Source organism: Salvia miltiorrhiza, chromosome 7 (assembly GCF_028751815.1).
Source record: "Salvia miltiorrhiza cultivar Shanhuang (shh) chromosome 7, IMPLAD_Smil_shh, whole genome shotgun sequence".
NCBI lineage: Eukaryota > Viridiplantae > Streptophyta > Magnoliopsida > Lamiales > Lamiaceae > Salvia > Salvia miltiorrhiza.
This window is the reverse complement of record NC_080393.1, coordinates 16969840-17041928: the sequence shown is the minus strand read 5'-3', so window position 1 is coordinate 17041928 and position 72089 is coordinate 16969840. Positions and strand designations below refer to the sequence as shown.

Genomic DNA, 72089 nt, shown 5'->3' with positions numbered 1-72089 from the left:
GACAAGGTTACTACTTTTTGGATAACGGGTATACTCAATTATTCATTAGGTATACACGATTACCCACATATTTTTTTAATAGTTATATATTTAAGGTTTTATATATTAAATTAAGAGTTATAAATACTATCTCAATTTGAATAATATAGTAAATAATATATTACTTTTATGTGACAAATGCCTAGTACCCATCGTCTATTTTTTATTTTTCGTTTTGTAAATTTCATCATTCGTAAATCGTAATCAATGAAATAAAAGTTATTTAGGATAAAAGAAGCTCATCAACAAATCAAAAACAACAATTTTGAAATGTCTAAATGTCCACCAATTCATTTATCCTTTTAATTAAACATGCTACATGGGCTATAGAAATTAGGACTTATAATGAAACATTAATTTTTATAGCTAGATCGGATAATTGGGTACCCGAATACCCGGTAACCCGGATCGGGTATCCGCACGGGTATTAGGATACCCGATTTTATAAAACGGTGCGGGTACGGGTGCTACTTTTGGCTTATTTACGGGTCGGGTACCCGGATAAAATTGGATAGGGTTAGGGGTGAGCAGAAACCGAACCGACAGTCAAAACCGAACCGAACCGAACCCTATTGGTGCGGTTTGGTGCCAATTCTACTGGTGGTCGGTTCGGTTCGGTTCCTAAAGATGAAAACCGAAAATTTTCGGTTCGGTTTCGGTGCTGTGTTTTTGGTTCGGTTTTGCACCGAACCGAACCGACTAATATTAATATTATATTAAATATTTATATTTTACAATAGATATTTAACTTTGTAAAGAAAAAACCCTAAATCTCATTCCTAACATCTGCTGCGCCGCATCACTGATTTCAGATATTAGAATTCTCAATTCTACTCCTCCTCCATTTTGCACGTCCTCCTCCTCCCTAACGGCGCAGTCCGCCCATCGCCTTCGCCTCTTCGGCTCTTCCGGCCTCCAGCGGCGCCGTCCACCAGGCACCGTCTGTGTTTCTCATCTCCATGAATTTATTTGGATGCTTTATTATACATATTCGTCATCCTGCTTGATGCTTGCCACTCCCATCCTCTGTAATATTAATTAATTTGGATTACATAGTATAATTGAATAAATGAATTAATTTCTAAAAGAAGGAACGTGAAGAAATTGAGGTGCTGGATGCTTATTAACTTGAGCAGATTTGTCTTTGCTTTGACTTCCGGCCTCCAGCGGCGCCGTCCGCCCATCACCGTCTGCCAGGCGCGTCCCTCCCTGCCTCCAGCGGCTCGTCCCTCTTCGGCTCTTCCGGCCTCCAGCGGCGCGCCCATCTTCCGGCGTCCACAGTCCTCCAGCGTCGCGTCCATCTGCCTGCGCCTAACCCAGCGGCAACGGCATTGAACAGTTTTCGGCAGTCCAATTTGTGGCAGCCCAAATCGTGGTCGGTTCAGTGAACCGAACCGAAACTGATGATTTTTTCAGTTCGATTTCGGTTCAATTTTGGGACTATGATTGGTGCGGTTCGGTGCCCAATTTGAGCATCGGTTCGGTTTTGCACCGAACCGAACCGATGCTCACCCCTAGATAGGGTACCCATCCCGACCCGAATTTCCACCCCTAGGTGTGGAGGATCAATGAAAATTAAAAATTACTAATTACTCTTAATTCATTTAATTCAATTAGGGGTGAGAAGATAGGGTTCGGGTTTCAGATAGTATAAATACTGACTCGAACCCGATCGGGTATTGGGTACCCGATCCCCAAAAAATTAGGGTATTGGGTTCGGGTTTAATAAAATAATATTTTTATATAATATTAATTTAAAAAGTGGACTATCTTTCTGGAATATCCCAAAATAGAATAAGGGACTAATTTCATGTGACGGAGGGAGTAATAAATAGATTTAATTAGAGACTTAATACACATTATTTATAGTAAATAAAATATAAAATATACCTACAAATAAGTGTTAATAGGCAAAAATGCCCACTTCCTTAAGTTTTTTTTGTAAAAATGCCCTAAGTTATCATACAAAGCATTCTATGCCCTAATTATGTGAAGTGCCTAATTTACCCTTTGATGTTGACGGGTTTGCTTGGTTTTTTATGAAAGTCTTACACATTTGACCGATTCGACAGCCATCGGTCATAAAAGTCAACGATTTGACAGCTATCAGTCAAGAGTACATATAATCGGTGGGTGGCGACACATGATTTTATCGGTCGGACACATGATCCGACCGATAAAATCATGTGTCCGGCCAGTGAAATTATGTGTCCGGCCGACCGGACACATGTTTTCACCGGCCGGACACATGATTTTATCAGTCGGACACATATCCGACCGATAAAATCATGTGTCCGATCGGTGAAAATATGTGTCCGGCCGGATATGTGTCCGGCCGGCCGGACACATGATATGTACTATTGACTGATAGCTGTCAAATCATTGACTTTTATGATTGATAGCTGTCAAATCGGTCAAATGTGTAAGACTTTAACAAAAAACCAAGCAAACACATCAAATCAAAGGGTATTTAAAGAATAGGGCATAGAATGCTTTGTATAATAAGAGAGGGCATTTTTACAAAAAAAGATAAGGAAGTTGGCATTTTAAATTTTTACTCTACAAATAATGTATACTTTTAAGCTGAATTATTTAACAAATTCATTGACGAATAAATGAATTGAATATTATCAAGCTTAAATTTAATTTTTTATTCATCGAACTTCATTAAACGAGCTTATTTTATGCCGAAATTTGAATAGTTTGCTAGTGGTACAAAGTATGGAATAATGTCCAATAAACACAATAATTTTATAAATTCAAATGTTCAACAATTGGTCAGCTGGATGTCACGGACACGTTGACTGATTTTCGTAACTTGCATTCAATTTTCTTTGTTCAAACATATAATAATGTGTTGTTAAATTTTGATTTGTCGTTGGTATTATAATTGTCATAACTTGTATATATTCTACTGTTGAATGATTAGTGGAGAACAATTGTGTTTATGTTGGTTGATATGATAATGACACTATTTAAAGTTTAGGAATAGTGTCGTGGCTATGACATTATTTAGTAACATGTTGGATCATTTGGATTGATGTTGAAATAATATACTTTATGGATGAAATATTGGAATAAAAATTAGTTTATTATTCGTTCTCCAACCAAACAGTCGCAAGGAGAATCAGGGTGAACTCAATTCCTTTGTTGTTGGAAAATGCATTCATTTCCTTTCTTTTTGTTTTTCTTTCTCGAATCATTTCCCTTTCCCTACTCAAAACCAAAAATACCATTGGTAGTTTGTTTTGAGTTCAATGGAATTTTCATAATTGAAATTTCTTTTATATTCATGTTTTTTTGAAATTTAAAAGTCAAAATTTATACCAAACGGTGCGACCTCCTGTGTGAACGGTGAGGTCCCGAGTTCCCCCAAGGTAAAAAAAGGAGTCAAAATTTCGTTACAACGGTACCTATCCTTTTTAAGTATTTTAAATCGGCTTGGGCCTCGTCGGTTTTACTTAAGGGAATAATGAATATCCAGTGCATTATGTTGACCTTTTTCACACATTTTTTTAGTTGGAACTTTATAATTTCTAGCCTAAACTAACTCTTATAATTTAGTATTAATTAAATTGGGATTAACTAAAGCCAGCCCATTACAACTTTACTGTGTTTGTTTAATCATTAATTATTTATAGGCTATTAATGGGAGAGGCGTTAATGGATCGGTGGGTTAGGAGTTGGGGTTAACCCTTCTTCCCCGATTTTAAGATAAATAAGTCAAAAATCCTAAGAAAAGATAAATAATTTGAAAATTAAAGTGTAATCTGTTCCATATATACATACCATGTTAGTACATGATGTTGTGGAATTGCTTGAATGATCAACGCAGCAAGAACAGAAAAGAAATGAACACAAACAAGATTTACGTGGTTCGAATTTTTCAATCCTACATCCACGGAGAAGAAACGATACACTCTATTTCACTATGAACACTCAAGAACTTTACAATTACAATTGAGAACTCTCAACACTAGAAGAAGTGTATAGCCTACAAATCTATCAAGATTGCTATGTATCCTCACTCTCAATTAGTTTACAGTAATGGAAAATCTTAAGCAACAACTCAACAACTAATCTAGATATTTAAACAAGAGAAATAGCAGTTGAGAAGATTTGAGCTGCGCGCTGACTTCTTGAATGATATCAACCCTAAAACTGAACTCCCTTAACTCTTGCATATTTGCTAACTGATCCCTCAGCTATAGACTAAACACCCTTGCATATTCTACCAGTCAGAGGAATCGAATGCCAGAGCAGAGAAATCAAGACGCCAGAGGAATCAGAGTCAGAGCAGTGAAATGCATCACCAGAGAAATCAGGTCCAGAGGAATCAAGTCCAGAGCCGCGAAAAACATCGCCAGAGAAATCAGAGTCAGAGCAGCGAAATCACCATTCCGCTGGCGACCCATTTCTCTGGCGAGGTCAGAGAAAACGTATAGACTAATTGTATGTAGATACTTTACTCACAATTCTCCACCTTATCTAATACAATTAGAATACACCGAGCTACCTGCATGGATTAGACAAACAACTTGCTCTCCTCAAGAGAGCTCATACCAATCAAAGAACAACACTTTTGGAACTTAACAGTTGGTAAAGATTTGGTAAGCATATCTGAAGCATTATCATCAATTGACACTTTCTCTATCACAACTTCACCTTTTTCAACTAAATCCCTAACAAAATGAAATCTAACATCTATATGTTTAGACCTCTCATGAAAAGATTGATGTTTAACAAGATGAATTGCACTTTGATTATCACAAAGAATAGAGACTACCTGTTGATTAATACCTAACTCAGATAGCATACCTCTTAGCCATATACCTTCTTTCACTGCTTCTGTGACAGCCATGAATTCGGCTTCTGTAGTGAAAAGAGCTACAACAGATTGTAATGTAGATTTCCAGCTCACTGCTGTTCCATAAAGTGTAAATACATATCCAGATTGGGATTTCCTTGTATCTATACTTCCTGCATAATCAGAATCAGTAAAGCCAACTAGAGCTTGATTTATATCAGTGGCTCCACCTTGAAACATAATTCCTTTATTAACAGTTGCTTTCAAGTATCTTAATACTCCTTTTAATGCAAGCCAATGTGGTTTTCCTGGATTTGCCATAAATCTACTTACAAGACTAACAGCATGAGCCAAATCAGGCCGAGTACAAAGCATAGAATACATGATGCTTCCTACCACATTTGCATAAGGAATAACACCCATGTCTTTAAGCTCTTCACTAGTAACAGGACATTGACTACTAGACAGCTTAACATGTTGAGCTATAGGAACCTGAGCAACTTTTGCTTCATTCATATTGAATTTTAACAATACTTTCTTCAAGTAATCAGATTGAACAAGCATAAGTTTCATATTTTTCCTATCTCTCTTGATATCCATACCAAGAATTCTTCTAGCAGTCCCTAGATCTTTCATATCAAATTCAGCACTCAATGATTGCTTTAATTTATCAATTTCAGTACTAGAACTACTAGCAATAAGCATATCATTAACATACAAGAGTAAGTAAACAACCACAGACTTAGCAACTTCTTTCAAGTATACACATCTATCATGCAATGTTCTCTTGAAACCTATACTTATCATGAATTCATCAAACCTTTTATTCCACTGTCTTGGACTTTGCTTCAGTCCATACAAAGACTTTTTCAAGAGACATACCTGACCTTCACAGCCAGCTACTTCAAATCTCTCTGGTTGATTCATGTATATAGTTTCCTCTAACTCACCATTTAGAAAAGCTGTTTTAACATCCATATGTTGCAATTCTAAATCTAGGTGTGCAGTTAGAGCAAGTATAAGTCTAATAGAACAGTGTTTAACAACAGGAGAAAATATTTCATTAAAATCTATACCTTCTTGCTGAGAGAAACCTCTAGCAACTAACCTGGCTTTATACCTGATTACCTCAATGCCTTTGTGAACCTCCACTTTTTTCTTGTATAACCATCTACATGTTACACATTTCTGGTTCTTAGGTCTGTCCACCAGGATCCAAGTCTTATTTTTCAATAAAGACTCTATTTCCTCCTCCATAGCTTTGATCCATTGCTTGCTTTCAGAGCACTGAATTGCTTCTTTATAGGACTTAGGCTCTCTGTAATTTACCTCTTCAGCTACTGAGAAAGCAAAGCTAACTTGATCTGCTTCAGAGTATCTGGCTGGAGGTCTGGTAATTCTCCTAGCTCTGTCACGAGCTAGATGATAATCACTGAGATCCTCAGTGTTATCCTTTTGTTGATCATCTTCCTCCTGTTTTATACTTGTCACTTCTGATACTCTAGACATTTCATCATTAATAGGTGTGTTATCACTAGTTTTATCAGTGTTTACTTCAACTCCTTTACTAGTATACTCAGTAGTAGATTGCTCTTTTAGAGGCATTATGTTTTCTTTAAACACTACATCTCTACTGACTAGAAGTTTTCCCTTTCCAGATTCTATGCACCAGAGCCTATACCCTTTAACCCCTGTTGGATATCCCACCATAACACATTTCAATGCTCGGGGTTCCAACTTATCCTGCCTAACATGCATATATGCTAAGCATCCAAATTTCCTCAAGTTTGAGTAATCAGCAGCCCTACCAGTCCACAGTTCTTCAGGAGTTTTAAACTCAATAGCACTAGAAGGGCATCTATTTATAAGATAAGAAGCAGTGGTGACTGCTTCTCCCCAAAATTTAGGTGGCAAACCTGAGCTAGAGAGCATACACCTAACTCTCTCAAGGAGAGTTCTATTCATTCTCTCTACAACCCCATTCTGTTGGGGATTTCCAGGTACTGATTTATGTCTTTTTATTTCCCTTTCTTTACAATATTCTTGAAATTTTTCAGAGGTGAATTCTAAGCCATTGTCAGTCCTTAAGCATTTTAGCTTACATCCCTTTTCATTCTCAACAGCACTACACCACTCAATAAATTTATCAAAGGCATCAGACTTGTGTTTTAAAATATAAACCCAGACTTTCCTAGAGAAATCATCTATTAGAGACATGAAATATACTCCTCCACCTATAGTGGTGGTTTTGGATGGACCCCACAGATCACAATGAACATATTGAAGTGGTGCAGATGAGACATGTTTGCCAACAGGATATGGAAGTTTCTTGCTTTTACTTAATTCACATGCATCACAAGTGTTCAGTTTTTCATCAGCAGATAAACTCAGTATACCCTGTTTCTTTAGTTCAATTAATCCTTTTTCACTAACATGCCCAAGTCTCTCATGCCACAATTCAATATCACAAGTAGAGGCAATTTCAGACTCACCAACAATAGTTTCAGCAACTAAATGATACAAAGTCTATTTTCTGGTTCCTTTCAACACAACTTTGTCTTCTTTTAAGACATATATATCATTAACACATGATTTAAACTCATAGCCTTTCATTTGTAGAGATCCAAGGGATATCAAATTCCTTTTTAGACTAGGAATATATCTAACTTCAGTTAGGAGCCTTACAGAATTATCATGTAGCTTTAACTTGATTGCACCAATGCCTTTGACAGGGCAGACTTGGTTGTTCCCCAAAACTACAGATCTCAGGTCCTTCATCTGCAAATCAACAAACCAATTCAAGTTAGGACACATATGGAAAGAACACCCTGAATCTAATATCCAATTATTCTGAGTTTTAGAAGATGTGATGTTTAAAGCTCCAGCTTCTTGGAAATTTTCAGCAAGGTCTGCAGTGTCTGAGCTTTTTTGAGCTTGTTTTCTTTTCCAGCTGTAGCAGTCTTTCTTGATATGCCCTGGCTTCTTGCAGTAGTGGCATTTCTTATTTTCCTTCTCATCATCCTCCTTCTTTCCTGATCCTCCCTTCTTTTCTTTGAAAGGCTTCTTGAATTTTCCTTTGTTGGACTTTGCTTTGACATTGAGGCTTTCACTTGCGGTTTCTTGCCTGCCATCAGATGCCTTTTGCAACTCCCTAGATTTCAAGGCATTCATGACTTCATCCAGGGAGATAGCAGTCTCCCTCCTATACAGCATGGCATCCCTCATGTTGTCATAGGATTTGGGCAGGGCACTAAGGAGCTGGATTGCCTTGTCTTCATCTTCTAGCTTTACATCAATATCAGCCAAATCATCAACGGCTTTATTGAATTCATCCAGTTGATCAGATAGATTCTTTTCCTCTGAAACTCTAAAGGAATACAGCCTCTTCTTCAAGAAGAGCCGATTTGCCAGAGACTTAGTCATGTAGAGGCTCACCAGTTTAGCCCATTCTGCAGCTGCAGTGTCTTCTTTTGACACCTCTCTCAACACTTTATCTCCCAGATGCAGGATGATAGTGCTATGAGCCTTCTTTTGCATTTCAGCGAACTTCACCTTCCCATCTCCTTCTTTAGGTGCCTTCTCTGTGGTAAGAACATCATCAAGGCCCTGTTGAATGAGAACGGCCCTCATCTTCATTCTCCACAGGGAGAAATCATTCTTCCCTGTGAATTTCTCGGTGTCGAATTTAGCAATCGACATTTGGTAGATCTCCAGTCTTGAGATTCAGCACGTCGTAGTAGTGAAAAGAATGGCGATTCCTCCACCGATCAAGAACTCCTCCGATTCAAATCTCAAACAGTTGGTGTGCGTCGATCTTCCGTTTCCCACAGACGGCGCCACTTGTTGTGGAATTGCTTGAATGATCAACGCAGCAAGAACAGAAAAGAAATGAACACAAACAAGATTTACGTGGTTCGGATTTTTCAATCCTACATCCACGGAGAAGAAACGATACACTCTATTTCACTATGAACACTCAAGAACTTTACAATTACAATTGAGAACTCTCAACACTAGAAGAAGTGTATAGCCTACAAATCTATCAAGATTGCTATGTATCCTCACTCTCAACTAGTTTACAGTAATGGAAAATCTTAAGCAACAACTCAACAACTAATCTAGATATTTAAACAAGAGAAATAGCAGTTGAGAAGATTTGAGCTGCGCGCTGACTTCTTGAATGATATCAACCCTAAAACTGAACTCCCTTAACTCTTGCATATTTGCTAACTGATCCCTCAGCTATAGACTAAACACCCTTGCATATTCTACCAGTCAGAAGAATCGAATGCCAGAGCAGAGAAATCAAGACGCCAGAGGAATCAGAGTCAGAGCAGTGAAATGCATCACCAGAGAAATCAGGTCCAGAGGAATCAAGTCCAGAGCCGCGAAAAACATCGCCAGAGAAATCAGAGTCAGAACAGCGAAATCACCATTCCGCTGGCAACCCATTTCTCTGACGAGGTCAGAGAAAACGTATAGACTAATTGTATGTAGATACTTTACTCACACATAAAATGACATCAACGTATGTAATGATACATATATTAGAAAGTGCATATTAGTCGTTTTCATAACAATATAACAATATGTTATTAATAAGTGTAAATTGTATAATAAAAATATTTGAAATAACATTATAATACGTTACTAGTATTTAGTAGTATTATCACATGATAATACTACTAAATAGTACCATCCTTAATTAATTCCATCCATGAAACTGAATTTGGGAAGAATAATTTTTCTTTTTGCACTTAAATAAATTTCATTATTTAAAAAGATTAAGATGATCAAATTCGTACAAACCATATATAGTAAGAAAGTTGGGGAAGCAAAGCAACACGGTATAAAACATGTAGAGAAGCATGTAAAAACAATTTTTTGTTGCTACTATTAGATCTGTTTATAGATTAGTTTTTAATGTTTATATATTACCATTTTATTTCTTTTCTTTTTGCTATTTTCGGAATGTGTTCAGGTAAAGTTCGACTTTCATGCATTAGGTCGCACACCATATATATTATAAAAAAAAAAAAAGACAAATTATAAGAAAAAGTTATTATGATGGACTCAACTCAGCTCACCAACCACTTTTGACATGAAACATTCACTTTACTACTAGTCCAACCTCAGTGAGATTAGATTACCATCTTTTTTAAGGTGGGAGAGCAAGCAAAATTAATTGTATTTTAAATTGTTCTAAATTTGTATTGTGTATCATCTTAATGTGTTAATTAAGATTTAAACTCAAATACTATCAATCATTAATAATATTATAAAATATGCCATTGGATATATATGAGTTTGAATTCAAATATGTGCATTATTTTATCGATCTTGATCCATCAGACTATCAGTGAAAAATATTGGTGATATTATATATATATATATATATATATAGGGGATGACTAAAATAAATACACTTCTTAAGATACAAAATACGAATCATTTTCAGCTCTTAGATCATCACGATATACGATTGATTCATCATCCCGTTGGATGAATTCATGGTCCTGAGTTCGAATCTCAGCAAAAATTTATTTTTCGCAATTCATACCTTTATACAGCGAATTCATACGTGTTCTACATAAAATTCATCTTATTTCTTATTTTAAGAGGTGTTCTCATGGTAGCCCTTCGCCTTCCCTATATATATGTGTGTGTGTGTGTGTGTGTATATATATATATATGAGCATTTAGGCCTTTCAATTTTTTACAAGTCAAGAGGACCTAAACATATCTAAACTTAATTAGAATTTATAAGATACTATTAATCTTTCGTATTGGAATTTTTTTCTCAAGATTATATAGCTTAACCCAAATGTGACAATTGAAAAATGTTGACATTGCGAATAATTATGTACCCACCACAAGGGGTGCGAAGACTTGGATTAGGTATGAATTATGATTAAAGATTGAAAATAGTATTTTTAAAATGTGATCTAGCATTGAATGGGATGGGACGAGTAAACTTAAAATATCTTTCACCGAATAAATGCAACTCGGTTGGATGAAGTAGCCGACATATGATAGAGTGACTCGTCACACATTTTGATTAGTGAGTATTCCATTTTAGAAAATTAAATAAGATTTTAGTCTCATCATACATTATGTGTTGTTTGGTTGGTGGATTCCACTTATTACATAATTTTGAGACAATATTATATAGAATTAGTTTTTATCTATGATAAAATTAATTTTTGATAATTTTGAGATCATTTAATCTCGAATAATATTGAATTAATGTAATTTTGAGTAATCGAGCACCACCTCAGTGAACTGTGTTTTCTTGCAAGCTCCAACTCAACTAGTATATAATAAGAAAATTTCCTAAGAAAACTAATCAACGTGTCCACGAAAATCTTATTATACTATTTTCATCTTTCTATAAAAAATTATAGTCTATCTATTTCTAAAAACTACTATTTATATTTTAAACTTTATTCATTTTCCATATTTACAAAATGTTTCAATATTTAGCAAATAAATTTTAGTGAGTCTTTTTCTTTATTTTATATATACATATTTTTTAATTATTTATTAAACTCCGTACTATAAATAATGGGGTAGTATGATATTCTTGAACGAAGGAAATATATATACTCCCTCAGTCCTTATAAAAAGTACTGTATCAATTTTTAAATGACACAAGTTTTAATAAAGTAGTTGAATGTGTTGTGAGTGGAGTAAGAGTCACACTATATTGTGAGTGGAAAACTTACTAAAAATAGATTTGATATATTTTATGAGAATTGACGAAAATAATAAATTGAATATTTTTTATAAGGGTGAAGGGAGTAATAAAAGGATACTATATTTTTTCTGCATATTTGTTCTATTTTCAGAGAGACAAGGAAAAGTTATTGTTGAGAATTGAGAAAGTGGGAATTTCTATTCGTCACCTTGTGTTTGGGATTTTGAGTCTCCAAACAGACAGAAACTGGGACCGAAACTCGCGACAAAAACAAACAATCCTTGTTCACATAGTAATTATTTTTATTTATTTTTCTTTTACGAATTTAATTAGTGTTGGATAATGGGACATGAGATTGGGATCACAGATTTTTATGTTGAAATGAAAAAGGCTAAACAAAAAAGAAAATTAAAGAAAAGGAAGCTATATTTGTACTTGCTCAGAACAGTACGTGTATAGCGTTTGGTTGAATTAATTAAAAAGCTAAAATAGAGGGGGACGAGGATTAAATATTGATGCGAAATTTTTTATGCCTGCTTTGTTTAGTCAAAAATTAAAAATATCCACTTATTATAAAAACTTGATTTTATGTCTAAAATATCTAAATTATCCTTTATTTCTCAATCAGTGTACTTGCAAGATAAAAAATAGTCAGCTGTCGAAAAGTAGGTTGCCGCCCGGGTGGCAAGCTACGTTTCCGGGCTGCAAGTTTCTTTTCCGATCGGCAAGCTAAATTTTTTGACCGACAAACTACTTTTTTGTCGCCCTGAAAAAGTAGCTTGTCACTCAGGTGGCACCCTATTTTTCCGACAGCAAATTACTTTTTCTTACATTTTTCGTATATATTTGTATTTGTGTCAGAAAAGTGTAAGATATTACATAAAAAATAATGGAAAGTTATTAACATTCAAGGGTAATTTCGACTCTTCACTTTATATAAGATCAAATTTTTATAAAAAGTAAGCATTTTTAATTTTATACGTGCATAATTTTGCCTATTCACACTATTTATACTTTTTTATTGGGTTAAGTACCAAATACCCCCCCAACGTTGGGGCCCCTATCGCATATAGGACCCTATAGTCAGGGTCCGCGCTGTTTACTACCTCAACGTGGCTAAACCTAAGCAAATCCCCCCCAACGTTGGGCCCCTATCGCGTATAGGACCCTATAGTCAAGTATTAAGTACCAAATACCCCCCCAACAGTGACTTAATGCAGGGGGTATTTGGTATTTGAGGGGGGGATTTGCTTAGGTTTAGCCACGTTGAGGTAGTAAACAGCGCGGACCCTAACTATAGGGTCCTACACGCGATAGGGGCCCAACGCTGGGGGTATTTGGTACTTAACCCTTTTTTATTTTACGGAAAGGTGAGAGTTTTGACGAAGATGCTGATTTCCACAATTCCACTCCACACAGTCACGCACACACGTCTCCCTCTTGTTTACGTTGGTATACTATTTTATTAGTGATATAATTTATAAATTTCGGATTTACTACAGCTACGGCCTACAGGTATATAGGTCCTAGAATTCTTTCATGAACCACTTTTACAATGGTCTTGTTAATTAGAACCTACAATTAGTTAGGACCTATATTTAACTTTTAAATAATTCTCACAACAGTTACCTCAAAAAAAGAAAAAAGAAAAAAGAAAAACAATCTCACAATAGTGTTTACCGTACTACGATTCTTCACCCATATCATTTCTAAACTTGGGTTTTAAATTACAATTTGTAGTACTTAATTTGATAATTTGGCAGAAGTTTAGTCTTTTGAAATCACAAGGAATTAATTACAAACAAGAACACTGTGACTAAAGCAAATTATTAACTATAATTAATTTTATCTTTTCGTTGTTCGCACATAAAAAAATTGATGGGAACTTAATGAAATATCCTTATCCTAGTTTTGATGATACCAAAATCAATAGGTTTCACTTGTAATAGATTAGAACTGTTCGAACTCAAGTGTTAGAGTTCTTTTCTAGTTTAGTTGCTGACTTGCTAATCTGAAGACTGAAGACTGAAGCCGGAGGACTGAAGACTGAAGTTGCCGACTGTTGACGATTTAAGGCAGAGTTAAATACTGATATTTGACTAACCAGTCCAAGAATCAGTTACGACTGATTATTTAATGCGAGCCACGTGGATTCAGCGGACTGATACTAAAGTCAAGTATCAGTTAAACATTCTTCCTCAGACTGAAGCTCCAAAGCTTAAAGGAAGCCACGCACTCCAGAAGTACAGCCACATTAAATGCAGAGATTTCGAGGATCGTCCTTTCTCTGCAGAGCCTTATTTTTTGGTGATTATCTTTTCAGAGACGTCGTATCTCCTGCTCTCAAAGTAGCCGTTCTCACCAAACAAAGGAACCTCGAAGATTGAAGTCTCAGCAAAGTTCAAATCTATCTCCAACGGATGAATTCTTGAAGATCATTTCAGCCAACGGATCTATTCAAGACCTCTCCTATAAATAGAGCTCGATGATCACTTCAATCTTTACCGATTCAACTACATAAGCTGAAACGCTGCCGAATTCGTCACTTAGCAATTCAAAGTCTTTCCAAAGTTTGAATCGAAAAAGAGAATCACAAAGCCAAAACTCAGTCACTGCTGATTACATACATTCTCTTAGAACTTAGGCAAATATTGTATATCCAAAGCCTAGGTATAACTGATTACAGAGAACCTGTTCTTTGTAATCTAGTTGGCAAGTTTTCGAACCTCTTTTCAACCGACCGAATTGAGAGCTTGAGTTGTAAGTAGTTCAGACCAGTGTTCTGACTCCAAGAGATCTTAGTATTTGCGGAAATGCATAGTTTTGTCTCAGTGAAGCTAAAAGTGAGAAATCCAACCCAGTGTGTTGGTACTGAAGATTGGATCTTCGGTTGTTTAGGTTTGTTGTGCACCCGTAAGCACAAGCCCAGTGAAGTTGTCAGTCTGATCAACTGACCGTGGATGTAGGAAGTGTTTTCCTAACCACGTAAAAATTCCTTTGTTCTTTATCGCTTTCAGTATTTATCTTTCTTATCTGTGCACAAATGTTTTATTAACTGAAACTGATTAATAGCAAAGTGAAGCATAAACCTTGACAACTTGTTTAATCACAAAGGCTATTTCGAAAGAAAAATTTTCCGCTGCCAGTAATATTAGTCGAACTGATAAATCTTCAGATAGTCAGTGAGATTCATATTACTCATCTGTTTTACAAACTCAACTGAAGCCTAACGTGTATCAGTTAAAGTCTTTGACTTAACTGATAACTTCTTACTGAAGAGTTTTCAGTATCAGTCGCCAACATAAGTCTTGCTAAACTCTTTTAACTGAAAAAGGTTGTGTCAGTCTGTTTTCGTTTAAAAAATAGTCTATAGGTGTATTTCCCCCCTTCCCATACACCTATTCGAGACCCCAAGAGACCTAACATCATTTTATTTTAATACTCCCCTCTCAACTAACTTGATCAATATTCTTTTTTCGGTTCCTAATTAGTTAATCAATTTTCTTATATAGAATGACTTTTTCACTTTATACGCTTTAATTCACTTTGTTACCAATTGTTCGCTAATTTCTTAATACACCGCAAGTGCACAGGTGCAATTGTGTACAGTAGCAAGCAAGATCGTATTCCATAGAGACCAATTAATATCAATTCATATCCTAGATCCTAATCATTTATCTGGATAACCGAAATTGAGAGTTTGTGATTTTAAAACTAAATAAATAACTAACAGGAAACAAATAAAATGAGCTGAAAAATATAAAGAAACAGATATGAGAAGAATTTTCCAAGCCAAAGGTTTCAACATATTCTCATAACTAACAAGTTCAATTCAATCATCAAGATAATTTCCTAAGGCAATCTCAAAGCTAGTCTATACCCATTCCCGTGGCATATAAACCGTTGATTACATGCAAGGCTACCGTCCCCGGATCACACTTCTAACATGCAACTCCTAAAAGCTCCTAAGATTATCGCCCTCACAAATACCAATTCCCTTTAGAATTAAATATATGTGTTATATGTTCTTAGTTCAGGTAATAATTATCATCTCTCGATCTCAAATTAAAATCAATGATTATGCTAAATTGGTGGCCAATCAATAAAGCAAACAATAAAAACAAGAACATAAAAAGGAATAATAATCTTGATTAATTGACTAAAAAACTGTCAGAAATCCAAATCTGTTTACTCCCTAAACCCTGGGAAAAAGGTGTTCTAGCCACACATAGACATATGAACTAGAATACAAATCTCAATAAAACAAATAAACATTCAACAAGAAAAATCGTAGTAAAGTTGAGATTCTCCAGTTCTTGCTCTGGATGTGTTCTCCGTCTCTCTCAGCTCTCACGAAAAGTAAAATATGATAAAATGTTATTTCAATATGTTTTTAGGGAGTATTTATATGCCCCAGGTCTCAAAATATAGGTCAAAATCGTGTAGGATTGAAAAATAGCTAAAATAATAAAAAAATCTCGTAAAAATTGAGTTGTCACGCGGCCCAAGGCACGGCCTCGCGCCCAGCCCGCATGACGCGCCGAATTCCCGACTGGGTCTTGACAGCTTTGCGCAGAGATTTTATTTTGACTCGTTATCTCTCGTCCGAACTTCGATTTACGATCTGTTTGCGTTCACGAACTCCTCTCGAGATGAACTAGAACTTGTATTTCAGCCAATTATTTCAAATTCTGCTTCATTATTTCTGAAAATTCGTTCAAACAATAAGTAAGTGACAAGTTCTTGACCATAAACCAATATAAGCTCAAATAAATTATCAAACACACAAAATCCTCATAACTAAACATAAAAAATGACACCAATAGGTAAAAGTGCATGTTTATCACTAATTACATTTTACACACTAAATACTAATTTCTTAAATTTTGTGTCAAAAAGAAATTGATCGACTTAAATAAAATGAACGAAGGCCTGATAGCATTAATTGTTTCATTACTTTTACATAATCATTAAGAAGTTTCTCAAATATTTTATACATGATAACTAATGAATATAGAGAATAGAATATAACTAAACATATTTATGTTTCAAACGGTATATATATATATATATATATATATATATATATATAGGGTGTGGTTCTATAGAGAACTATATTATTTGTGAGAACGGGAGAACCATCAAATCTAATGCATCCACTGTAAAAATTAATGCATTCGCTGTTAAAATTAATGCACAAAAAAAATAAAAATAAAAATGCTCCCTTCAGGATTCGAACCTAGGATCTGCATTCATCCAACAAGATGATGCATCCACCGTAGATCTTGATGATCGAATGGCTGAAAATGGTTCTCCGGTCTTTTTTTATTTATGGTTCTTTCTTGAACCTCTCCCTATATATATATATATGGGGGGCCGCTCCAATGAGACCCCCTAATTTTAGTGAGATCTAGGGCACGATCTGGTGCGTTTATTTTATCAATCCTATGGCTGATATTGTATTTGGAGCGTGATTTTTTTTCGCAGGGTTCGAATCCTAGAGGGAACAGAATATTTTAAATTTTGTTATTCATCAGTATATACTGCATTGTTCATCAGTATATACGGCCATGTTCATCAGTATATATTTCTTATTCATTACGAATTTTTTAAATTTTATTTTTCATCAGTATATATATCTTGTTCATTAGATATACGTTTTGTTCATTAGTATCATATGTCTTATTCATTGTACTCATGTTACATGAAAAATAGGGGGTCTCACTGGAGCGCGCCCCTATATATATATATATATATATATATATATAGGGAGCGGTTATTCAATAAACCACTCTTATTTTAAGAATTGCGAACCAGCCAAAATGCATGAATTTTATGTATAACATGCATGAATAAACTGTATAAAGGTACGAATTGCGAAAAATAATTTTTTGCTACCTTTGGGATTCGAACTCAGGACCATGAATTTATCCAACAAGGTGATGAATCAACCGTAGATCTTGATGATCTAAGGGCTGAAAATGGTTCCTAATTTATATTTTAAGAAGCGTTCTTATTTTAGCCTTCCCCTATATATATATATATATATATATATATATATATATATATAGGGGCGCGCTCCAGTGAGACCCCCTATTTTTCGTGTAACATGAGTACAATGAATAATACATATAATACTAATGAACAAAACGTATATCTAATGAACAAGATGTATATACTGATGAAAAATAAAATTTAAAAAATTCGTAATGAATAAGACATATATACTGATGAACAGGGCCGTATATACTGATGAATAACAAAATTTAAAATATTCTGCTCCCTCCAGGATTCGAACCCTGCGAAAAAAAATCACCCTCTAGATACAATATCAGCCATAGGATTGATAAAATAAACGCACCAGATCGTGCCCTAGATCTCACTAAAATTAGGGGGTCTCATTGGAGCGGCCCCCTATATATATATATATATATATATATATATATAGGGTGGAGTTCCATGGAGACCACTTCTTATATAGAGAATGAAGACCAAATCTTGTGCGTCGATCTTGCTTAATCTAACGGTGATCATTCGTCCATTAATTATTGTAATTTTTCCATATTTATTTATTTCCCTAATTACAACTAATCAAATCTTTTATTTATGCTCAAATCTCTCCTTCACTGTTCCGTCCCTCTCTCCAAACTCACGCTCTCTCTCTCTCCCCCACACGTTCGTAGAAAATACTGATGAACATACTAATTATTTATGATGATTTTATTTTTGCATTTTATACGTATATCCCCATAATTTCTTAAATCGTACTCAGATCACACAATTTATTTTTTGTGTGGAGGGAGGACGGAGTATTTTGGTTTTTACCTATATACCCAACAATTTTTTGGTAAAGGGTGGAGTGATCAGTATTTGTTTATACCTATATACCTATATATATATATATATATAGGTATAAACAAATACTGATCACTCCACCCTTTACCAAAAAATTGTTGGGTATATAGGTAAAAACCAAAATACTCCGTCCTCCCTCCACACAAAAAATAAATTGTGTGATCTGAGTACGATTTAAGATATTATGGGGATATACGTATAAAATGCAAAAATAAAATCATCAAAAATAATTAGTTATATATTTTTAAATAGTTTGTTAGATGATTTTTTTTTTTTACAAATATTGAATATAAATGAAGTTGAAATATAAGGCTATAAAGTTGGATGAAGGGACTTGTCTCACCATAATAACAATTTTGATACTCAGAGACTTGTCAAAAAATTTAGCTACGCCCACACATATATTTCTATATACTTTTATTACATGTGAAAATATAAGTAAATTTTATTACATTTAAAAATATAACAAATTTTATGACATGCTATGATACAAAATAATTACACTTTATATATATATATATATATATATATATATATATATATATATATATATATATAGGGTGTGGTTCTATAGAGAACTATATTATTTGTGAGAACGGGAGAACCATCAAATCTAATGCATCCACTGTAAAAATTAATGCATTCGCTGTTAAAATTAATGCACAAAAAAAATAAAAATAAAAATGCTCCCTTCAGGATTCGAACCTAGGATCTGCATTCATCCAACAAGATGATGTATCCACCGTAGATCTTGATGATCGAATGGCTGAAAATGGTTCTCCGTTCTTTTTTTATTTATGGTTCTTTCCTGAACCTCTCCCTATATATATATATCACAAAAATAATTATATCTTTACGTAACAAATTAGCTATACCATCCGATATCACTAAACTATTTGACATGATTTTAAAATGGGTTAAGGTGCAGATCCACTCCTGAAGTAGAGACCCTTATAGCGTTTACCCCCTCATTCTCGATCTTGGTGCGAACATCCCCCTATAGTCCAATTAAACCCAGACCTCTAATGCCGTTAACGTCCGTTAAACGTTTGAGTTTAATTGCACCCTCTACTTCAGGGGTGGATCTGCACGTTAACTTTTTTTTTTTTCAATTTCGACAACCCACCTCTGGTATCAGCTTAGCCGCCCCCGTACTTATCGATTCCGACTTGCACCTTGTCAGCTCGCACGTGCCCAATCTCTTGGTCGTTGACATGCGGCAACGCAAGCAGGTCCAGGACCGAATATGGACCGAATCCTAGATCCAGATCTGTATATTTTTACATAGGTTCGGATTCGATCCAGATTTATTGGATTAAAAAAAATGAGATTCAGGTCCAGATCCATAAGATCCACAGGGTTTCGAGTCCTGACTCGGATCCATTATTTTTTCTCTTTTAAAATAAATTTATAAATATTGAATTAACAAAAAATAAAATCATAATTGTCGTTTAGAGTTTTACCAATTATTCAAAAATAAATAATTAAACCATAATCTATAAAAAATATTATAAAAATTCAAAATAAGTAAACATATAATAATCAAGCACTAAACAAGTTAAGGTATTGGAGGAGATGCTACTGTGCGGGGCGGTGAAGAAGCTGGTGGCGCTGCTGCATGTGGGCGGTGGACAGTCGACAACCAAGAGATTGGGCGCGTGTGAGCTGACAATGTGCAAGTCGGATCCGATGAGTACAAGTGCGGCTAAGCTGATGCCGGAGATGGATTGCCGAATTTAAAAAAAAAAAAAAAAGTTAAAGTGTTGATCCACCCCTGAAGTAGATGGTGCAATTAAACCCAAACGTTTAACGGACGTTAACGGTGTTAGAGGTCTGGGTTTAATTGCACCATTTTCTTTGACTATTGAGGGGTGTTTGCGCTAAAGTCGAGAATGGGGGCTAAACGCTATAGGGACCTGGGTGGATCTGCACCTTAACCCTATAATTTATAGGGTTTGTTAGGAGTAGATCGATTTCTAGGGTTCATGCTTTTTAACTTGAAGATATGGCTAGCTAGACGCCATTAAAAAAAAATTACACGATGATTTTTTTTTAAAATGAGTTAATTATACCACAAATCCATTAAAGGGGATTCGAACCTACAACCTCCATAATATGTGATTGATATTTTGCCACCTTGTTCAGTAGTGTCAACCACATTAATAAATGGTTAGAAAAAAATATGAATCATACGATGGGACGTCAATCAAAAAACTAAATAACATATAATTGAATACAATGTATTATAACATGTAAATATATGAGTTTTGCAAATTGCTATAGTTTATTTAATGTATGTTGTTCAAGTATTAGACATGCACGGCCGTTGATTCAGATTGTTAACTTGTATACTTTTGTGAAGTTTTCGTTCTCTGCTATTGCGATTAGAGTGTCATGGTCTTACAACGTGTACATTTATTTAATTAGGTGAGTCGGCAACAACTGAAGTACAAGAACACACTGATCTTTTCATCCCTGAATGTGATGATAAGATAAAACCATTTACGGGGTAGATTGTCTGTAATCTTAAAACAGCAGAGAAGTTTTATGAGGCATACGCAAAGGCGTGTGGTTTTATTTCGCGTAAGGCTACCATCAACAGAGCAGATGATGGGTGCATAAGTACTCGATATATGCTTTGTAACAGAGAAGGTGTTCCTAACCATATAATAGATGAATACAACCGAATATATATTCTACGTAACTGCATTATATTAATACAACAGTATCCAGAGTATGTGAATAAACTTCAAAAGTAACTGCATAAACATAAAGTATATGCAAATATAATATTTATACCAATATAAAAAAACACACTTTACCATTCACAACACACTAAATATACATTCACAATTTTTAAATGAATAATCTATAAATGAAATCGAATATACTTAAAGTTTAATCGAATAGTATCAACATTCTAATTGAATATAATATCTAATTAATAACATACCTGCTTCATATACTTTCCTCCTCTTACTTGAAGAAACTGGTGGTGATGATGGCTCGCTATCATCTGCAATTTAAACACAAGAATTGTAAGGAGGTGAAAAAAAACATAAATGATTGAGAAGGTATCGTTTTTATGAATCTTACCTGAACGTACTACCTTCTTCCCCTTCCCAGTCATTGTCCCTAAAAACACGAATTTGTAAAGGTCAAATATACTTAATTAGATGAAACTCTATACCCCACAAATCAAAGAAATATAATATGAAATTCCTTGGGGGGACCCTCTGCACATATAAGAATCCTGAAAAGTAAATTTTCATTGTATGTCTATTATATGAAATGATTATACAACGAAATCATTGGGGGGACCATGTCGAATATAAAATATTTCTCAGCTATAAGAAAACCGAATACCGTTCTTTTTTTATGATCTTTCTACGCAATATATACGCTATTCAGATCCATTTCATAATCTTTCCGAAGTTAGTTTAGGTGTTTATAACACCAGAAAAACAAAACCCCAGAAAGTTACCCTGAAATTTTCGCCGGCCAAATTCAAAGAGACGCTGTTTTAATCGTATATGAATCGCTTATCTTTCTTCAGGAAAGGGTTCTGGTGTAGGGGTTTCCGATTGGATTGAAGTTTTTTTTGCAAAAGAATGGCAGAAGTAAGTGAATCGGCGTATCACTTTCGCCGGCCAAATCATATAAAATAAACTTTAAAACTTACGTTGTATTGTCGCCGGAAAAGTGGCCAAATTCGACGCTGCAATTAGAGTTGAATCGCCGCCTGGTGTAGGGTTTTCTGAAGCGCCGAGTGGTTGTGCGGAAGACGTGGGTTGAGGGGGAGTAATTTCAATTTTTACTTGCGGTAATTTAGGAACGACAGTTCACTAAATAGAGAAATTGACTACTCAACCCCTAAACGATTTTTTTAATGTTTTTTCGGTTATTCAGAAGAAAATAAAAAAAGGGGAGGTTAATAATTAATTAGCTTTAATCTTGACCATTAATCTGTTCAGATTCTATGGTTAAGATTAATTCCTTAATCTCTACCCTATATATATATATATTGTATTCAATGAAGAAGGCCTAAATGTAAGAAGGAAGAGAGAAGTAATCTCATTTGTTGATCTTATCTAATCTAACGGACATGATTTATTCACGCCATGTTCAACGGATTTTTTCGTTGAACATATGGGGGCTCGAAACCCAGAACCCCCAAAAATATTGTATATGTTCACGAATGTTCAACGAAAAAATTCATTGAATGTGGTGTGAATAAATCATGTCCGTTATATTAGATAGGATCAACGGATGAGATTACTTTTCTCTTCTTTCTTACATTTATGCCTTTTTCATTGAATTCAATGAGAACTCCTAATTTTCGTGTAACATGAAGCACGATCTGGTGTGTTTATTTTATCAATCCTATGGCTGATATTGTATCTGGAGGAAGATTTTTATTTTCGCAGGATTCGAATCCTGGAGGGAGCAGAATATTTTAAATTTTGTTATTCATCAGTATATACTGCATTGTTCATCAGTATATACATTTTGTTCGTTAGATATACGTTTTGTTCATTAGTATTATATGTCTTATTCATTGTCCTCATGTTAAACGAAAAATAGGGGATCTCACTGAAGCGCGCCCCTATATATATATATATATATATATATATATATATATATATATATATATATCATTGAAAACCTCGAGGAAAATAAAAATCCAAAGCAAAACCCACACAACTATTGTGGTTTGCAACTAACAGGAGATCACAATTTTAGTTCTTACCAAAAACCTTTTACGTCTATTCTGCTTTGTGTACGTAATCAACAAACTATGCTCACATATCACCTATTTTTTCCGTCTCAATTATTCCCCCAATATTTGTCCCTTTGGAGTTTAATTTTACTGGATTTGAAATCTCCACCGATATCTTATTTATTCGTCTACTAGTCGGTCTAGTATATACTCCCTCCGTTCCACGAAGCATGACACAGTTTTCTTTTTGGTCTGTCCCACGAAGTATGACACATTTTTAAATGACAAAAAATTTACTCTTTATTCACATTTTCACTTTTTCACCTACCACATTTAACACACAAAATACCAATTTCTTAATTTTCGTGCTGAAAAAAAGTGTGTCATGTTTCATGGGACGGAGGGAGTATTACTGCTACTACAATTACTATTATTACGAACTATCACTACTATTGCAAATAATAACAATAACAATAACAATAACAGAAACAGAAACAATACAATATTTATTCAAATTTTCATTTTTCATATGACTTTCAACGGTTGCAGATGCAACACACCATTTTATTGATGAAAAGACGCAATTCTGTTATTGAAAATTTTATTATAATAATGTAGTTTTAAAAAATCAAAAGAGATGTTATGATTGTAAAAGTTTAAAGGGTTAATAGCCAGAAAATACATGAAGTTTGCCCGAAATTGCAAATTGCACATGAGCTTAAAAATTAGCCCCAAAATACATGAACTTTTAATTTAAACGCAAATTGCACCCGCGTTGACCATCTGCGTGAGCGTAGTTGATGTGGCAGCCGGAAATTGCAGACGTGGACTTCCCGCCGAGCATTTAAAACGACGTCGTTTTTGTCAAACTTTAAAAAAAAAAAAAGAATGTGAACAGAAGAGATTGGCGCGGTGGTCGGCAACACCCGACGACCCCATTACCGCTGCACAAATCAGCACCAGCCGTCGACGACACCCGACCGCCAACGCCCACCTCGCCATAATTTCAAACGCCTAACGGTGGCGCCGCCCGGCGCCTCCCCTCTCTTTTCCAGCCTATCTCTCTCCCAGACTCCCTCTCTCTGACCCTCGACCTCTTTCCCTCTCTCTGGCCCCTCTCACCCTCTCGGCCATCCGACGCCGCTCCCCCTGCTCCGGCGAGCATCCAGCCATCGCCGCTGCTGCGCCCGGCGCGAAGTCCTTCTTCCTTCGATCTGGCGCACTCCTTCTTCCAACACAGCTGCTTCACTGCCTCCACCCATTTTTCAGATCTGGCGGACTCCAAATTTTCTCACAGAGGCGCACTTTTCAGATCTGCCTCCACCCATTTTTCAGATCTGGCGCACTTCAAATTAGCAGTGGTCCTCCAGCTCGGCGCGGTCGCTGCTCCAGCCATCACCGCCGCTGCGCCCGACGTCGTCTCCTCCAACCCGGCGCGGTCTCTTTCTTCCTTCGACTGGCAGCAACGGGTGCCCCTGCTATCACCTTGGCGGACAACACAGCTGCTTCGCTGCCTCCACCCATCTTCCAGATCTGGCGCCGCCGCCACCCCTGTTTCTCCGGCGAGGGCGTCGCCTGCCTTTTCTCCACACCGGCGCCGTTCAGACGCCCCTTCCCTGTCTACCCCCAAATTTACTTCAACCTCTTCTATTTTCCATTTTCCAATTCTTCAACAAAAAAAAAGACAATTAATTAATTTATGGGCAAAACGACGTCGTTTTGCCCACGTGGCTTGCCAGCGTGTACAAAAAGCCACGCAATATGCCATGTAATGTCCACGTAATCACCGGTCAAACTTATTCCTCGTCGGAAATTTCGTCGTGTGCAAATTACAATAAAATTAAAAGGTGGTGTATTCTGAAGCTAATTTTAAAGATCATGTGCAATTTACAAATTTGGTGATAGTTCATGTATTTTTTGGCTATTAACCAAAGTTTAAAAATATTGCGAAAGTCACAAATTCGAATAAACAAATACTATAGTCAAGAAAAGGATAGTAATACTAATAAAATAATGAATAATATCTAAAGTTGAAAAACTCAACACCTCAAGTTCGAAAAGCCAAAATCCCCTTTCAATATATATATATATATATATATAAACAATAATAATAAAATAAAGTAGTTTAAAACGGGTGAGTATAGTCCCGAAGCAAAGACCCAAAAAGAAGAGAGAAAATAATGCAGAAAAGCCAGAACCAAAACCAGAAGGCGGAGAGGCGATGGCCCCTGGGGCTGGTGGTGATGGGGCTGATCGGCGGCGCGTCGCTGGTGTTCGTGGTGCTGGGGAGGAACAGCTCGGCGCCGTTCCTGTGCGGCGCGTGGGGGAGACGCCCCACGGGTCCGGCGACGAGCCTCCAGCTGGACGCCATCCTCCACTACGCGACGTCGACGGTGGTGCCGCAGCAGTCGTTGGGCGAGATCTCCGTCACATTCGCCGTCCTCCGCTCGGTGGGGCCCGCCAACTTCCTCGTCTTCGGACTCGGGCGCGATTCCCTCATGTGGGCCGCCCTCAACCCACGTGGCAGGACGCTATTCCTGGAGGAGGACCCCAAGTGGGTCCACACCGTCCTAAAAGACGCCCCTGCCCTCCGCGCCCACACCGTCCACTACCGCAACCAACTCTCCCAAGCCGACGACCTCCTGCACCATTTCCGCTCCGAGCCCGATTGCTCGCCGCATAAATCCTTCATACGTGGCAACGATAACTGCAGGTAATTAATTTCTATTTTATTTTATTCTATCTCTGGTGAATTAATTACTCCATTGATTTGTGTCTAGGTTAGCGCTGAACATGCTCCCCGACGAGGTCTACGACAACGAGTGGGACCTCATAATGATCGACGCGCCGCGGGGCTACTTCCCGGAGGCGCCGGGGAGGATGGCGGCGATATACTCGGCGGCGGTGATGGCCAGGAACCGGAAGAAACCGGGCGTCACTCACGTCTTCCTGCACGATGTCGACCGCCGGGTCGAGAAAATGTACGCGGAGGCGTTCCTCTGCAAGAAGTATCTGGTCAAGGCGGAGGGGAGGCTCTGGCACTTCGAGATACCGCCAGCCGCTAACCTCAACAGCGACTTCTGCTAGGGTGCGCTTCCCGGCCACCGACATTTTTATTTCAATTTTTAACATCTTCTTTCACATGGAGCGGTTTTCAGATTGTCGCTCCCTTTTTCTTTTTTTTTTTACTGTGCTGTCAAAATCATGGGTAGCTTAGTATGAGTAAGATATAGTTATATGCAATAAATACATTACTTTATTTTATGAAGAAAATATTAGGTGATTGATGGTTAGAAAAAAAGGTTAATTAAGTTGCTTGTCACTTTATGTTAGGAATAATTTATTTATTCGGTTTGTTTCGTTTTCACAAATAGAAATCTTAAAGATCAGAAACTTTTGTGGTGGTTGCACGTTAACCCTCATCACTTATAGAAATATTTTTATTTATGTCACCAAAGAGTTTGTTAAATATTTTCTTAGAAGCTGTTTGAAAATGAGTTTTAGGTAAACTTTGTTGTTATGAAACAACTTATGAGTCGTATGTAAAGAGTGATAAATGCATCATAGGTAAAATTTGTTTTCATGGATTAACTCACAACTCATACATGAGGAGTGAATTTGAAATTTGTAAAGCTGTTTGAAATTTGTTTTTATGGATTGACTCACATAATATAATAGTATTAGGAAGTGTTATACGATGGTTTCGATATATATACTAGTGTTAGTTTGAACTCATTATTTTTGTATCATCATTCATCACGAGTTTACATATTCCACAAACAGGCGGAAAAAAAGAAAATATAAATTCATGTTTAGTGCATGAATAAATGGTTAGAGGTTCATGGAATTCGTTTCGCTCGACCCTTTTCTACTCTGGATTTATTTTTCTCTTCTCTCCCCCGACAAAGCCCTACTCAAATTTTAAAACAAACTATCTTCAAATGGTTGAAATTCATATACAGTACTTATATAAACTAAACTTTATTTAGGGCTAACTTGGTTTGCACATGGGATCATCTGTCCCACTATTTTGTGTCTCATCGTGTCTCAATTTATTATAAATTTTAATTATTTTTCTTCAATATTAATTTATTGTTATGTTTTAATATGATTTAAGATAAGTAACAAGGGTTCACTCATCTAATTAGTGTTTATAATTATTTTTTTATATTTATTTGAATTAATAATAGATTATTTGAGTTAATTAATTTAAAACTAGGATATAATTTTTAAAATTTTTAATTTTCAGTGATAAATATTAATTAAAGTTCATTATATATATAATAATAATTTTTATTTTTATAATAAATAATTATAAAATTAAAAGATTAAAAATGAGAATATACTAGTAAGTAATAAATTGTGAGATTGAGAATCAAGTCGATCCGATAAGATAATTTGTGATTCACGAGATTGTGCACTTAATTTTTTTAATCAATGAACTCAATTTGTTGAACTTTTTAGGGGCGCGTATGACGATTCCAGTAATTAGGGTACAGCAATTCCACTAAATGCGGTTGAAAAAACGCTACATTACTTCCCTCAAAAAATATAAATACATAAACCAAAGCCAGTCACGATGGCGGTTTATAATTCGTTTGGATTAGGCAGCTATTAATTGAGCAAAACAAGTGGCGTTATATTAACAAGCAAAAAACCTCAAAGTTGTATACTCAATCCTTAAATCATCCACTAAAGGCTATGATTATATTAACTTCTTCTTTTGATAGACAACGGGTGTATTGAATTGAAATTTTGTAGGATTTTAAAGGATTTCGAAAGTTTGAGTGTATTTAATTCAGACTTTTAAAAGTCATTTAAAATTCAGAGGTATTTAATTCAAAATTTTCAAAATCTTTTAAAATCATGTGGTATTCAACATTTCATGAATTTTAATAATCCATGGATTTTGATGGATTTGTCAAAAAAAAAAAAAAAATACAAAGGACGAAATTCGAGATTCATCAGACTTGAGATTTCGATGGATTCCTCTAAACTCCACGCGACTCGACATTGAATCAATGGATTTCGAAAGTCCTTTAAAATCCTATAGAATCTCAATTCAATACACCCCCAGTAATCGGTTTTAGCTTCTCTTTGTTAGACCATCTTCAATTATTTACATCAAACCTAAATTTATTTTAGGGGTAATTGCCAGTAAATTTCTAACGTTTACACGGAATTGATTTTTGCACCTTTTTTTTATTTTTCTATTGTTAAATACCTAACATTTTGTTTTTGTCTCGAATTTGTCCGGTGACCGATTTTTTCTTAAGCCGGCGCCGAAAATAGCACGGTGGCAGCCGGAATCGACACGGTGGCAGCCGAAAATTGACACCTAGACACTTTTATGACATGTGGAAAAAAACTTTAAAAAAAATAATAAAAAAATACACCACCTCATCTTCCCTAACCTCCCCAACTCCCAAACCCTATCTTCCCCTCTCCCCACTCGCCGCGCGCCGCCCCTTACCCATTCCCAAAACTCGTCGGCCTTCCCCCTCCCCAAACCCCGTCAGCGCTCCCCCTCTCCCTCCCCAGACCTCATCAGCCCTCCCCCTCCATCTCCCCTGATCTCGCCGCCCCATTTCCCCTCCCAAGACCCCGTCAGCCCTCTCCCTCCGCACATCTCGAATTCAGCCTCTGAAATTTGCGATTTCATGGCGATTTGGTGAAATTGAGCCTCTGAACGACGAATTCACCTTCAAATCCTGACCCCTCAGCTCTTGGTGAAATCGAGCTGCGATTTCATGGCGATCTCTGGTGTAGGCGATGGTGGCGGGGGGTGGCGGGTTCCGGCCTGTTGGTGGTGTTGGCGATGGTGGTGGTGGTGCGGCAGGGGCGGCGCGAATTGGTGGTGAACTGGGGATCTAGGGTACGAATTGGAGAGACCAGAGAGAGGGGGAGTCGATCTGGAGGGTTTCAGGCGCCGGTGGTGGTGGTACGGGCGTTGTCGCCAGCGGCGGTGGGTGATGGGATGGAGGGAGGGAATTAGGGTTTGGAAGTATGAAAGATTGGGGAAGATGATGATGATATGTATTTTTTTATATATTTTTTTTAAAAAAAAATTCCACTTGTAATAAATGTGCTTAGGTGTCAATTTTCGGCTGCCACCTCATCCATTCCGGCTGCCACAGTGTCAATTCCGGCGCCGACATGAGAAAAAATCGATCACCGGACAAATTCAAGACAAAAACGAAACGTTAGGTATTTAAAAGTAGAAAAAAAAAAGTGCAAAAACCAATTCCGTGTAAACGTTAGGAATTTACCCCTGTATTTTATAGTATATGTCACTTCATTCTACTTCTTCAACCATTAATACTAAACTCAAACCCAAAATAATATTTTCTAAATATTCTCTTTTCACTTGCTTTTTATACTTCTTCAATCATACTTACATATTTCTTTCAAATTATACATTCGCCCCAAAAAAATTTAATTACTAATTTCGTATAAAAATAAATACTATATCGAAATTAAACTATTATTATTATTATTATTATTATTATTATTATTATTATTATTATTATTAAATAAGCAAAAAAAATACAAAATCTTTAAAATAAAATTCATTAAAAAATACATACAAAAAAAGTTTCTGCTAGTGACGTGAGGTTTGGTAGCTATTATGTGTGTCATAAAAATTAGTGACATTTGATGGTGTAGCTAATCACTAATAGTTACAATTTCAAATGACACTAATTTTCGTAACACACATAATAGCTACCAAACTCCATGTCACTAGTGAATTTTTTTTTTTTTGTAGTGATAACTTGAAAAATAAAATACAACAAACAAACCAACATACATGTAAAATTCAAGACTCAATATCCACCAAGAAGAAGGGTTAGTTTGCAATTTCTAAAAGTCAATAAAGTGTTTTGGTAGGATTAGGGCTGTCTAATTGGTTATCGGGTTTAAGATAATCCGTTAACCGAACCGAAATTCTCAAGTTTGGGTATCCAATAACAGAATTTTTTGGTTATCGGTTCGATTTCGGGTATCATTTTTAGAAAAAATTTGGGTATCGGTTAACCCGATAACCGAAATAACCGAAAAATTATTTAATATGTATATTATATACATTTTAATTATTAATTCATTAATTTGTTTTTTTTAATCGATTCTTAGCTAAAATAAAATTATGATATATTTAAAATATAAGAATGAGCTTTAGTCTAGTGGATACGTTGCTTTATGTATTTTTTGAAGACTAGGGTTCAAATTCTCTATCTAGCAAATTATTTGAATTTTAATTTTTTTAATTGGGTATTTCGGATACCCAAATAACCGAATCGGGTAACCGAAGCGGTTATTGGGTAACCGAACTCCTAAAACGGTTCGGGAACGGTTAGTGAAATATAAAAATTTCGGGTTCGAGTAATCGAAAATTCGGATACGGGTAACCGAACCCGAACCGATCTACAGCCCTAGGTGGGATGAATAGTGTAACACCAAAATTGGTGTTGTACTATTCAAAATGTGGCCCCAAATCCATTTTGGGTTTAAGTTTGGAGCACCGTTGGAGTGGATTTGGTATTTGTAGTACCGGTGGAGATGGTCTTAAGTCCTCTTATTTGAACTAAGGGGCCGTTTGATTTGCAGTTTAGGATTGATTAGGATTAAAATTATCTTGAGAAATTAGTGTGGATTAGTGTGGATTTATATTATTTCATGGGTGTTTGATATCATGGCTACTTAATCCTATATTGTGTTTGATATCCATAGGATTATGTTGGATTATATTATCTAATACCAAAACTATCCTCATATAATTTTAAAAATATCATGTGTGTCCACCATTACTTGGGCATTCGCATCGATATGCGTGAGAAAGGGTAGCAGAATTTTTATCCAACTTCGCAGTATTAAAGTTATCCGAGGGGGGGAGGCCGGATTATTAGTATGGGTTATTCCCACAAAATAGCATGTAGAAGTATGATTAAGTAGGAGTTGACCACATTAATAAAACATGATATCAAACATCACACTAACCTGTATTAATTTAATTTATCCTACCTATAAACCCATATCAAACAGGCCCTAAGTTGTGGACTGGGAACGAGATGCATGACTTTAAGGTCCATTTACTTTCATGGAAAAATTAAATTTAATTTCAAGAAATAAATAAGGTTTCTAATTTCAAGAAAAATATTACTATTATTTTTAAAATATGTAATAATTTAATTATGTTAAAATTTTAAAAATGTCACGACTTGTAGTATAATTTTTAAATCAATTTAAGGTCATTTTATGATCTTTCATTAAGATAGATGTGTATTAAATATTTTATAAAACAAAATTAAATCAAAATGAAAAAGTGCTCTATCTATAAAATGAGGAAACATTAATGAAGAAATTAAAAATGAAGAAAATTTAAATTTAAATATTTGTGACAATTAATTAAGGGGCAGGAGCAGTTAATTTCTATTTTTAATATATTGTAGTAGATATTTTCAAAATGAGCATCTTGAGTTGTACATGGGGTTTCTTTATGAGTCAATTGGGGTATGATCTTAGAAATTGAATTGGGGATGATTAGAGCACTCCTAGAAGATCACCTAAATGCATCACTAACTTTAAATTTAGGTTAAAACAATTGAAAATGAGATAAAAAAAATGCATCCAGCAGAACCCCTAAATTGGATGGGGCCCACAAAAAATTTTACACCTACCTAAATTCAATCTGAAATTTACACCCACTCTAAATTTATTTTAAGCTTATAATTAGTAGGGCCCACACATAATTATTGTTTTTATGTAGAAAATAGGAGATCTGGTGTATGCATTTATAAAATCGAGATCCTAAAATTAAATAGGAAAGCTTTAGGGAGGAATATAGGAGCATAATTTTGGAATTTCTGCTGGGAGTGCTCTTAGTATCCACAGCGGGGCTCGAGAACCTACTTAGCGAATCTTGTTGTTGAACTCTTAGGCTCGATAGGCGGCTCTATAGAACGAGCTCGGCTCTTTGGAATTTATATGAGGCGCGTGCTTGTTTGCAACATATTAAAAAAAATGATTATAAAATTCTTATTTATATCCAATTTTCAATTTATGATTTTTTTTAGTTTTGAAATTTTGGTTTTTTGTCATTTTTTTACCCAAATTTTAATTTCTAATGTAATTTTCTATTTTAATTATTTAATAATTTATAACTTTAGATTCAATGAATTTTTTATTAGAAAATTAAAATTTCAAAAATGAGATGAAAAATCTATGCTGCCGCCTTATGAGCCCCTGTTGTGGAGGGTGGTCTCCACAGAGAGCCTCTAAAGGGCTCTCTTCCATGGATGTTCTAAGGGATGTTGTCGAATTATCGTGCTGTTGTTCGCAGCTCCTCCAATCTGAGTTTTATTCAAAATTATTTTTAAAATTTAGCAGCAAATTTAACTGATTTTAAACGTGGTATTTATTGCTGTTTTCTTAATTTATTTATTTAGCTCAGCTGCGAACGTACCACATTTCCTTTATGCAGTTGGAAAGTTTCCAAGATATGTGATCATTAAAAATGTGAGGTATGTAATTGCAATCTTCTAATCGATCGCGATATATATATTTTTGGTGAAAATTAATGCCTATTAATTATTTGAGTATTAAAGTGTGATAATTTCTGACATCAAAATATTTTATTCATCTTCCTTTGATGAGGAGACTCTTGCCTCCCTAAACAGGAAAGGGGTTACATACACAGAAAAATAGACCACAAACTTGAAATCAAAACACCAAAAGAAACTGATTTTAACAATAGGGGGAAGCAGGAGACGCTAGCTCTCTCATCTCTCTCTCACTTGTTAGAGTTAACGGCATCCTTGACGGAATCAACAGCACCTTGTGCCTTAGCCTGCACCTGCTGTCCAGCCTACATATAAACATGAATATTACTAGTATGTTTTAATGAGAGATTAATTGAATTAAAAAGGAGATATTATTATAATTAATGAACCTCTTGAACTGATTCTTTGGCAGATTGTGCAGCATTGCCAGCTTTCTCCATCAGCTGGTTACCCTTTTCCTGCATTTATTTATTTTTTTCCACATCAATTAATTTCAGATAATCTAGAAATTAACAAGAATTTTGTGTGTTTTGTTTAAATGTACCTGAGCTTGGCCCTTGGTCTGTCCAGCTTGGTAGCTTGCGTTATCCATTCTGATTATAGAACAAGACAAATTTGCAGTGTGTGAAAAGTGAGTACGTAGCTTGTATTGGTGATTGATTGTGAGAGATGTTTGGATTGCAATTTATAGAATTTGAGGCCTAGTGATCTCTTGTTGATCCACAAATATTGGAGCACTTTATTTTTTTATGACGACGAGAAAAATTCGCAGCTGGAAAATTGGACTTTGAATGTTGTTCTACTACATGCCTGCTCCTAAAATGCTATATTAACTCTAAATTTAGGCTAAAACAATTGAAAATGATATTTTTGTTTGTTGCAAACGCGATCATGCTATTTTTATATATCATGATATTGAGAAATATGATTGATGTTATTCTTCAGACAAGCATGTTTCATGTATGCCTGAAATTGTTTCACACAAGATTACGTCTAAACAATTCATCAATATGCATTACACAGGTAATAAATTTGTTCTTGAGCGAACATATATTGTATGTTTTAAACACAACAATCCCGTTAGTTTCTTCATTACAGAAAAAAATTAATATAAGAGTTTGAGCTTGGCTTTGAAAAGAAAGAAGCAAAACCGTAGTACATAAGAATTGTTGGACTTTCCCTGAACTGAAAGCCTAATTAATTAAGAGCCAACTCACGCTAGACTTGCATTTCAACCAGGACCATCAATAAGCAAAACCATCTCTCTTTTTCATTTTACGTTTCAACTTATTTGAATATCCAACAATAAGCAAATTTAACCAAAATTCAGAGGCAGGTGAGTGCCTGCGGCGTGTAGCAGGACGTGCATGCTTGAACGGCACCTCCCTGATGACTCCGTCTCATGTTCAGGGCCTCCCTCAACACCACCAGGTACTCCTCCGGCATCCACGGGGCGATGTCGGATCTCGGCCTTTGGACAGCATTACACGTCCTGCATTTCAGCCTCGACATCGCCTCCGCCGGAATCACTCTGTTCGCCTTCTCTAATTTATTTAATTATATACCTTAAAGACCATGCTTGGCCTGCCTCTGCCTGCTCACCATGATTGCAATCATATTTCTTCTCCTCCTTCACATTCTACTCCCTTCTCTCAACATTCCAACATATATTAAATCATTATTCATCACAAATTAATCATGAATTATATATGGTATAGTACCTTGGAATCTCCATTCAGGCTGGACTGTTGTTCAATGTTTATTTCTGCTAACATGATATATGGCTTACAAGGAAAAACAAAATGGAGAGAGAGAAGAAGAAGAATATTAGAGATGATCAGCACAAATTAAACATTTATTAATGGTGGATGCACAATTACTACATATGCTTTAATCAATTGTGATATTAATACAACCAGCGAAACGCCGACATCAAAAGGCCGACAGCATAGAATCATTAATCTGTGATTTATGCTATAATAATAATCTTTCCACAAAAATAATGCGTGCTTCACCATTAACCTTTTTTAGCTTACATCACAAAATGCTAAATTATTGCAATAATTTGATGTAATCTGCAGCATCGCTAAAGTTCAGTTATTTCCTTCTTTAGTTTAACACTCCCTCTGTCCCGTTGGACTTGTCCCATTTGTTTTAAGAAAAGCTATTAAGAAGAATATAATTAATACAGTAAAAGTGTGTAAATATTTGTATGGGTCATATTATTTATAGTGTAAAATCATTAATAAATATAAAAACAAGACATGATCAATGAGCACTGGCGGATCCAGGGAGGCTAGGGGGGAGCGGGGCTGAAGCCCCCTCCCAATTTTTAAGTTTTTTTATAATGTAGATATATATTTTATATTATATATATATATATATATGTGTGTGTGTGTGTGTGTATAAATATATAAATAAGAAATATAAGAAAAAATATAATTAATGTAGTAAGAGTGCGTTCACTTTGATAGATGAGAAAAAGAGGGATAACAAAAATTTATGCCTTTAAATATCTCCTTTCTTATCCTACATTTTTTGAGGGATAATATTATCCCTCCTTGAAGTGAAAATAAGGAAGGAAAAATGGTGAATTTCTCTTTTGTGTAAAATGTGGGATAAGAAAAGAGATATTTAAAGGCATAAATTTTTGTTATCCCTCCATTTAGAGGGATAAAAAACAAACACACCCTAAAAATGTGTAAATGTATGGGCCATATTGTTTGTAGTGTAAAATCATTATTAAATATAGAAATGAGACATGATCAATGAGCACTGACGGATCCAGGGGGGCTGAAGCCCCCTCCCAATTTTTGATTTTTTTTAATTTTTTTTTAAATGTAGATATGTGTGTGTAAATATATAAATAAGAAATATAAGAAAAAAATATAATATATTGTTTATAGTATCCAACTATCCATATTACTTGTTTAATATTAATTGTAAATTGATTTGTTACATTTATGTTATTTTTATCCTATTTTTTTTATTTAATTTTTAATATTGAATTTGAGTCAATTCTCAAGTTAAAAGTAAAATTACAAATTATTAATAATGAAAATTAGTTTATTTGTTTAGAAGATGAAACATTTTTTTTTAAAATGCATAAAAGTATGTCTTTATATGCTTTCAATCTACTTGATGTTGAATTAATTGAACTGCAAATAATTATCTGTTATATTAAGTGATTGTTAAGAAAATGCATGAAAATGAAGTGTACGAAATGCTCAAAAAAAAAATCTTCGGGGACTCCCGCTCTCGAACCCCCGTGTAAATGTTTTCAGATGCCATACTTCAACAAATTCAGCCCCCCCTAACATTAAATCCTGGATCCACCCCTGTCAATGAGACAACTCAAAAAGGAAAACAGAACAAGATCAATGGGATGGAGGAAGTATTTATTTATCTAACGGCTCAAGGGTTAATATATTTTTCTTTTTCGGGGTTTTGGAATGTGATTTACAAGAGATAGGCTTATCACAGTCTTTGACGTACTGTATGTGCTTGTTCAAATCAATGTGACAGAAACAAAATATGTACGTCAATTAAACTTATATTGTTCCTATCAATATAACTATTAAATTTAGCCCATATTTGATTGGGCGTTTTTACCCTTACTTGAAGGTAATTCAATCACTCAAATTATTATCCATTAAAATAGAGGGGAACACAAAAGAAAGTGAATTCTTTATTAAGAGCTTCCACATTGGTTGAGTAAGCTCCTTAGTCTATAGAGGGTGAGACCACTTATGAATAAGGAGGCCACAGTGGGATGACTCATTCTCTTACTCTATCTTTTTTGTTTTGATTTTTCATTTAACTTTAATTGCACAAATTTAAATAACATAATTTACTTCAAATTAAAATTGCATTAATATTAAAAACCTACGAATTGCATAACAACTTTCATTTTTATAAAGTACTTGTATTTTTCCATCAATATAAAGGATGTGAAGAAGCAGAACAAAAATTATGTTGCTCGTACAAAACAGAGAATAAAAAGTACTTCGAAGTTTTGAATTCTGATAGTGGAATGAAACATCAAAATATATTACATAAATAAAGTAATAACAAAAACAAACACTTAATAAAATAGTAATTGTTATTGTTATCATTCCACTCCTTTATCTGATTCCATTTCATTTTCATTTTTCTACTTGAACCAAACGAGCACTTAACGATTTTTAATAATTTACAGATAAATGAATAATTCTTATTTTGGGTCTGGCTTAGAAAGTTTAGTTTGTGAGATGGATGACCAAATAGTATGTATTTAATCCAATTACAAGAAGAAAAAGACCAAAAAAAGGGACCCAATCTCTTTTTCCCTATCTCTTTCTTAGATCAGTGAGACAATTATACATTTTTGTGATGAATATTTTTTTAAGACTGTATATGAAATACTAGTCTCGTTCTCTAGATTGATAAAAAAAAAAATTAATAAATTTTTGAATGAAATACCAACTTCGTCTTAAAAAATAGGCCTAAAAAGTAAAAAGAACGATATAGATTTTAATAAAAAATAATTAAATATATTATAAGCGGGGAAGAAGTCCAATTTAAAAAATAGCGTTAATAATGATTAATTATATTGTGAGTGAAAAAGAAATTCATCATAGGATATCATATTTTTTTTAAAATAGAAATAAGTCAATTTTTGTGAACGTTCAAAATAATAAAAAATACTATGAGAAATATGCGTGGCAAGGCACTTTCTTATAAAAGATTAATAATACTATGTTTTATGTATTTATTATTAGTTTAAACGTTTTTATTTCTTTGAGAATGACAATTTGAGGAATTGAGAAACGTTGCACAACTAGACGTCGGACCCACCACCCTCTTATTCATAATATTTTCCTGCTGAAAATTTGACAGTTTTTTAATAGATTTAGAGAAAATCACTATATATTTTTCAAACCCTATATTGAATAGGTTTAGAAAAAAAATCATCTTTAATATCAATTGAATACCAGCAGTGGTCTCATAATAAACGGAATAGTGTTAACAGGTGGATTTTTTTTCTCTGGTATGATGAGCGGCGAGTGGAGAGAGGTCAGAAGAAAAACAGGGGGTTCGATCCGATACGAGAGAACTCCGGTGACGCAGCAAGAACCTCTCAATCAAAGGTTTAATTCAAGAGTTCAGAGATTGGATTTTCGAGATGGAGAAGGAAGGGATAATCTCGGAATCACTTTCTTCTTCAATAACTTTCCGGCAGGTACGTGGATGGAAACGCTGAAAAAGAGCTTTACCAAGATAGGTAAGGTGATTGATGTGTTTTGTCCTAGGAAACGAGATTCCAAAGGGAAGCCGTTCGGCTTCGTAAGATTTGCGAAGGAATCAGATTCTGTTAAGATTCTGGAAGATCTTAATAACATTTGGTTGGGGAGTTTCAAACTTAGGGCTCAAGTGCCAAAGTTTGAGAGAACTAGTATGAAGGAACAGAAAAATTCGGTGGAACACCCGAAGGGAGAAACGAAGAAGAAGTTTGAATTCAAGGAAAACAAACAAGCGAAGATTTCTTTGCCAAGTTGGAGGAAGGCGGGAGTTTCATTCGCAGAAGTGCTTGATGGAAAGAAGAATACCGGCGAACTACCGGCAGATGAGTTCATTGATTTTCAATCAACAAATGACGAAACAGAATGGCTGAAGAAATCATATACAGGATTTGTTAAATCAGAATTCCTGTTGGAGGAGTACGGAGAAGAAATTAACAGTGAATGTTCATCTCTGTTGAAGGTGACGCCGTTGGGAGGGAACCTTGTGCTCATACAAAGCACCGATCAAAGATCGGTTCAAGATCTTTTGAAAGATTTAAATGAGTGGTCGAGTTTTTGGTTTGAATGGACTAGGCCGTGGTCCTATGTTGATGTTTTCACACAGAGAATTGTTTGGACGAAATGGAGTGGTATCCCGTTGCAGGCATGGAATTCTCGATTTATTCATACAGCAAGTTCTCGGCTGGGAATGATTCTGAAAATCCATGAGGCCACGAAGGACAAAACTCGTTTGGATTCTGCCATGATCCAAATTTCAACTGGATTGGTCTCTCTAAACAAGATCCTCGATTGCAGAATTGACGGGGCTTTTTTCAAGATCAAAATCGAAGAAATCCAAGAACCTTGGAGTCCGGATGTCTCAAACCCAAACGAAGATGTTTTGGATTCGGACGATGATTTTCCAGAAACGGAAGAGGAAGGGTTACTGGAAAATTCAGAGTCTCCGGCGAAGGCGTTATTAGTCGACGGTGAGCAGTACAACAGTTTGGAGGAAGGGGAAATTCGTGAAGAATCGGCGCATGCAAATTCTTCGGTTTCTGTGCAAGGGGTGGCCGAATTCCCGTCAACCGAGGCTGAAATTCAGCATGAGTGCTTTTCTCAATCAATGGATACTAGCAAACAAAACAACAAAACTGTGAGTGCGGCTAGTGAGGGTCCACCACCATCTCTCAGTCAAAGTTTTAGAGAAGAAACAAGTAATGTTTGTACGCCCAACAATTTCTCATCCAAACAACTAAGCCCAGAAATTCGAAGCCCATCTCCGAAGCCCAGGAGTGATTTTCAGGATTGGCCTTTTTCTTCAATAGTTGGCCTTGATTCAATTCTTGAGAATCTTGCCATTAGCCCATGTGTAGAGGAACCTTTTAAGGAGGTGGCATCAGTCCAACCCACTGTTTTTCGGGAGAATGAAAATTTTGATGTGCTCACTGATGCGGTTTCTCAGAGGAAAAAGAGCGAAAAAATAACTGTTCACAAAAGGAGAAATGGGGTCGATTATTCTTTGAGATTTGGGCAGAATAGATTTCTTAGCCTTAAATCAAAAAAAGCCGCTGGTCCTCAAAGGAGAAAGATTTCAGAATTTGCGAGGGGAACTGGTGTGATTGGTAAATCCATCGAGGAAGGAGATACTACAAAGTCAGATGACCAGGCCGAGAAAGAGCTCCGGGATGAAGATTGCAACGATTTCGAAGAGGGAAAAAAAATATGGAACTTTGGGAAGGAACTGGGTCTCTCGAGCGATCACAATGATGTGGAAATGGTGGAACAGATCATTGGGAAATCTGGAAAGACAGGAGCTGAGGCGAATCAGGAAAAATGTTTCCAATGAAAGTGCTCTCTTTCAATGTACGTGGCCTTGGGAGTTCAGTTAAGAAACGAGAAGTGAGGGAGTTGATTCGTAAGCAAGAGGTAGATTTCTGTTTTCTGCAGGAGACAAAAATTGAGAGAATCAGGGAGATGGAATTGAAATCGATATGGGGTGGAGACAATTTTGATTTTGCACAGAGCCAAGCAGTTGGGAGATCAGGGGGAATTCTTTCGATCTGGAACAAGATAAATTTTTCGACATCAAGCCAATGGGATCTTCCGGGTGCTCTGATCGTTAATGGATTTTGGAATCCAGGTAATTTGAGATGTTGTTTCATTAATGTTTATGCTCCACAGAGACTTATTGATAGAGAAATATTGTGGGATCAAGTGAGCCTTGTTATTGATCAGAATCGAGATTCTTGTATTTGTGTTGCTGGTGATTTTAACTCTATTAGAATCAGTTCGGAAAGGTGTGGCAGAGGGACTCAATTTTCAGCTAGAGATTTACTGGTGTTCGATAAATTCATTTCTGATAATAATTTGGAAGATATTCGAATACAGGGAAGATCCTTCACGTGGTATCAACCACAAGGGTTTTGTAAATCAAAATTGGATAGATTTTTGGTAAATCAAAAGTGGTTGTCAAATTGGAGTCAGACAATGGCGAGAGGGTTACCGAGAACAGTCTCAGATCATTGTCCAATTATCATGGAGACAAAGGTAGTTGAGTGGGGCCCAAAGCCTTTTCGGTTTATTAATGCTTGGTTAACTCATCCTGATTTTGAGAAAGTTGTCAAGGATTCATGGAAGAAGGGAGGAATATCAGGCTGGGGGTGTTTTGTTTTTAAAGAAAAATTGAAGAGATTGAAAGAGGATTTGAAGATCTGGAATAAAACTTCGTTTGGTAGAATTGAGGAGAAAATCTCGTTGCTTAGGGAGAAAATTAAACAATGGGATCTCATTGATGATTCTTTGGGGCTTGATGAGGATGAAATCATAGAAAGAAGCGAGGCCGAAGCTTCTTTGATGATCCACCTTAAAGATAGAGACAGTTTATTGGCTCAAAAGGCGAAAAGCAGATGGGCGAAGGAAAGAGATATTAACAGTAAATTCTTTCATAAAGCAATCAAATCTAGAAGAATTATCAACGGTATCTCAGGGCTTATGGTGGGAGATAGCTGGTCGGACGACCCGAGGGCGGTTAAACAAGCTATTAAAAGTCACTTCCAACATCAGTTCCAGGAAATCTGCAGAAGAAGACCAGTCCTACCGGAAGAATTTGGACAAAAGAAACTCCCGGAAGGTATCAGAGATAGCCTAGATGTCCCCTTTTCGGACGAGGAGATTAAATCGGCAGTGTGGCAATGTGATGGTGATAAAAGCCCCGGACCCGACGGATTTAATTTTCTTTTCTTGAAAAAGAGTTGGGAAATTATCAAAGAAGACTTGTGCAAACTAATGAACGAGTTTCATCAATATGGGAAATTAGCAAGAGAGTGCAATACTTCGTTTGTGGTATTAATTCCAAAGAAAGAAGGGGCGATAGAGCTCAAGGATTTCAGGCCGATCTCTCTTATTAACTGCCTCTATAAGGTGATTGCGAAGGTGTTGGCAGCCAGAATGAAACAGGTTATGAATGTTGTTATTTCAGATTGTCAGAGTGCATTTATTGAGGGGAGATACATTTTGGACGGCGTTGTTATTCTTAACGAAATTATTGATGAAAGCAAGAGGAAGAAAAAAGGTCTGGTTCTTTTCAAAGCAGACTTCGCAAAGGCTTATGATACTGTTGATTGGGCCTTTCTTGATGGAATGCTACAGAAGATGAACTTCAGCGATAGGTGGAGGTTGTGGATTAAAGGATGTCTCACCTCGGCATCTTCAAATGTCCTTGTCAATGGCAGTCCATCAGGTGATTTTCAACTGGGTAGAGGTCTTAGACAGGGCGATCCATTATCACCTTTCCTTTTCTTGATAGCGGCTGAAGGTTTGAATCTTCTGGTGGAAAGAGCAGTGCAAAAGAATCTGATTGAATCGTATAATATTGGGAAAGAAGACATTCGTATTTCACATCTTCAGTATGCCGATGATACAATGTTTGTCTTAGCAGATAAGGTGGATAACGTCAGAGCATTAAAGTATGCTCTCAAGCTCTTTGAATTGCTTTCGGGATTAACAGTGAATTTCGACAAGAGTTGTCTCATTGGAGTGGGGATTACGGCCTTCAGAAGTGAAGAAATGGCGGGAATTCTAAAATGTAAAGTGGGTGGACTTCCCACTAAATATTTGGGAATCAAGATTGGGACAAGGATTTCTCGAACATCGGAATGGCAATACGTGGTGGAAAATATCAAGAGTAAAATCAAAGGTTGGGAAAAATGGAAGTTCTCGTTTGCAGGTAGAATTACCTTGATTCGATCTGTTCTGTTCTCTCTTCCGATATATCATCTATCTTTTTCTCTTATTTCAAAAGGTGTTTTAGCGGAGATTCGGTCTTGGTTGAGTAAATTTTTGTGGGGAGGGGGTTCAGAAGAGAGAAAGATTCATTGGATTAAATGGGAGGATCTATGTGTTGGTTTTGAATTTGGGGGGCTCAATTTTAAAGATATGGGTGATTTTAACTCGGCTCTTATGACCAAATGGATCTGGCGATTTTTGACTGAAAAAAATCTGTTGTGGGTGAAGGTGTTTAAATCCTGCCATGGGGATTTGGAGTGGGATGGAGAAGGTTTTCGGGCTGAGGGAAACACAATGATTAAGTCGGCTTGGTGGAGGAAAGTGGTTGGACTGAGCAGGGGTGAGGGAAAATCTTGAGCGAGTGTTAGGAGATGGGAACTCGGTGAGGTTTTGGACACACAGATGGGTGGGGGAGAATTCTTTGGTTGATCAGTTCCCGAGACTTTACCGTCTTAGCTCCAATAAAGAGGGTGTGGTGGGCAGTATGGGAGAATGGATTGAAGGATCTTGGGAGTGGAAATTCGAGTGGGATAGGAACTTGAGGGAGAGAGAACTGGAGCATATTCGAACATTAAGGTCTTGCGTCAGTAAAATTCGGCTGAAAGCAGGTACTTTGGATGCTTGGAGATGGAAGGCAACCGGTAGCGGTGTTTTCTCTGTCAAGACAGCATATGAGACTCTCTTTAAAAATAGGAGAACGTCGAATTTGTGGGGAGTTCAAAAGGAGATAGCCATGATCTGGAAAGCCAAAGTTCCAGCCAAGGTTATCGCCACAGTGTGGAAGGTCCTTAAAGGAAGAATCTCAACGGTGGACAATCTTCGGAGGAGACAAGTGGGGATACAATCGACGTCTGATTTTTGCGTCCTTTGTCAGGTGAAAGAAGAAACCATTGAGCATCTCTTCTTTCTTTGCCAAAAAACTGATGAAATTTGGAATGAAATTCTGAGTTGGACTGGGAAGCAAGCAGCCTTTCATTTCAAAACAAAAGTACATTTCAATGCTTTTGTGAATTTGGGGAGTAATAAGGATGTGGACTTCTTCCTTGCTGTTTGGATGTGTGTGATTTGGAGTATTTGGAAGATTCGAAACAATTGTATTTTCAATCAAGGAAATTGGAACAAAGATAGAATGATGGCAGAGATTAAGGCGAGATTGTGGGCTTGGCGTCTGTTTTGGAACCAAACAACGCAGGAACAAGAGTTTCGAGGATGGTTCTCGGCTGTTAGAGGTTTGGGCTTTTAAAGATTGGGATGCAGATGAAGTTCCTGCTCCAAGTTTTCTTTTGTTTTGGAGATTGGGCAGTCCGTTATTTCCGGGGTGACTTTGGCGTTGTTTTCATGTAGATGGGGTCTTTCTTTTCCGCCCAATCCGTTGTTTGTTTTTGTTCCGTTTTTGTACACTTGGTACCTCTGGTACCTTGTGGTTCGACCTGAAAGTTTATTAATGAAATCTCTTTTATCCGATAAAAAAAAAAGCAGTGGTCTCATAATAAAATAATGAATTGACCCCCAACTAATTGTTAAAAATAATAATAATAATAGAAAGAATGAATACTTTGAAGAGTCGTGCCACGCCTATGGGAATATTACGTGTCTACTAAAGCATCTTTTATTTTTAAGTGCAGTGTGCAAAAAGCCAATTGGTCGAATTGATGTTTACTCAATAGTTATGCTCCAGTAAGTCACTTCTTCTTCCTTAGTAGCTTCTTTTCAAACAAGAATTGAGGTATGAAAAGGTTTAACAACAATATGTTACTATCTCTCTCAAAAAAAAAAACAATATGTTACTATCAAAGAACTTCGTGAAACAAAAAAAAAGACTCCAACTTTTTCTTGAGAAAGAGGAATTTTTAGGTATCTTCTTAATTTTAAGTTATATGAACTTTTTTTCATAAAAAAAAAAAAAAAACCAGTTCAATCAGACAAGTTTATATATTTTTTTTTTATCAGAAAAATTTTATAACTCAACAAAAGGTACCAGAGATACCTTGATACATGACAGAAAAACAGATAGCCACTCGACAGGAAGCCGAGCTTAAGCAGCAACAAGATGATCCGAACAACAGCTAACTACACCAAAACACCCTTGAGACCCTCAAAAAATAATGAAATGAAGAATCCCATCGACACATTCTGTGCAAGAAAAACCTCAATTCATGACATGACCGATCAATCCCTCTTCGCACCAAACATGAAGACTGAAGTCCTTCTTTGTAATTCCGAAGACCTTGTTCCAGCACCACATCCGGACCTTAATTTTTGTACTAATGTCGCGAGAGTTCCAAACTTGTTCGTTCGTTCCAATATCGACTACGCTGGTGAGGATCCATTTCTTCTACTAAATATCCATATCAAAATTCACAATCTCAAACAACTAAAAATTGTCACAAGCTAACTAGCTAAGCCTACTATCAGCTTATGGAGATAGAAGAACGAATATATAGTAGGAACGTCAATGTCGATAGAAGATAACATAAGATTGGAAAGAAAATATGAAACTTTGGATGACCAACCGTCTTATATAGAATCCAACTGGAAATGGTTTTACAAAAAATACTTCATCCTGTCATCTTGTCTCATAGCATTGTATACCGCTTGTACCTGGAAGAATGCAACTCCGTCACACAACTTACATTTCATATGTTCCAATATACAGCAAAATTTCATATTTTATTAGCATTTTTCAATAATAAACTACATGATAGAGTCTTGTATGTTGAGGAATGAACTGAGATATCATCGGATCGTTTTCTAGAATGAATCTTGTATTTCAATTAGTATTCTACTGCTTTGGGTGCTTGTGCCCAAATGGCTATTTTTTGGTCATTTTTGCGTGATGTGCACATTAAGCAGATAGTGAAACTTTGACGGCATAAACTTAACAGAACAACACCATGCTCCCCTTCCCCCAGAGAGAGAGAGAGAGAGAAGAGAGCACCTGCTCACTGGAAACAACTTGCACGGGTCCAATGTTTACCGATACATATTTGCCACCAGATGATATCTTCTGCCTCACTTGACCCTGCAGCAGAACAGGATACGGGATCAGCATGTGCAAGGCTACTCTGGTCAGCAGTAAAGTTACTTATTAGCTACTACCTTATTTAACGACGCTGTTGTCTCATTTATTCAATGGTTTGCCAACAGGATAACTAGTATTTCAATGTGATGAAAGTTTCTCGTTAGGGCTAGCAAGAATTGTTCATCAGAGTTAGCGGCAGTTTGCTGGGGAGCAACAGAGGAATTATCTCGTACTTTTTTTAACTTTTATTTTAATCCAAATACTTTATGCTGTTAATCTATTGTTCTTAAAATACAAGTATTCTTGACTCTATCTGAACAGGAATTACCTTTTGTTGGCTTACATTGCTAGCTTGTAGAACAATGGGCTTCCTTTCGAGAAGAAGCAATTGACAGAATAAACCAACATTCACTCTCCAAAGATATCCCCTAAGGTAGACTGCTTGTTACATCTAAATCTTCTTCAACATGTCTAATCAGAAATGTTGATTTTTCATTTATCTTTAAGACGATAATGAACAATAGACAGAACCAAGTTCCAAAGTGTTTGTAGATCTTTTAAATCCTCCACTCACGTAGTCACGTGCATCTAGCTTCAGCTCTCAGTGTACCACTCAATATCTCAAGTATCACATGTCAAATTACCATCTTAAAGCCCGACAACAATGTCTCGAAGCACTTATAACTAATATCTTCTACGTGCATTTAGGTTTCAACTACCATCTGTAGCACCTATCACATGTCCATCTCAGTCTAACCACCTATAAAAGTAACTTGAGCAGGAAAGAGAATCTAACCCGGATACACATTATTCAATCTCTTTACCTATATATATGTTCTAGAGTTCAATGTAAAGGGGAACAATTGTAGCAATAAGGCTTTCTTCACAACTTAAGACAAATAAATAACCAGGTCAACTGACAAACGCCTTTTCCATATTTCCATAAACACCTCTGTAATTTAGAAAACATTCGCTCCGTTTCTCTGAAGCAACCACATTGCTAACTTCCGTACTAGTAAACTTCATAAACCACTTAAATTGCATGAGAATGGACTAATGTTTAGAGTAGAGATCCTTATCAATGAAAAACTTGGCAGTACTCAACTAACGGTCAACACCTTAACCCCCAAAAGATATACCATGGAACCGGAAAACTTACCTTTCTTGTACTCCAGCATCCATTTGTTCTCCAGGCCAAAAACAAATAAAGTTCCAAAGAGTGATTTCAACACCATATCTGATCCATCTAGAAATTTCGTCAAGTCGGAATAATCAAAATCCCTCTCCTAATCTTGAAATGACAGAAAGATAAAAAGGGTCCATAATCTCATCGACAAAGGATATCCATATACTTTCTTGCGGTGGATATGGGTTAAGGAAGAAGCAATATCACCATAATATAAATCAGTAATGCGTCTGACCCATGCATTGAATCATGGATACAGAGGCAATAACCCTCAACCTATCTTCATATGAGCTGGTCTGCTCGTCTCTGTTGATGTTCAGGGATATAGGCTACCTATTCAACCTTCTAGGAGTTACAACAGAGTGTGCAGAAACAATAATTTGCTTCCTAATGTTCGCACCACGAAAACCTAAGGCAGGATGAGTCAGGGCAAACTAGGTTAAAAATCAGGGTTCAGATCTTTAATTACATAAAATTACCTTATAAATATAATGTGTGGGTGATTGAGATAATATAACAATGCATTATTAGTTAGTACAGTAAAAAAACAAATAACAATAATTAATGGAATATATAAAATAATGATCAGTGACATGATTTCTAGGTCCTGCAACTATTTTTTAGGCAGGCAGGCATATTGCATTCGTTTAAATTTTGCAGCAACTTTTTCAGAATATACAGAGAGCTAAGAAGTTCAATTAGTCGGACCAATTTGATTGAGTCATGGGAAAGGAAAGGATGTTTATTGTTTTAAAAAATATATAACAAAGATGCCAGGTAAACCTCTCAGAGCAAACAGCCTGCCCAACATGAAGTAAAATTATTCACTAATTACTCTATTTATAATAAAACTATAATCTATCCCTAAAATAAGCCAATCGAATCATAAGTACAAATAATCAATAACCAGTTTGATTAACCTTTCCCTTCTTTGGTACACATCCAAAAGGAATGAGTCTTATTCCCATCAGTATGCCTTATGAATAATAAAATTATGCCTGCAAGTAGCTTCATTGTCCAGCTAATGACTTGAACAAAAATTATCTCTATCTAAGAGGTATCAATCATTTTAGCAGTCAAGAGTAACACTGTGTCATCTTGCAACATAAAACTATGCATTCTTAGATAGTATTGGACCATATTATGTGTTAGTTACTTGGTTTAGCTCATGAGTTAACAAAAAGAAGGGGAAAAAAAATCAAATCTTATCTGCTATTAATATCTTGAAAGGATTGCCTAAAATAAGAGCAACCCACAGCCGAATTAAAGCAAATACAACTCAACAAGTGGCAAAATAGTAAGTACTTTGATGGCGCCAAATCAGGCACGTTTTCAGCTAATCATTTAAACTTTAAATGCCAACACAACAGATACAAACTCCAGGAAAGCGTGCTTACCTCTGGGATTGGCTTCTGAAGTACCGATTCAACAGCAATAACCATGGCTTGCACAAAATCATTACCACCAGTTCCAATTGCTGTGAACCCTCTAACTGTTGGATAAGAGTTCACCTACAATACATGTGTAATATCAAATCAATAAAGATTTTAGATAGCTGAAACTAACCAACAAAAGACACTTGAGCAGAGATACATACTTAGGGATTAGTGCAACAACCAATTTAATCCAGGGAAAACAATCTTTTCCATTCTATTTGAAAATCTTCAGTAGAGAAGCACAAAAATTATGCACGAAATCTTGCTTCTAAGAGCTGGGCCTATATTTCAACTGAAAGGAGCCTTAATGCAGGTGAGGGACTATATAACACTACCTTCTGATCTAGAGCAAGCCACTCGTTGGTTGAATCATCGGCAACTGTACCTCCAATCACCACATTGGTAGTTTGTCCCACCCTTCCTTCTGCCTTTGAAACTTCTGAGAATTCAAAAACATATAATCTCAGAAAATCCTGTTCGATCAAATAACTCAATACAAATTAAGCATAAGAAAGATAAAGCATCTCATAAGAGCCCCATTCTTTCTGTATTCCTAGACCTTCTAACCTTCCTGCACAAGCACCTGCCAGAAAATCCCTAGTGACATCTCGAAACAAAAGCATATATCAACAATTCCAACCGTTTTTTTTTCAAAGTACCATCAATCAATCCAAATTTGGGCCACTCACGAAAGATTAAACATGCGCAGAGCGGAGATTCCCAAAATAAGATGAGAATAATAAAGGATTCAAGCAAAAAAAAAAAAAGATAAAATGTATGAAAATATAAATAAACACGCGAGCATCGAGAGAAAAATGATTATGGAGACAAATATAGACCTGAAATGGCCTTCAAAACAGCTTCTTGAGGAGGGCCTTGCTCAGAATCATCGGTTGATGAGGATGAATCCCCTTTATTGGAACAATAACGTGAAAACTGGCAGCTCTTAGAATTTGCTGCAATTTTGCAGCCACAGCTTAGATTGGATGTAGATATTTTCTTAATTGGTCTAAAACTGGATAAAGTGTTATGAATGAAGGGTAAAGGCATCCATGTTTCAGTTAGGAAGACGGTTCTGAGAGCAATCCTGCACGCCATTTTTGAAGTATTTTTTTCTGTACCGGATTTTGTGTTTTGAAGTTGGGTTTTTTTTTTTTTTTTTTTTGCTTTTTAAGAATTTTAGTTTTCCCTTCTTTGCAGTGTACTCGTGATTCGTGAGACGAGCACTCTAATTTTGCTTAACCAAAAACTACATCAACGCCCTTGCCACTATTTTTTTTTTTTCAATTATAATTGAACATTTTCAGTTTATTTTTAGCTTATGTTATTGTAGCTGGAGATGTTTTAATTTCAAATACTAAACATTTTGATGATTGACTCGTTCCCAATTACTAGGCCTCCATAAAATTTACTCCACTTATTGAATACTCGAGCATGAATATAATGACCTTTTATTTAGAATGTTATGTTTAAATAATTAAATTTGATGCTATAAAAATAGAACATCTATGAACAAATACACTTAATTGGAAAGATAAATTTTGGAGTGGTGTGGAGTAATTGGATTATAATTAATAAATTAATTGTAAGTGAATTGGATAATTATTTATGAATCGCGATGACATATTGTATAAATAATGTTGTATTATGTTGAAATGTTGGTAAATATTAAATTTTTGCTTGAGATAATAATTTATTGAAATAGGACTTTCAACTAAGATAATAACTTATTACAACGAGACGGAGTCATTTAAAAAAATAATAGTATGATCTAATTAAAATGAAACAGATAATACGTGCTAATTGAAATTAGACGGAGGGAGTGTTTAAGAGACGAATAATACGAAATTCAATCTTAAATAAGTTACTACTTAGTACTCCCTCTCCCTCCGTCTCACGAAGCATGACACAGTTTTCTTTTTGGTCTGTCCCACGAAGCATGACATGTTTCTAAAAATGACAAAAAATTTACCCTTTATTCATATTTTCACTTTTTCATCTATCACACTTAACATATAAAATATCAATTTTTTAATTTTCGTGTCGAAAAGATCTGTGTCATGTTTCATGGGACGGAGGGAGTAGTATTTAAAAGCTTCAATCATGACTTCAATCATGACTTCAATCATTACTAACATCTAACATGACTTTGTCCGATAAAAAAAAAATTTAAAAGCTTCAATCATGCGAAAGGCAATGGTATTGTGGCCAGGTGGGGAATATGGATAAGTGGAGTACCGGCAACAAACAACTAAAAACTTAAACAATATCCATTCACATTGTCGTGGCAAGATTTCATTGCAGGTGCAGCTGAACACCAAAAACTGCGCCACACCTTATCGTCGCTCTAATTTTAGCCCGAATCCAACATTTAGTTAATTTGATGCAATGTTTTTACTGCAAAACCCTAGAGTAGCCAAATTCCCAATTTCAGTTTCTCTTGCTTCTCATAATGTACCGATCAGAGGTTACCAGCGAAGAATCAGAGCGGACAGCTTTCCGAAAAGCAGAAAAGAAATACAAAATCTATTACGATAGCACCAAAAAGTACAAATTCTTAATTTTCAATCCGTACTTAATTTGCTATATAGCTTAATTGGATTCTGTGAGTTATCTGAGAGTATGCTGCTGCCACTATGTTTTGATTCGTAATTTTATTTGGACAATTTTAGGAAAAAGCTAACAAGACCTGTGGATTTATCAGAGGTCATAGATTTCAAGTCAATTTTAGATTATTATAATTACAACGGTGAACTTAAGGATGGAGTTTCGGTACTAAATTGTGATTTTGATCGACCTATTTTCTGCTTGGAAAGTCGGCCAGGTATGCTGGCATTTGGATTATGAAAGATTTTCTGTTTATATTTTCTTAAATGCTCTGATTTTGGTTCCGAATATAGGTTTCTATTTTATTCCTGATGCCTTGAATATTGAAGAGCAATGCCAATGGATAAGGGAGAGTTTGACTAGCTTTCCTCAACCGCCCAATCGAACAAACCACAATGCAGTTTATGGCCATATAGAGGATTTGTTTGTTTCAGCTAATGAGCGGAGGGTGTTAGTAGAAGTAGAGAGACTTCCGGATGATGCTTGTAGTGAGCTTATTGCTATGCAGAGTGATGTGTGTACTCCCCGGTACAAGTTTATTGAGGAACATAACGAATCACATAGTAAAGACGTGGGCAAATCAGTTCCTGCTTCTGTTTTGCTGCGTAAGTTAAGATGGAGTACTCTTGGCTTGCAATTTGACTGGTCAAAGGTCTTGCTAGAATCCTCTTTTCGATAGTCTTTTTGATTGCTATTGAGTTGTGTAGCTGTCTCAGTTATTTTTCATGCACCTATCTCTGCACACTAAAGACGAGTTATTTCAATCAGGCACCTCGCTTGGAGTATGATAAGTATAAGCAGCTCAAGCTTGATCTTAAGTGCTTTGGTGATGTGTTTATGGCTAGTATTTGTTACGTGCATAGTATAGCTTTGTTATGCTGAAACAAGTTTTGGTTGTCACTGGTGTGTCATGCAGTGTCTAGATTAATAGTCCATTGCCTTTGCCCTTTGGCTTTATATACCTCTAAAGATGGTGGCCCTTTTTGCAATTCACATCCTATGAACAAAGGTTTGGGTGTGCAAATTCCATGCTGCATAGGATCTTTATCCTTTTGCCATGTGTCAACTTTGATGTACATCTCCGATTATATTGTCAAATTTAGGGATCCATTCGTGAGCTTCAGTAATGGGGCTGCCTGGTCTACTCTTGAAATGTTGAATTCAAGTAACCTTAGATGCTCTAGAAAGTCTATGGATTATATCTGGCTAATGATAAATGAGAGCGCATTTCCTTTTGTTATGAATTCACACTCTATAGTCTATTCTGCTTCATTTGGAACTCATGAAGTAACTTCTATGATCGTGTAGCGGAGCTATAACATTTCCCTACCTCACAAGAAGATTCCTGATGCATTGTGCCAGTTGGCTAAAAGGATGGCAGCTCCTGCCATGCCATGTGGTGAAGAATTCCTACCCGAAGCTGCTATAGTGAACTATTTTGGAATAGGCATGTTTTATGCTTTTACTTTCAATGACTCAGCTAATATTTGAATTTTTTGAGATTTGTTTATATACACCTTTTGAACTTAGCCACTCATATATTTATTCAGGTGATATGCTTGGCGGGCACCTTGATGACATGGAAAAAGACTGGAGCAAACCTATTGTGAGCATGAGGTATCTTTCTATGATTCTATCACATGTTTCCTCTGAAGTAATTTCTCCATGCACCTGAAATTTAACTTGTGAAGGATGTTCTTCACTCATTAGTTTGGGTTGCAAAGCTATATTCCTTCTTGGGGGAAAATCAAGGGAAGATACACCAATTGCAATGTTCCTTCGAAGTGGTGATGCCGTACTTATGGCTGGAGAAGCTAGGGAATGCTTTCATGGTAACACTAGTACCCATTCTTCTTTTATTACAGTTATAACTTGGTTCTTCTATTTATGAGTATATTTATATTGTATCTAGGTCGTTTCTTTGAACTAGATTTGATTGCATAGTTTTAATTTAATGAAGTAAACTTTGAATTGGCATTCAAATTGAATCTCGCCCGATACTCTCTACCTGAATGAATTTCTTGTTTTATTACAATCAGGTGTTCCTCGGATATTTACTGATGCTGAAAATGCTGAGATATCCCATCTTGAATCCCAGTTTACACAAGAAGATGGTCATTCGTATCTGAATTACATTAGAACTTCAAGAATCAACATCAATATCAGACAAGTTTTTTAATTGATTTGTAGCATGTGTCAAGAAAGAGAATTTTGTGAGATCATTATAGAACCTGTTCTTTAGCTTTTACATTATGTAACACAGAATGCCGTTAGATCTTTCTATTGAGAGCTGTTTACTTATGTAACTTGTTTTGTGGGTAGATTATGAAATTTTCATTATACTCTGATTATTATGGGCTGCAAGGTAAAAGGCACATGATCTTTCTAATGATCTGTGCTTGCAAAATTCTGAGCATCATAAATTCTGTTAAATGTTTGGCTTTCTTTTTCTTTGTTGGGAAATAACCTTGAAAATGCAAATAGATTGTCAAAAAATAAGATTAAAATAACTTTGTTAAATACACGGCTTCCTTTTTGTTCATGAGATTAAAAAAACTGTGATTGGCTTCCTTTTTGTTCAGGAGATTACAAAAATGTGATTGGCTTCCTTTTTGTTAATGAGATTAAAAAGAAAAATGTGACTTGCACTGGCTTCCTATTCATTCATGAGATTTTAAAAGTAATTTTTTTTTTTACTAAAGTTTTCAATTAAAATATGGTTAATTACGTCAAAAGCCACGAACTATACCCCAATTTCCAAATTTTTCATGAACTTTTTTTTTTATCAAGAATTCCCTGAATTTAAGGGGCTGAACAATTTATCCATGATTTTTTCTCCGGTGAAGCTCCCGGCTGACTTGTCGCATATATGGTAATACCGAGCTGATATGACGCCTATTTGGACTGAGAAATTGACACTTGGAAAAAAAAAAGACTTTTGTTTCTCTTCCCCCTCCTCCATGTCCGGTGAACTCCACTGCCGCCCCTCATCTCTCCACCGCGTGCCCACCGCCTTCCCCCACCACCATCACCAAATCTGCTGCCCCCTCTCTCCACCGCCCACCGCCTTCCCCCACCACCCCCGCAGATCTGGCGAACTCCACCGCCCCCTCTCTCTCCACCACCCACCGCTTTTTCCCCACCCTTGCAAAACCAGATCTGCCGCCACCAACCATCTTTGCGAACCACCATCGACTGCTGCTGCTCGATTTTCGATGGACTCTACCGCTCCCTCTCTCTCCCACCACGCACTGCCTTCCCCCACCCTCACAAAACCAGATCTGGCGCCACCAACCACCTCTGCGAACCACCATCGACTGCTGTTACTCGATTTCCGGCGGACTCCACCACCCCTTCTCTCTCCACCACGCACCGCCTTCCCCTACCCTCGCAAAACCAAATCTGCGGCCACCAACCATCTGTGCGAACCACCATCGACTACTGCTGCTCGATTTCCGGCGGACTCCACTGCCCCCTCTCTCTCCACCACCCACCGTCTTCCCCCACCTTCGCAAAACCAGATCCGCCGCCACCAACCATCTCTGCAGATCCGCCGCCTCCCAGATGCAGCAGTGGGGTTTGGGCTCGACTGCTGCTGCTCGATTTCCGGCGAATTCCACCACCCCCTCTCTGAGAGAGAGAGGTTTGGGCTCAAAACGACGTCGTTTTATCTCCTACTAAACGACGTCGTTTTGATTTCCGTCCGGCGATGTCATGTCATATTTCAGATCACTTTAAAATGCCATGTCAGCTATAAATTTGGAGATTTTTAGTAAGTATGGAAAAATTGTTCATCCCCTTAAATTCAGGGAATTTATGATAATAAAAAAAAAAGTTAATGGAAAATTTGGAAATTGGGGTATAGTTCGTGAGTTTTAGCGTAATTAACCCATTAAAATATGACATGAATTTAAATTTTATAAGAAGATCGAATTAAAAGTTAATAGGCCGTTTAGTGGCATCAAATAAAGATTTATTTATATAAATGTAAATGGATGTTGACCTTTTACGAAACAAAAAAAAAAATACTGTAGAAGCTAAAAGTAGCACAATTGTCAAATAAAAATTTATTATAAATGTAAATGGATGTGGAGCTTTTACAGTTTTACTAAACAAAAAATAACAAAAAATTAGAAAAAAAATAACATAATTGTTGAGAGTGGGATTTGAACCCAGGCCCTTTCGGACCAGAACCTTAATCTGGCGCCTTAGACCAACTCGGCCATCTCAACAATTGACTATTTATTTAAACAATTTTTATAATAATAGTTATTATAGATCGGTAAATTGAGCTTAACACTAGGACAAACAAAAATGATATCCTGTGTCAGATTTGGTCTTGTCGATGGGTAGGAATAATGAAAAATATTACAAGGAATCAAAAAATATATATTGTCTTAATATAATTGATTTGGCCTTGTCAATGGCAGCGATAATGAAAAATATAAGTACAAGGAATAAAAAAATATAGATTTTCTTAATATAATTACCTTAATCTAATACATATAAGAAACATTATATAATTGTTGAGAGTGGGTCGTCTTAATATAGTTTTTATTGTAATCCAATACATATAAAAATAAGGTTTAGTTATAGTTTATGGCTGAAATTTCAGCCAAATTTCAGTTTAATTATGGTGTGTTTAAAAAATTTCGAAGGTTAGAAGTGTCACAATCACGCTGGAGTTGTGGCAAGTAGCGATTCTTTTGCTAAAATTACATTTGACATATTGAACCAGCCACAAAAACAAAGCCTAATGTATTCTTCACCCTGAGGAAATTTCTAACAGAGGCATCCATGGTTCTCCGACTACTAATGTGGTCGGAATCGCATCTGAAAGTTAAACAGTAACAATGTCAAGTTTGCGTCAATTTTTGGTCATTTTAGAATAAGAACCGTTCAAGTGGTGCTTGAGCTATTATCAACCATGTCAGGATGAATATTTTGACATATTAGAGGACAAATTTTGCCAGAAAAGAAAAACAGAGAATAAGTTGTTGTCCGTATCAATGCACCAATGCAAAATTTGAGGCACAACTCCAACCATATTGGTTAGGGCTGTCTAATTGGTTTTCGGGTTTTGGATAATCCGTTAACCGAACCAAAATTCTCGGATTTGGGTATCTAATAAACGATTTTTTTGGTTATCGGTTCGGTTTCGGGTATCATTTTTAGAAAAATTTCGGGTATCGGTTAACCCAATAATCGAAACGGGTTAACCGAAATAACCGAAAATTATTTATATATATTTTAATTATTAATTCATTAATTAGTAGAAATTAAAAATTAGGCGGAACCCTTGCCTCTATCTCGTCTCTCCCCGTCAGTTCACTGTTCACCCATTCCCTCTTCGGCTCTTCTGGTGTTCCCAAATCCCGACGTCGTTCGCCTGCCTCCGTAAGCCGCAGAGTATATGAGAAAGGAGGGAACAAAATAGAAAAAATGAAGGACTTGTTTGGGGCGTTGAACAAGAGAGGTGTTGGAAGAGGCATCCCTGAAAGTTTCGATCTAGCTGTGGAGTGACTGGAATCTTTGGTCAACGCCGAGGAGGTTGACTGGCGGCTTAGCCAAAACCACTCTGCTGAAGAAGCTCTTGGACTTGTCGGTTGCAGCATTTATTACATAGACGTCGATGATGTCCTCCATCTCGTAAACCAAGTCGCGTATTTGGAGGACTAGCGTTTGCTGCTTCTTTGCGGAGAAGTCTTTGAGAAAGACTTCCACAAATTTGTATTTAATTTTTAAAATGGATATTTTGGATACCCAAATAATCGAATCGGGTAACCGAACTCTTAAAACAGTTCGAAAACAGTTAGTGAAATATGGCAATTTCGGGTTCGAGTGCGGGTAACCGAACCCGAACCGATTGACAGCCCTAATATTGGTGATCCAATAACGATGGACTACGTACTGTTGGAAATCTCCTTCAATGTAGAATACATTATGCTCTATTTTATAGTTCCATAGCTACTGTCACAACTTCGGTGTGATTATGGGAGCCAAAAAATTTAAATTGGTCCTAATTAAATAAGTTTTCAAAGTTTGAAACATATAAAACAAATAAATCGAAGTTGATGATACAAACTAATTATTTCCTATTGTTTGCTCCTCTCTCTTCCTCCATTATCACAGACAGACACTCAACCCAGATCATGTGTCGACTCTCTTCCCTTTCAATCAGCGGAAAAAAAATACCGCCGCCTCTACCTCTCTCTCTATCAAAGAGCGCCGCCGCCGGCTTCGCTCTCCACTCTCTAGCACCTCGCCCCACGCCTCTCACCTTCTCTATATCTCACATACAGATAAAAACACTAGCCACGCCTCTCTGACAAGAACCGAGTCTTAAATCCCCATTTTTTTTCGTTCGATTCCATGTGAAGACAACCAACCACCGCCGCGACCTAGCCCCTGCCTCCCTCTCTCTCGCTCCCTCGTCCTGCCGGACGGACAACAACGACTTCACGTTGTCGCCGCCGCCGTCGTTCACGGCCAAGCATCCTCCCCTCATTCTTCTGATGACAACAGCAACCCCTTGTTGCTACGTGCCCCTCTCCGGCGTAGCAACACCAACTGTGGTAGAAACCACACCCACCTCTCTGTCCGTCAATTCACGATTTTAATAGGAAAAGTTTTCAATTAAATACATAATTTAACTCCATCAGTTTTTATGCAATTCACGGTTATTATTAGGAAATAAAAAATTTAAATACAGAATTTAGATTTAAATTAATGAGTAAAGAAATAAAGTTTTTTTATATATTGATAAAATAAGAATAAATAACAATCCCCTAAACACAAACTTAAATATGTGGACCACATATCTTTTTTCACATAATATTCTTCTCTTTAATTTACAAGGTGCCATATATAATGGGACGGAGTATATATAAATACCTTTTATAATTATAAAAGAAATATAAGGGTGAGATATCAAAATTTGTTTGCAGCAAGAGATGTTTGGCTAAAGTTACAGTTACGTGTATCGTGAGATGAGGAAATTGAATTGGTGACTAAAATTTAGGAATTCAGTTGGACACCAAAAATCTAAATAAACGACAAATGAGGGATCGGCAAACAAAATGAATATTAACAAGTGTGAAGAGTTGCAGTCTAAAATCTTTGAGAAAACTCCAAACAGCCCAACACCACCAACTCCACGCCGAGTTACGTGTACTCCTCCTCCACCACCACCACTCCACCCAATAACTCCGGCCTACACACTATTCCTTCCCCAAAATCCTTCCTTTCTCCTCCCCATTTCCTCATCTACTCAGCTATGGGCCCCATCGTCTTGACCCAATTGGCCACCGGCCTCAGCGTTTTGGCCGGGGCTGTTCTCGTCAAACAGGTCATGGATCAGAACCCCATGATGGGTTCCGGCCGGATTAATAGATGCTCCACCTGCAACGGAACGGGCAGGGTCACCTGTTTGTGCACCCGCTGGTCCGACGGCGATTATGGCTGCCGGGCTTGCGCCTGGCTCGGGCCGGATGGCCTGCAACAGCTGCGGCGGCACCGGAACTGGCCGCCCCATTCCGGTTCAGATAGCGGTTCGCCCGCCCACCCCGCCCACCCCGCCTTCCTGAACATCATTCGGGTTTGTAGCATGCTTTATGTAAAATGTAATCTGTATGTATCCATAATTCTTCGAGAAGACGAGAGACGGAGAGATATGACTGTGGGATTTGCTCTTAGGCTGTAACTAAAATTACAAAATTGATATAGATTTCTGTTGATAAGTCTTTTTGGTGTTTGGGTTCGCTAAAGTTTTTTCCTTTTTTTACGATTTCTGCATTGTTGGTTATGATGTGAGTTCTTTTGGTTGAAGTTTGTGTGGCATTAGATATTGCAATACGTGGTTGAAGTTTCTACTGGGATATCCGACTTTGAATGTATTATCTAGTTTAGTTTGGTGTCTTGTTTGAGTTTTTTTTTTTTTTTCTATTGAAAGTTGAGGTGTTGTGCATCTTTGGCTCATTTTATTTTTCCTTTATTCATTTAAGGGGAGTTTAAGTTTGAGGATTGGCCTAGATAGATAAAAATAGTATAGGGTAATCCATTGTTTACTAAGATAAATTGAAACTTTGGGATATCCCAAGGCCCTTGATAATTTTTATCATTTGAGCTAGTTTTGCTCAATTCATATCTCATTGCAAGGTTGAGATTGGATAAATTAATAAGGATAAGTATACTTAATCATGTATTGTATCAATCATGAAAAGTAAATGCCCCCTTATGGCATGTTATTTGGGCTTTGAGCAAGAAAAAAGGCAATATGTGTTGCTTTGTAATGTCTGGAACTCTCTCTGGAATGATGCTTACTTTCTGTTTGCTGCCTATCTGGATCTTTTCTCCTCTCGTTCTCTTTAATATTATTTATCTTTCTCGAGTTATTGAAGCTTTTGTTGTTGAGGTGCTTTTCCTCTAAATCTTTTTGCTGAATTTTCTAAAACTAATTAGTAATTGGTTTATGTATCTAATTTCTTGATGTGATCTCTGAAAGGTCTGGATTTTTCTGAGAAAATGAGTGTGGATTAGATCTTTCTGAAAATTTCTTAAACAATTGCTGAATTTGCTGATGTAACGCAGGAATTTAATTGTATTTGACAAATGATGTAGAATTCGTAATTTATTACTACAATGATGCACCCCAATTTGTTACGCTGTGTGGCGTGCACCATAGCTTCACCTTCATAAAAACTGCAGAGCGTGATGCACTTAAGCCTTTGAAAGTGGTGGTTCTTACTTCTTATTGGAAAATATCATGGGTCATCTTTTGATCAGATACACTAAGTTTCTGGTTATATCACTGAATCTTGTAATCTATGATGGTAGAATAGTGAAAAGGATTTACCTGGAGAGCTAAGAGGTTAAGAAAGCTGAATACTTCATGTGGAGAATCGCGGCTCATCTTATTACTATCATTTAAAGGCACTAAAAAGTGCGTGACTGGGGCTTGTCTGGGTTGTTTGCTTGGTTACTTTGAGTGGCTTATTTGTGAATAAACCTTGAGTGGTGGCATTCGTCTCTTCACTTGAGACGTTCATCTAGTTGATGTTTATGTTTAAGATTGAACTTGATTCAGCTTTGCTGAATTGTCCTATAATATAGAACTGTGTCAAGCTGTCATGTAACTTCAAGCATCTTATTACAGTTTGCTCTGTGATTTTTTTCCATCATCAACTAAGTATTTGACTTATATATTTAAGATTAGTGTATATATATATATATATATATACTCCCTCCGTCCCTGAAATGGCTTCCTCTTTGGGGACGGCACGGGTTTTAATGAAAAGTTGTAAAGTGTATTGATAGTGGAGAAAAAATGATATAATTATTATTGGAAGTTGTGAAAAGTGTTATAATTAGTATTGGGAGTGGTGAAAAGTGAAAAGTAAGAATAAATAAAGTATTATTAGTGGTGGGGTAGGTGTCCAAAAATGGAAAGAAAGAAAGAGGAAGTTATTTGAGGGACGTCCCAAAATGGAAAAAGAGGAAGTTATTTTAGGGACGGAGGGAGTATATATATATATATTTTAAATTCTCTTTCCATATCAACCAAGAACTAGTACTCTTAAAACGTGCAAGCTTGAGTGCCACACCAAATTTCCACTGTAATGTTTTTTTTTACTTAAGGCTACTTTCACTGAAAGTTGAAGCTTAGTCTATAAAAATGAATAGCAAGAAGCAAATATAGGGACATTGCCAAAGGAGACTAGGTAACCAACTCAATGCTGTAATAAAACTGAAAATTTAGAGAACCTAGTGAAGTAGAGATAAAGCTTACACAATCACTTACGCTCATTTTGTGCCTTGAAACTTTTGCAATATCAATATTGATTTGAAATAGTTATAGTGACTTTGATTTAAAGTATTTTGATCAAACATTCTTCAGAAGAACAGAAGCTCTTTGAGAGTTTTTGTGCTTTCAAGCTATATTTGCCACTTTTCAACTACACGTTCACGGTGCTTTATCACCAAGAAAAAATAATCATAAAGCATCATGTATTCAATTGTAAAGGATATCTCCCTTGTAACCATTTCTTTTATTGAATAGTTCTAGGTTCTTGCTTTCCATATAAAAGATAATCAGTTACATAGTTTCAGAAACTGATCCAATTTTCATGTTTTGCTTGTTTGAATCAACTGAACAAGAAGACCATAAGCACTTGCACGTCAAGCTGAGATACGTATGCTCCGAGGCAAATATAGATTTTAGGTTGGTTCAGTTCCATTATGATTTAACTTACTTGTTACCTTCCAGATTTATTTAGTTGTGGGTTACAGTAAGCTAGAATGAAACATGAATTAATAGCATAAGAATAAAAGGAAAGAAGAGAAGAGTGAGCAAGAGAGGTGTGGCGTGGCGGCATCTATATTGCATGTATTGTATAGCTACAAGATTAATCAAAGATTATTTGTCTTTGCACATAGACTCCCATTTTTATTTTTATTTTGCATAGGCTGCTTTCTTATTGGGTTTGTATATATATATATATATATATATAATATTTCTCCTGCTAGAATATACATGGTCTATTGTGCGGTAATTCTGAGCTGACTGACAGATAAAAAAAATTCAATCTAATAATGGGATCGATTGAACACTACATTTTGATGACCTTAAATTCTCAGAAGTGCTTTTGCAAGTGGATTGCTGTCTACATTTTATTAATATAATCAAGGGCTTGTAATGTGCTGCTCTTGTAAGTTAGAAATTAGAAGTATCAAGATGATTTCTATCTTCCTATATGCAATAATGCACTTGTTTTGGTTTCATCTTTTCTATAAACAAGCGAAAAATGATTTGAACGTTTTAAATAGTTGATTCATAGTAATATGTAATACCATCAATAGATCATCTCATAGACCATGCACCAAGTAATGGCAATATGGTTTGAATTGATAAATAATTCAGATTTGCTTAAGGCACTCGACTATTTCAAGATTATTTGGTTATTATCTGAAACCCTAGTTGTTGAAATACTCAAAACATCATTAGCAAAGATGAAATTACTGATGAAAATGAGTATTCCATAAATAGATTACTTGCCGTCCATCTGAAACTTAACATCAAACTGCTTCACTTAAATCTCAACTCCTGCATGAATGTATAGGTAATTTTCAAATGGACTTGGTCTTGCTATCTACTTATGAAATTTGAAAGGTGCCTCTTGTCATTCACAGCTATTTAATGACTAAAGTTGATGCACATGGCCTCAACTGCCTACTGTCAAAGTCAGATTAGTAGCATTCAAGATCATGAAGCCAGGTCGCCTGAAATTTAACTTCTGGTTAGTGTTTCATTGGTTTTCTGCAAAAAACCTCTTTGTTAACTCATACAAGACCTAGGCTTTCCAAGATGCAATCTATTGTTGTGTGTATATTACCTTTTATAAAGTAACATTGTCATACAGGTCCCTCTTGTTTTAATACTTTTGGGTATTATTAATGATTAATTGTCTATTCGTATTTGCGATGCTCATTTCGAGGATTAGGACTTGTAGTTCAAATTGTACGTGATCAGCATGCATGCTCTTTTTATGATTTTCTACCATCAATGACTAATTGAAGATTCAATGAACTGTCTTCATCATGCATGCATATTGGTATATTTATGGACATGATGTGGATTTAAGATCTCTTGGAGGCATTTGTACATGGCTTAAGCTCTTCTCTACACACATAAGGATGTAGCAGTACACATCTAAACAATGCAACATTAATTGGAAAAACAAAGTGAGAATATCTTCTTCCCTCCATGATTGGTTGCTGCTGTACGCCCCACACTTGTGCTATCGACTTTGTTGCTTCTCTTACTTAGGGCTGAAAGCCTGCATTTTATAGTGAAGACATTGTCAGCTGTTAATTTTAATGAAATTTGTTGTGCCAAATTTCAGTGGCGATAGGTATCATTAATGCTTGATGCTTGAAATTGTAATGTTTCACTTACAGAAAATATGGTGGCATGGCCAGGATCGGCAAGGTGAGCAAAGAGGTTATCGATGGGTCCTGTTCCAGTGTAGATATGTTGGAACCATGCTCCCATGACTGCCAACATTGCCAGCCTTCCATTCTTGATTTCCTTTGTTCTCAACTCCTTCAGTTTTTCTGGTGATCCGGAGCCCCATCCGAGCGGGTCGAACCACAGCCCACCGGGGTAGCCAACGTCGGTTCCAGTAAGCTTGTTGTTGGGGAATATGGGATCAGTGTTGACAGATCCGGGCTTGATGATGTCTGCCCATCTTCTTCCCTCGGCCCAGCCAATGAGAACCAACTCGACAACAAAGAGTGTCGTTGTGTCGGTGAAGTACTCTTGTTCACCGGCAGTGTACCACGAAGGGGTGTTGAGAATGCCGAGCTTGGTAAGTAACTCAGGGATGAAAATACCGGCAGCGCCCAGCATGGCCCATCTGCAGTGAACGATCTCCGCCTGCTGGTTCCATTTCAAGCTCTCCGGGTCAGACGCTACAGAAAAATTACAAATCAGTTTAAATTTTAATTGGTGCAGCCAATATCTCTAGGTCTAACTGATGCTTGACGATGTACCTAGGCCGAGAGGGTCGAAGCCAAAGTCTCCAGGAAGGCTGCATAGCAGGATTCAGATTAGATATCACAAGTATGATTCATAATGCAAACAAAAATGCTGCATATGGGATTGCAAGCAAACCTGCCATCGAGCCATGGGGGAGGGGTGCTCCCGGGGAACCACAAAGGTCTGTCGGGATCAGCTGCTGCGCAGACAGCCACTGATCTCTTGCTCGGAAGGTGCTGTAAGCTTGCTTACTCTCAACTTTCTTCCTCCAAAGAAAGAGGCCTTAGTTGCTCCCACAATTGATCCATTTTTCTGTGAGCTGCATCATAAGTTTCATTGATATGCAGGGTTACAATGTGAAGAATTCAGATGATACATATGCTAGGGATAAAGATAATGATTCTTGATCATAAAAACATCATGGTTGTTCATGATTCTTGATCATGGGCAGGCTACTTAGATTCGTTTATCGCTAAAACGCAGCGCAGTAAGAGAGAGAAACTTGCCTTGGGGAGGAGAAGGCAACAGCAGCAATGGCTGATGAAGCACAGGCAGAGGCCATTTCTGTCTGCAGGGATGTGTGTGTGGTGTGTGTGGAGTTGAGGAACAGAGAGGTTAAATGTATGGATGAATGGGGGTTATCTACTTAGGATAGGAGTGTGGACTGTGATTGGCTGGTTGAGATGCCATGTGGCCACCACAAATCTAATGTGTTTGCCATTTGGCTTGAGATGTTTGGTCTTGCCTGCAAAAATCTCAAACTTGTGGTCTTACTTCCTCATTCTCGCCTCTTTCTTATTTGCTATCGCTTTCTATCAAGATTTCCATCTCTATATCCTCTTATGTTTTTCCTACAATTTGACTTTTTTTTTTACAATAAAAATATATACAATGTAAATAGTTGCAATACTCTTCATAAAGTAAAAGAAATTCTTACATACAGAAGATAACAAAAGAAAGTCTAGATCAGATGCATAATTTACTTGGTAAAGTGATTGCTTGCACTTCTAAAAGAGAACATATGTTGGTTTAGCGGTAATTGTAGTTAATACTTGAGGCTAAAGATTTTAGGTTTGTCACATAATTTTTTTTTAGTGATTGTTTATACGCCTTTTAAATCTATTTGTTCAAGTTTGTGTCTATCGTAACACGATTTCTAAAATTTACTTCTTCATTAATAAAACATTGAGTATGAAATCTGAAAACACCCAAGCCCTCAAACTCTAATGTATGTTCTTAGATGTTTGCTAATTTGATACTTTACAAGAGGGTAAATATCTGCTCCCGTGTAACATAGAAAATATAGGAACTCAACTTATAATCACAAAAGAAAATACCCCTCAAAAAAAAAAAAAATCACAAAAGAAAATATTGGACTAGATTGTTGAGTGTTTAATGGGCCTGGGGAAATACCCCTCGAAAGAAAATCACAAAGAAAATATTGGACTATATTATTGGGTATTTTTAATGGGCCGAGATATTTTGATATGGGCCTGGGCTAGTCGACTCACTCTTTCCAAATCTGATAAGAAGTTGGAATTATTCTAAATATTTTGGATTATTTACTCTCTTTGGAAATGCGAGTAGTAGCTCCAATTGATCTTTTCAGTCCTCTAATTCGGATGTGTATTTTTAGGGATGGCAGTGGATCTTGGACCCGGTCCAGATCCGTGGATCCAGATCCATTTTTACGGATCTGGATCTCAATTTTTTGAACCCGACGGATCTGGATCTTAGTTTTGAAAACGGATCTGGATCTGGATCTTGAAATTTTAGATCCGGATCCGGCCCAGATCCGACCCGTGGATCCGTTTTATTATATATATATATATATATTTTATATTTTATATTTAGTTTACTAATAATATAATTAAATTAAAAATAATAAATAAATTATATTCAAAAGAATAAAAACTAAAAGTAATTAGATAAAAATATTTTGTGTTATATTTTTCATTATGGAAATTAGATGTTGTTGATTTTGTGAAATTTTTTTAATTTAATTTAAAAATAGTAGATCCATGGATCTGGACCCGTGGACCCGCGGATCTGACGGATGTGGATCTGGATCCAAAATTTTCAGATCCACGAATCTGGATCTAGTATATGAAAACGGATCTGGATCTGGTATTGGTCAGACCCGGTCCAGATCCGGCCCGTTGCCATCCCTATGTATTTTCTCCAAAACAAATTATATATATATATAATGAGAGTAACCTACAACTGCTTGTAATGAATGTTATTTTAAGATAAAATATCTTTTTTTACTGCTATTTCAAGTAGGCATGGGTAAATCACGTCCCAAGAAAAATAAAATTTAATGCGATTAACTCGACTTATAAAGTGTTGGTAGAATTTAAATTTGAGATATTTGATTACACTCACACCCACTTCATTAATATGTCATCGGAGTGATAAAAACATTATCTTTTATATGTCTAGTCTTCATCGTCTTAATTTTTTTTTTTGGTCAGGAAAAAGAGATTTTATAAGCACGGTACCAGGGGTACCCAAGAACAAGAGGTTACAGAAAAGAGAAAAAGACAAGAATCACATTCATCGTCTTAATTGATGGCTGTAAGATTTGAGTTGGGATGTACAATGATCTTATATAAATACCTCCACGAAGATGGATTGAAGATGAAGGTGGGTTGAACAAAGAAATTAGACTGCATTTCAAAAAAGAGATCTGTTTTACACGGCTCTTGTGAGAGACTCCAATGCCTAAGTCAGTAAGGAAATCCAAGGTTGATTGGAGAGTTTGCAGTTTTCATAGGGAAAACTTAGACAAGGGGAGTAAGTAGGGTTTAATTTACGTACCTTAATTAATTTTTACTTTCATGTTATTTTTGTTCATATTGGATTAACAAATCCAACCCACTATTTAAGAGTTGACATTATTCCACAGGAAAAACTCTTTTCTTCTATGGAGAAAATTGTATAAAGAATCATCTATTAATATTTATCAGACCGTGTATAATAGGGTAAGTGTCACGTAACATAATACAAGGAGATTGTCATGTTAAGATTGTATTGTATAAATTCTGAACTATTTACACAATTATGTTTTTTTTTTTTTTATATACAATTTTCCCTCTAAAAAAACGAAATTGCTCCAAACAAATTCCTTTCATCTCGAACCTAATCGTTATTTTAAAGCAATCCTTCACTATTTTTTTTCATAAATTAATAATTAAATAAGTAAAATTAGAAACCGTGTGGCAATGACTCGAACAAAAATAATTTAATTTTAAATATTAATCATTCTACTGCTAGGCCGACATATGCACAAAACCATCCACTATTTTAGTGCAATGAATAGTGTTGCATTATTAATATAGCAACACGACACTGTTCACTATGCTAATTATTATTATTATTATTATTATTATTATTATTATTATTATTATTATTATTATTATTATTAGGGCAAAGGTGCAGATTGCCCCCTGAACTACACCCCCCTAGAGCTTTTAGCCCCCCATTCTCGGTCAAGGTGCGTTGACCTCCCTGAACTCTCGAAAGAAGGGTGCAGATTGCCCCCTGCGTTAAACGGCTGTTACACGCCGTTAACTTAATTTTTTTTAAAAAAATTCTAGTGGGCTCCACCCCCAACCAGCAACAGAACGGACCGGAGCAGATCTGCAGCGGCGGCTCCTTCTTGGCCGCCCGCTGCCGGAAACGCGAGAGAGGGATGAGGGGGAGGCTAGTAGCGGGGGAGGCGCTCCATCCTTGGTCGTCTGCTATCAGAGATACGAGAGAGAGAGGGAGGACAAATGGGAGGCGGTGGCGAGAGCGGAGGGATGTGAGGGGTACGACGGCTGGCAATTCTCGCCGGAGAAGTGAGCAATGGCGGAGAGAGAGAGAGAGAGAGAGAGAGAGAGCGGTGAGAAACAGAGAGAGATGAGCGATGAGAGTGGAGAGAATGGGGAGGGGAATCGATTTTGATGATTGAGTGAGAGAGGGAAGGCCCCGACGCGGCACTGCCTCGGTCCGCCGGTTAACACCCCCGATCTCCCACTAGTCGGCAGTCCAAGAACTAGATCCCCACAGAACACCTTCAGAAACCTCCTTCGAGTCCTCCACACCTTGGCCTCAAACCTAACCCTATAAAGTATCCTCAAATTGAAATTCACATTATCATTCTTCCCCTTCTCGCCAATAATCTCGTCCACCGCCACCTTCTCCAGAAAACTCCCCGCCGTCGCAAATCTCGCTGTCAGAGAGGTATCGTTCTTCGTGCCTTGATAGAAGGGCGCGACGGTGGTCTCGGAGAGGGAATACGATTGGTAGTAAATCGCGGTCTCAATGTGATCGTAGCCGAGCTTCATCTTCTTGTTAGGGTTTTTGGCGGTCAGCTTGATCTCGGAGGTGAAGGAGATGAGCAAGTCGTTGCCGAGCGTGAAATTAGAGATAGACAAGGAGTCGACTCGAAACTCGGGGAGTTGGGGGCGGAGGATGAGCCAGACGATGAAGGTGACTGTGCCCAAGATGACGATGAGGCCGATCACGAATACGAAGATGCGGCGGAGGCAGGTGGCGCGGTGGACGGACTCGGCGTCGTATTGGTAGTTCTGTTGCTGGTTGGGGGTGGAGCCCACTAGAATTTTAAAAAAAAAATTAAGTTAACGGCGTGTAACAGCCTGTTTAACGCAGGGGGCAATCTGCACCCTTCTTTCGAGAGTTCATGGAGGTCAACGCGCCTTGACCAAGAATGGGGGGCTAAAAGCTCTAGGGGGTGTAGTTCAGGGGGCAATAATCTGCACCTTTGCCCTTATTATTATTATCTGATTGGACATCTACAAAGAGTGTAGTACTTTTATTTTTGGGACATGACTCCACTATCTCAATTCAACTACAACTACTTTATACACATCTATCAACTCCACCAAAAGTGCTACAGTATTAATTATAATAAATTTAATTTATTAATAAATAAATTTATTTGGAATTTTTTTTGTTGTATAATACTCCCTACATCTCACAAAAATATGAATATTTTGCTATTTTGGGCGTCTCACAAATACATGAATATTCCTATTTTTATACACTACCACACCACAATCTCTTTATTTTTCATAAAATGTGATCTTTTTTCCATTGATAACGCACTTTTACCTAATATTTTTAAAAATTCGTATCATTTATAAATATTTATGCTTTTGTAAGATAGAAGGAGTAAAAAACATGATTTTTTTTTAAAAAATTACTACATTATTTTAACATGCAATTTATTACTCCGTATTATAGAACTGAGCATTAAAGATGTCCTTCCGTCCTTATGCCTTCCAAGTTCCAACAGCTGTTAGAAAGACTATCAAACTCTATAGTCGTTTTCAGAAAACAAACCCCTAACACCAAAGGATATTACTCTTGATATGGTTAAATTTTATTTTACCCCTAAAATTCTATGTATAATGTTATGTTATTTTTGTGTAATAAATTATATTTAAAAATATTTAATTTATAAAAAAAAATCGATGGGAATGGAGGCAACGGCAGGGGAGGGAGGGAGGGAGGCAGGCGAGGGTTAGCAGCTAGAAATACATAATTGATCGTAAAATGCAGTGTATTTTTTGTGCAAATTTATGCATGGAAAATATGTCACGTTCACAAAAATATTTTTTTTTAATATCCAATTTTTTTATTTCGATTTTACTCTTACATGTATTTTGTCTCGAAAGCTCTCTGTCACGTGTCACGTTCTTGGTGCACCATATGAACAAAATGTGTGGCCCAAAATAATACTATATATTATCTTAGACACGATCTCATTCCTATATATAACCAAAACTATTCATAAAGAAGTATATTTGTTCTAATTTGTTTATTATGACAAATTATCTATCCAAATTGAATTGATTTTAGGGTGAATTGCATGTAAAATATATACCAACTTTAGGTCAAAATTTATTTTTTGTGCATATTTAGAAAAGTTCAATAAAATATAGGAATTTTATTTGTTGTTCAATTTTTGCCATATAAACGCCATGTAGACACCACATAAATATCATGTAGACGTTATGTCATTTCTGGTGAGTCACGTAGATGCTATGTCATTTTTAACTTGGAAAAAAAATAAAATCTAAGTCAAAATTGAATGACTAATAAAATTTGTATATTTTATTGAATTTTTTTGAAGTATGCATAAAAAATTGATTTTGATCAAAATTGATGTATTTATATACAAGTACAATTATCATAATTTATTGAGATTATTATACATTTACGAGCTTATAAACTAATGTACATTGTTTGAACCGTTGGAACTTCTAGAGATTCAAAGCTGATATTCTTAGATCATCTTTTCATTATAGAACTAGTCAACATACACACGTTCATTTGAAAGAGAGAAAGTAGATAAATATCATTTCCGTTTGGTGAGAATAGACATAAAAAAATAAAATAAATAAATAAATTGAAAATGAATTAAATTCTAGATCTGAGCAGCCTATAATATCTATTTTATCCACATCTCTTTATACGGTGAAGAGCTGCATATAAATCATTTTCAGCCGTCAAAAAAATTAAATTAATCAAGTTGGACACTTGGTGTATTATGTTCTCTATTCGTTCACACGACTTTGCTTTCTCAACATTCATCAAAACTTTATATTAAAATTCATGCATCATATAACTCGTGTTGGCCAAGTAATCAAAAGTTGTTTATTCAAGGATTGTTTAATGATTTTTCTTTCCTTGTCAGTTTATGAAAATTGCAGCCATTATATTAGATAAATTCGTAACCATGTGCAATAAATTGAAAATGACATATAAAATGAGTAAATTTCACTTAAAAAATAGATATAATAGATTTAAACTTGTGGGCCGTCATAGTATGATTGCAAATAGGGATGTCAATCCCGCTCGAAATTTGTGGGCCGTCCCAATTAATCCATCAATCCGAGAGAGTTAGCATTGGAAATTTTCAACCCGATAAAAATTACAATTCGATTAGCCCGTAACTGAATAGCCCGGCACTCGATAGGATCGGCCCGAAACTAATCTGATATCCTATAGGGTTGACTCGAAAATAACGCATTCGCTTGATTATATGAAAATTTTCTCGTTATTTGATTTTCAACTTCATTACTTTGCTTATGAAAATTAGTAAAATAAGATAATTTTTCCAAAAGTTTGTGAAATATATGTATTTTAATTCAATATTAAAAATTCAATATTAAGAAGTCATACTCATCATTTCACTTCTTTGTATTTTTCATCCAATACTTAACATAAAATATTTAGACGTAAAAATTTAAAAATGATACTTATTTAATAAAAATATTGCATCTTTTTATCTCTAAGACTTGCATATTAGTTAGGAGTATTATGTAAGTCGATGTTGAAATATTACTTATTTATACGTGTATTTATTTATTACAAATATAATATTATCAAAATAATATATTAGTTATTTTTAAAAAAATAAATTTATGAGCCCGACCAATCTGATGGGCTAGCCCGAAACTCAAATATTTAGAGTTAGAGTTGAAAATTTCTAATTCGAATTTTTTTTCAATTCGATTAGCCTTCATCCCAATAACCCATAATTTAATAGCTAGGACTAGTTCGAAACCCGATGAATTGATCCGATTAACATTCCTAATTCCCAACTCGTGTTTTCAACTTTTGGTAAGCCCAACGTGACAATGGAATTATTAACTTGAGTTGTATTCAATATTATGTAAATATATATAGTCTATATTTCATGTGCTATATGATTTTTTGTACATATAACATATCCCCTGATTGTTGTCCAATATTATACACGTAAAATATTATAATAATCAGTAGGGGATCTAAAATTTTGTTCATAAGATTAATTTATTCTTTTTTTTTTTCCCTCTAATATCAAAAACTCCACAGCCCACGTTCACACAGTATTCAATATCACCAAAAGAACCCCCAACATGTTTGCGTGTGTTTAGAAGTAAAAATTTTGAATTTGAATTTATTGTGACATGATTTTTATTTTCTTTATTTTTCTCAACAAAGTGAGAAATTTTTATAAGAAGAATATATCATTGTTTTACGATTGAAATTAGGGATCACTTCAATCAGAGAGAGAAAGAAAGAGTAGTGCAATAAATAAATAAATAAAATGAGAAACGATGTCTATTGGCCATCAACAATAAAGACTTGATTGCACCCAACATACATGAAGGACCTGATTAACTGAATCTTGAGTATAAATTGCCAGAAGTCATAAGAATATCTATGATAGAGACTAAATTGCTATTTTTTTTATTAATATAAAATTATTAAAAGCATTCACAATAGAGAGTCATTTCTAGAAGCCATATCTCTATAGAACGCCCTCCACAACAAGGGGCTCTATAAGATGGCTCTATAGATTTTTCATTTCATTTTAAAAATAAAATTTCAAAAATAAAAATTTCATTAAATTTAGATTCGAAAGTTACAATAATTAAAATAGAAAATTACATTAGTAATTGAAAGTTACATAAATTGCATCTATGGCTTAACAAGACCGAATCGTGCCCAAATATGCTCAATCAATTCTTGTTCGAATATGTGGATTCGTTTATCGCGGATGCTTGTATCTAGAGTCAGAGACGCTCGGAATTCGGGCGGAACTCTTTGCGTAGGTTCATGAGTGCTGCTCGACACCCCGTTATCCCCCTCATCTTCTCATTATGTAGTAGAAGAATTGAAAGAAGAAGACATATTTTTAAGAAATATAGAGTACCAGAAGAGAATAAAATGAATTTGGTATGAAAAATTAATGAAATGAGTTTATATTTATGAAGAGATTTTGAGTTTAAAGAAAAAGAAAACTAGCCTTTCAATAGCATTCTTGAGTTTCAAAAAAAAAAAGAATTCAAAAGGCACAACGGCCAAATTTTCAATTTTTTTTAATATAACGCATGCAAGCATAGGCTTCATATAAATGCCAATGAACCGGGATCATTTTATAGAGTCTCTATCAAGCCTGGAAGCTTGTGTCTGCTTGTCAATAGGGGCGGAGCTCGAGTCTCATTGTGAATGCTCTAATATATTTGTCTTCTTTTAAAAAAAAAATTGAATTCAGCATAGTGTATTAGTGTCCTACTGCC

General features: G+C 36.1%; 6 protein-coding genes and 1 non-coding gene across 10 annotated transcripts; 3 read left to right on the top strand and 4 right to left on the bottom strand.

The window, feature by feature from the left end:
- Positions 1-25232: 25232 nt before the first annotated feature.
- Positions 25233-26391, top strand: LOC130995632 (probable methyltransferase At1g27930). Its single transcript, XM_057920990.1, has 2 exons — positions 25233-25831; positions 25899-26391. The coding sequence occupies exons 1-2, from the start codon at positions 25299-25301 to the stop codon at positions 26203-26205; spliced, it is 840 nt and encodes a 279-aa protein (XP_057776973.1). The 5' UTR covers positions 25233-25298; the 3' UTR covers positions 26206-26391.
- Positions 26392-32728: 6337 nt separating this feature from the next.
- Positions 32729-33364, bottom strand: LOC130995631 (stress-induced protein KIN1-like). The gene is made up of 3 exons (XM_057920989.1): positions 33220-33364; positions 33065-33133; positions 32729-32980 (listed from the first exon to the last, which is right to left on the bottom strand). The coding sequence occupies exons 1-3, from the start codon at positions 33265-33267 to the stop codon at positions 32906-32908; spliced, it is 192 nt and encodes a 63-aa protein (XP_057776972.1). The 5' UTR covers positions 33268-33364; the 3' UTR covers positions 32729-32905.
- A 10772-nt stretch (positions 33365-44136) lies between these two features.
- LOC130995630 (uncharacterized) lies at positions 44137-49148 on the bottom strand. Of its 4 annotated transcripts, XM_057920988.1 has the most exons (6): positions 48707-49148; positions 48203-48306; positions 47829-47942; positions 45162-45245; positions 44737-44824; positions 44137-44561 (listed from the first exon to the last, which is right to left on the bottom strand). In XM_057920988.1, exons 1-5 carry the CDS (start codon positions 48963-48965, stop codon positions 44768-44770), a joined length of 618 nt encoding a protein of 205 aa, XP_057776971.1. In that variant the 5' UTR covers positions 48966-49148; the 3' UTR covers positions 44137-44561; positions 44737-44767. The 4 variants fall into 4 exon arrangements, 2 of the variants coding, with proteins under 2 accessions (XP_057776971.1, XP_057776970.1); XR_009092230.1 differs by lacking the exons at positions 44137-44561; positions 44737-44824 and adding an exon at positions 46405-46840 and having other exon boundaries at positions 45158-45245; XR_009092231.1 differs by lacking the exons at positions 44137-44561; positions 44737-44824 and adding an exon at positions 46405-46491 and having other exon boundaries at positions 45167-45245.
- Positions 49149-50125: 977 nt separating this feature from the next.
- On the top strand, positions 50126-52825 carry LOC130995629 (alpha-ketoglutarate-dependent dioxygenase alkB). Its single transcript, XM_057920986.1, has 7 exons — positions 50126-50414; positions 50540-50691; positions 50768-51126; positions 51783-51921; positions 52025-52091; positions 52185-52306; positions 52514-52825. Exons 1-7 carry the CDS (start codon positions 50320-50322, stop codon positions 52651-52653), a joined length of 1074 nt encoding a protein of 357 aa, XP_057776969.1. The 5' UTR covers positions 50126-50319; the 3' UTR covers positions 52654-52825.
- A 1800-nt stretch (positions 52826-54625) lies between these two features.
- Positions 54626-54706, bottom strand: TRNAL-AAG (transfer RNA leucine (anticodon AAG)). Its single transcript has one exon. It is a non-coding gene; the product is annotated as a tRNA-Leu (tRNA).
- Positions 54707-57393: 2687 nt separating this feature from the next.
- On the top strand, positions 57394-58216 carry LOC130995628 (uncharacterized). The gene has a single exon (XM_057920985.1). The coding sequence runs from the start codon at positions 57751-57753 to the stop codon at positions 58174-58176; it is 426 nt and encodes a 141-aa protein (XP_057776968.1). The 5' UTR covers positions 57394-57750; the 3' UTR covers positions 58177-58216.
- A 3872-nt stretch (positions 58217-62088) lies between these two features.
- LOC130995627 (chlorophyll a-b binding protein 7, chloroplastic-like) lies at positions 62089-63586 on the bottom strand. The gene is given in 6 exon segments (XM_057920984.1): positions 62089-62308; positions 62428-62942; positions 63024-63061; positions 63145-63237; positions 63239-63328; positions 63516-63586. Coding segments are annotated over 6 exon segments (810 nt in total). The 5' UTR covers positions 63572-63586; the 3' UTR covers positions 62089-62290.
- Positions 63587-72089: the final 8503 nt, after the last annotated feature.

Excerpts from the sequence above, each read along its gene's own strand:
- LOC130995628 (XM_057920985.1), top strand. The coding sequence starts at position 57,751 with ATGGGCCCCATCGTCTTGACCCAATTGGCCACCGGCCTCAGCGTTTTG.
- LOC130995630 (XM_057920987.1), bottom strand. The coding sequence starts at position 48,965 with ATGGCGTGCAGGATTGCTCTCAGAACCGTCTTCCTAACTGAAACATGG. Across the intron at positions 48,307-48,706 it reads TGTTTTGAAGGCCATTTCAG|AAGTTTCAAAGGCAGAAGGA; the intron begins GTCTATATTTGT and ends TTGAATTCTCAG. Across the intron at positions 47,943-48,202 it reads GGCTTGCTCTAGATCAGAAG|GTGAACTCTTATCCAACAGT; the intron begins GTAGTGTTATAT and ends CATGTATTGTAG.
- LOC130995629 (XM_057920986.1), top strand. The coding sequence starts at position 50,320 with ATGTACCGATCAGAGGTTACCAGCGAAGAATCAGAGCGGACAGCTTTC. Across the intron at positions 50,692-50,767 it reads CTGCTTGGAAAGTCGGCCAG|GTTTCTATTTTATTCCTGAT; the intron begins GTATGCTGGCAT and ends TTCCGAATATAG. Across the intron at positions 52,092-52,184 it reads AAACCTATTGTGAGCATGAG|TTTGGGTTGCAAAGCTATAT; the intron begins GTATCTTTCTAT and ends TTCACTCATTAG.
- LOC130995632 (XM_057920990.1), top strand. The coding sequence starts at position 25,299 with ATGCAGAAAAGCCAGAACCAAAACCAGAAGGCGGAGAGGCGATGGCCC. Across the intron at positions 25,832-25,898 it reads CGTGGCAACGATAACTGCAG|GTTAGCGCTGAACATGCTCC; the intron begins GTAATTAATTTC and ends ATTTGTGTCTAG.
- LOC130995631 (XM_057920989.1), bottom strand. The coding sequence starts at position 33,267 with ATGGATAACGCAAGCTACCAAGCTGGACAGACCAAGGGCCAAGCTCAG. Across the intron at positions 33,134-33,219 it reads AGACCAAGGGCCAAGCTCAG|GAAAAGGGTAACCAGCTGAT; the intron begins GTACATTTAAAC and ends AAATAAATGCAG. Across the intron at positions 32,981-33,064 it reads CCAAAGAATCAGTTCAAGAG|GCTGGACAGCAGGTGCAGGC; the intron begins GTTCATTAATTA and ends GTTTATATGTAG.